We start from the raw sequence: 72089 nt of genomic DNA, 5'->3' as shown, positions 1-72089 counted from the left end.
CAGAACTAATACATCTGTAATTAATGAGTATTATAATTCAAATATGTAAATATTTAGTTTTAAACATGACATTTGTCCACTGGCGTGACTGTCCGGGGTAGCGTTGCTTATCTTAAAACTACTGTAATTAAATGAAAAATAAGTCTAAATACATTAAAATACTTGAATAGATGTTATAGCAGTGTTAACTTAATGACACTAAAGGTTATAAGTCATAAGGTCCCCATTTAGAATAATTGTGACACGTTACATTTTGTCCGCAAAACTGGTGTCCACCTGGTGTGACGCCATTCTGTAGATATAAAACGGGCATTAATTTGGGCACCCTATTACTGAGAGGGGCCCTTCTTCATCCAGGAAGTACAGTAGACCTCACTGGAGTACATGAACTGCCCACAAGGTGAGTTCTGTTTCAAATATTTACATAATTTTGCTATTTCCGTGCACTGTTGGAAATGGGATCCATTATGCAGTCCTTTGGTGTGACATAATCTAAGTATTGATCTGAAAATTTTCATCAATTTATATTGATTGACTATTGAAAATAATGTAAACCTTAACATTGTTAGTCAGGATTGAAGACTGTCTCTCATATAGCTAGGCCGCAAACTGGCCTTGATCTTGAAAATGTCCACTGGTGTGACAGCACTGTCCTATAGTGTGACATGAAATCAGCGTCACACTGGTGGAAATGGCTGTCACACCAGTGGACGTAAACATTCTTTGTTCCTATAAAATAACCAAAATCGGACAGAAATCACACACACAAACCAGATATATTTGAATCCTGCATTATTAGCTTCTTGAATCAGATGAAGAGATGTGTTTAGTAGTGTTTGTAGCTCAGAATGAGGAACTATACACAGACAGCATCATTGCATTAGAACAGCCTTATGGTCTGGTTGGTTCACGTGAGATGATTGACAGCTTTAGGAAGGTTAGGAAAAAGGCAAAACTTGAAAAAAAGAAAATGCAAACATCACTACTACAATTAGCTACTAAAGGTTGGGAGGGAAGTTATGAAGGGGATAGGAAGCAGGGAGGTTGGGAGGCGGGAGGAAGTTAGGAGTAAGGGAGGTAAGAAAGGAGGGAAGTTTGAAGGGGGAGATTGATAGGGAGGGAGGTGTGGGGGTGAGATGGAGGGAGGTTGGGGGAGGTTAGGAGGGAGAGAGTGATGATTTTGTACCCCTTGATAGAGGTGTGACGGTTAGTATATAACCGTGAGACTGACGGTTATAGTTGAACACCGTCATTAGAACTCTATAACCGCCAAAACAGTGTTATTAAAATATTTTTTACAAACATTTTTTATCATAGAGAATGTTTAAATAGCCTACTAATTAAAAACAATTGTTAACAGTCTGCACACAGCTAGGCGAGACTGCATTATGTACAGCAAGGACCAACTTGTCCATTACCCTTCAAATTGCGCAAATTGAAATTGCGAATTGGAAATACGCTCAATGGAAACACGTCAATTTCGCAAAAACTCCCATTTATCGAAAAAAAGTTTTTACGCTCGCATGAGGAGGTTTTTCAGGCAATTTTAAAAAGGAATATTTCGCAAAACTGCAATGGAAACAGTTTTTGCGCATTTACAGTCACCTGACTTAGAAGTCGCGGTGTGTTTGGACAGAATACGAGACAAAGTTCTTTATTAAATTCATAAAAGACAAAATAATTACAGGAATACTGGATTCTAAACCTCAAATAAATGCCACAATCAAGACCTCGAAGCAGATATGAGGGAGAAACACCCAGAAACTCCTCATATGTGCTGTAAGTAGCCTAAGGGTTTTTCCTTGCCATTAATGCTTGGATAACAAGCCTAATGTGATATACACTCACCTAAAGGATTATTAGGAACACCATACTAATACTGTGTTTGACCCCCTTTCGCCTTCAGAACTGCCTTAATTCTACGTGGCATTGATTCAACAAGGTGCTGAAAGCATTCTTTAGAAATGTTGGCCCATATTGATAGAAGAGCATCTTGCAGTTGATGGAGATTTGTGGGATGCACATCCAGGGCATGAAGCTCCCGATCCACCACATCCCAAAGATGCTCTATTGGGTTGAGATCTGGTGACTGTGGGGGTCATTTTAGTACAGTGAACTCACTGTCATGTTCAAGAAGCCAATTTGAAATGATTCGAGCTTTGTGACATGGTGCATTATCCTGCTGGAAGTAGCCATCAGAGGATGGGTACATGGTGGTCATAAAGGGATGGACATGGTCAGAAACAATGCTCAGGTAGGCTGTGGCATTTAAACGATGCCCAATTGGCACTAAGGGGCCTAAAGTATGCCAAGAAAACATCCCCCACACCATTACACCACCACCAGCCTGCACAGTGGTAACAAGGCATGATGGATCCATGTTCTCATTCTGTTTAAGCCAAATTCTGACTCTACCATCTGAATGTCTCAACAGAAATCGAGACTCATCAGACCAGGCAACATTTTTCCAGTCTTCAACTGTCCCATTTTGGTGAGCTCGTGCAAATTGTAGCCTCTTTTTCCTATTTGTAGTGGAGATGAGTGGTACCCGGTGGGGTCTTCTGCTGTTGTAGCCCATCCGCCTCAAGGTTGTGCGTGTTGTGGCTTCACAAATACTTTGCTGCATACCTCGGTTGTAACGAGTGGTTATTTCAGTCAAAGTTGCTCTTCTATCAGCTTGAATCAGTCGGCCCATTCTCCTCTGACCTCTAGCATCAACAAGGCATTTTCGCCCACAGGACTGCCGCATACTGGATGTTTTTCCCTTTTCACACCATTCTTTGTAAACCCTAGAAATGGTTGTGCGTGAAAATCCCAGTAACTGAGCAGATTGTGAAATACTCAGACCGGCCCGTCTGGCACCAACAACCATGCCACGCTCAAAATTGCTTAAATCACCTTTCTTTCCCATTCTGACATTCAGTTTGGAGTTCAGGAGATTGCCTTGACCAGGACCACACCCCTAAATGCATTGAAGCAACTGCCATGTGATTGGTTGATTAGATAATTGCATTAATGAGAAATTGAACAGGTGTTCCTACTAATCCTTTAGGTGAGTGTATGTAAACCTACCAACGTCCGTTGCCATGATTTTTGGAATGACTTATCGTGAGAGGAAAAAATGACGCTGTAGTCGCATAAAATCGGTTAATGGAAACGCCGTCATTTCGCAATAGTTTTTTATAGATATTTAAAAAAAAAAAAAAACGCAAAAGTTTTGCGCAAATCTGTAATGGAAATGCACCTATTGTCATCTCTGAGCCAGAGCCCCACCAGTGTGCAGCCCAGCTCACCAAATATGACTGGCTGCTGTTCAATGAGGTGTGAAAGGCGGATGAGTCCTTAAACTCAAACACTACTGTTTTTCTTATTTTTTTTTTATTTCATGGTGTACTCTGTTGTACAGCACAGTTCCTAAAGAAAATAATCAATTTACTATGAATTATTTTTAAGAACCACAGGATGTTTTGCTGTTTTATTTAGGTCAATTCCATTTATGGTTATGAAATATGACAAGGTGGCCCTATGGCTGTTCAAAAAATGATTTTACTTGAGTTGTACTAAAAATATGACTGAATTAAATACAGAGAACAGTAGTTTTAACTTTTTATCCCGTATAACTTTTAACTTAAAACTTACCTTTTTATTTTAGTGAATTTTCAAATAAATTTGAGCAAGAAAAGTAATAAGCCAGGTCAATTTTGTTTACATGTTCATGTTATGTTGCTAAATGTTACGATGGCTCCCAGGTCTTTTTTATGGGAATGTTGGTTTCTTCTTCTTTCTTCTGACTTTATTGTACAAAACACATTTGAACTTGAAGTTGAAACTTTATTTTAATGAATTTTTAAAATTATTTGAACAAGAAATAATAAATGTGACTTTGTACAAACAGGGGCATACAGGTACTTTTTGTAGTCCAATGGTGTGACGAAATGTCCTGTGGTGTGACAAACTGAATTATAAGTGGAAAAGGCATTTAAATGCACAAATTTATGTAAAAGGTGTTGAATAGTATAATAATGATATCATCACTATGCACATATAAGGATGGAATGAAGCTTCATTAGGTTTTATACTAATTATAATGAAAATAATCCAGACGTTTGGGTAAAGTCCCTATGTGTACATCTTATAGTGGGATAATAACATGATTGTGAATTTTTATTGGTTACTTTTGATGTGGGAATGTAATTAGGACAAATTGATAAGGATTGTGCATATTTGTCTTATCTGTCACACAATCTCTGAATTAAATATTAACATAAAAAATGTTGTCACACCGGTGGACAATATCTGAGACTACCACACAAAAAAGTTAATAAAATGCAAAATAAATAAGGAATTAGAAAGGGACACTTTCAGTTTTGAGTTATTCACATATTAAGCAATATAATTATAAGACATTTGACATACATTTTAGAAATATTTTTTTTTCCACTTTGGATTTGAGTTCACGTCAACCACCCTACTGCTTGAACTCTCCACCTGTTATGGTTCGGAGTATGGAGTACTGGGGAAAACCATCCACAGCCGGGACTTTCTGATCTCCCTACGAACAGCGTCTGCTGGTATTATACCAGATATTCCGGTGGAGTTGTGTAGATTGCCTGCACGGAGCAAACATCGGAAAAGAGGGAGAAGAGGAGGCCTATATCGGAGACTTAAACACCTCAGGCTCGACAACGGCCGTAGGCTAGCCCCACTCCCCACAATCCTGTTGTCAAACGTGCAGTCATTAAGACACAAGACAGACGAGCTGGAAGCTTGGATCAAGTGCAAACGCGGTATAAGAGACACTTGTCTTCTCGCCTTCTCGGAAACATGGCTAAGGGAGTCAGACCGGGACGAGGACCTGATTATGAGTGGGTTTGGTAGCCCAATTCGCTTGGACCGAGACCCGATGACACCTGGGAAAAGTCGGGGAGGAGGATTGTGCCTCTACGTAAATAAAAGGTACTGTAACACTGTGGTAGTGAGAGAAAGAATATGCACTTCGGATATTGAATTGTTGGCTGTGTCTCTCCGGCCGTTCTATTAACCTCGAGAGTTCCAACAGCTGTTCTATACGCTTGTGTATATTCATCCGCGAGCCAATGCTTCAATTGCAGCGCAAGTGATCGCTGATGTCACTCACAGACTGGACTCTATTTGTTTCTTATAGGAGATTTTAACCACTTTACTTTAGACAAGACCTTAAGATCATATGAACAGTATATAACTTGTTCTACAACGCAGAGGAACACCACTTCAGATCTATGTTATGGCTCAGTAAATGGAGCCTATAGATCCATGGCTATGCCGCCACTTGGTGCCTCCTACCACAACCGTATTTATTTGATGCCTGTGTATAAGCCCGCGTTCAGACGCCTTGAGCGTGAGGAAAAAAACATAAAACTTTGGACAGAAGACAGCATTTCCTCTCTACAGGGGTGTCTGGAATGCACTGATTGGACTTGTTTTTATGACACTTGTAATGATATTAATGAACTCACGGAAACAGTGTCTGCCTATGTCAAATATTGTGTTGATATGATTGTTCCATCTAAAAAAGTGGTCATTTATCCTAATAACAAGCCTTGGGTAACGAAGGAATTGAAAAGGGTTATCAACAGGAAAAATAAAGACATTCTACTTAGGGGACCTGGTAGAGAAAAAAGCTGTCTCAAGAGAAGTAAAAAATGAAATAAGGAAAGCAAAAAGCCAATACAAGAATAAAATTGAAAATCAATATAATAATGGGGATCTAAAGGCAGCCTGGCAAGGCATTAAAACCATGGCAGCCATTAATCAGCCTGTGTGTAGAACAGGGCAACCAATAAAATTGAATGGTATAGATGACGGCGATTTGCCAGATATTTTTAGTACATTTTTCTGCAGGTTCGAAAGGTCCTTCTCAGATAGTCTAGTCACATTGAGAGAGACGTGGAAGCCTCAGAGAGGGATAAAAATACAACAGGGAAAATTCACAACACTACTTATAAGTACAAAAATAGGTAAGGCTGCCGGTCCTGACGCCATCTGTGGGCGTACACTCCATTATTGTGCCGAGCAGCTCAGTGAGGCTTTTACAGTTATCTTTCAGAAATGTGCTGATAGTGGGGATATACCTGATCTATGGAAAACATCAACAGTAATACCCATCCCAAAAACTAAATTTCCTAAAGACCTCAATGAATTTAGACCAATTGCATTAACTTCCCTGGTCATGAAATGTTTTGAAAAGATCTTGAAGGACACAATCATCCCCCTAACTGTAGACAAATTAGATCCACTACAGTTCGCATAACAAGCGGGCAAGGGTGTAGAGGATGCAAAGCTTTTTATTCTTATAAAACACGTGTACAAACATCTTGAGAAACCTGCATCACATGTAAGAATTTTATTTGCTGACTTTAGTTCAGCTTTTAATAAAATGCAGCCTCACATTCTGATTGAACGATTAGCCTCATATTTTAAGTTACCTGAGCAGATCCTATTACTCATCTTAAACTTTTTAACAAACAGAAGGCAGCAGGTCTATGCAAATGGAAATATGCCATCTGTTATCGTATCAAACACAGGCTCTCCTCAGGGCTGTGTGCTCTCCCCCCTGCTTTTCATATTATACACTGACAACTGCAGGTCATCTTGGGAGAACAGCCACTTAGTGAAGTTTTCAGATGACACAGCCCTGTTGTCCCTTCTACAGGGCAACCAACCTGATCATAGCAGTGCCCTTGAGGAGTTTGCTCGATGGTGCGACGACAGTCTCCTTGACTTAATGTGACAAAGACTAAAGAACTGATTAGAGATTTTAGGAAGGTTAGTGACGAACCAAAACCGAGTGTAATACACAGTGAAGGTGTTCAGGTGGTACAAACATACAAGTATTTGGGCACAGTATTTGACTCACAATTGAAATTCAGAGAGAATTAAATGATCTCTGTTCTCTCTGGGAAAAAAGAGTGGTCCAAAAAGCAGACAGAATACTGTGCCAACCAGATCATGTGCTCAGGGATGGATTTGATCTCATGCAGTCAGGTCGGCGGTATTATGTGCCAATGCGGAAAACGAATCGCTATGCAAACTCATTCATTCCCTCTGCTATAAGATTTTTATATGATAACTCATAACTACACAAAATGGCTCTTGTATTCCACTGCTTTGTTCTGTCACTGGCAGGTGAATGTGTGTGTTGTGCTGTATGTGTGTGTCAGGTGTGATCGTTTTGTATACATTTTTAACTTCTAATATTTATTGTGTGCTAATAATTTTAACTTAACCCTTATTGGATGGGTTGGCTGTAGAACTGAATTGCCCCTTGGGGACTAATAAAGATATCTGAATCTGAATCAAAGGAATCATCAAGTCACAGCTCCTCAGATTCAAAAGAATCTGCTCGCAGCCATCGTCCTTCGAGGAAGCCACGAACATCCTTTTCCGGGCCCTCCGCGGACGTGGTTACGGCAGATCATTCCTGAGAAAGATTTTGAAAACATTTGACAAACCAAAAAATCCACCCAGAGCAGAAACGCAAATTAGGGATAAAATTATTCCACTCACCGCCCTCTACTCTAGACAATGCGTCACTCTTAATTTGGCCATTAAAGAAAACTTCTCGAAGTTCCTTGAACAAACTAACTTCCTAAAGCATCACAGGCCCATTGCGGCACACAAGCGTAATAAGAACTTACACGACACGCTTGTATACAGCAAGCTACGCACACCGGCCCCTATTGGCCTCGTCGGTCGCTGTAAGTACTTTGTCCAAAAAAAGTGGGTAATGAGCAGATTTAACAGAAAGATCTTTAAAATCCCCCGACCTCTGACCCACGAGGCCATTAATTGCATTTATCTGGCCTTTTGCACAAGATGCCGCAGACGGTACGTGGGTCAGACGAAAAACGAGCTGAGGGTCCGAGCCTATCAACATGCACACACAACATTGTGCACAAAACTGATAGGCGACGACACCTAGTTCAGCACTTCCTGACCCACGGTCTGTCTGCATTCAAGGTCACCGGTCTCCAGTCAAACCCGGCGTGGTCTCTAAAGGAGAGACTCAGGGCCGAGAGCGTTTGGATCAAACGATTGGACACGACCTATCCGAGAGGCCTCAATGAGGCTTGAATTTTTCTCCCCACCGCTCGTCCCTTATTTTCGGGATGGTGGTTTGGTCCAAAAACTCCTCTTTGAACGGCCACCCACACCTCATCCCTAACACCTACCGTCAATAACCCCTCATAGTCTACACCGGTCACATAAAGCCCTATTTTTCATAACCCCAATATCACCTACTACACTAAAACCTACCCCACTCACCTGTTAAAGAGCATCTTGCAGGTAAAAAAAAAATCTAAATGAATATATAACCGTGTATGAAAATACCATATGAAAAGATAATGCAGGATTTAAAATGTTTTAAAACGACATAAGGACACCAATTTAGTAGATAAAGTGAGCGTTTCTTTGACTGCTCGTACAAACCGCTTTTTTTCAACATCGCCTCATGTTACGTCACACGAGGGAGATGTGTGTGTGCTCTGCCCAGCTCAGTGCAGAGTAGGCTGGTATTCAGTAAGAGCGGTCGTGAGTCAGTGTGTTTTCACTAGTTTTTGTATTTCAGTTTATCATCATCATGGTAAATTTATGTGTTTGTGGAGCTTGCAATAACTCCAGCCTGTCAGGACATCGAGTCCACCAGTTTCCTAACAAGAAAAAGGACGGTGCTATCTTTCGTGCCTGGGTGCGGTTTGTGCAGGTGAAGAGACGGGATTTCTCTTCCGCGTCGGCTTCGGAAAACGCGGTCGTGTGTAGCGTTCACTTCAGATCGGAGGATTATCGTCCCGGCGATATGATGGAGCTCAACATGGGATACCGAAGTAAGAACCGGGTGAGACTCAGAGCTGGTGCGGTTCCTTCAGTGCACGCATCTTCGGGTTCTCCCGCCGGATGAAGGCGCGAGCACAACATCAACTGGCAAACGCAATGTAAGCGGAACGAAACTGAGCTACTCGTTATTGTGTTTGTGTGGACCGTTTACCAGTTTGGACCAGTGCAGCGCGAGCCTGATCAAGCAACACTGTAACTGCGAGATCCAGTAAATAAAGCATTTGAATTCGCCACTGAAGTAATAACATCGCTGCGAGATCTAGTGAGAAATATCCACATTTCTCCGTTATTAACGGATCAAACAGCGCTGACGTGGAAACCAGGAATAAACATTGTGCAATGAATGAACAAACTATCCAGTGTCCACAGATCAGCAACATTCACCATGGCTTTACTGTAGTAACACTAACTGCAACCATGGAAGTTTGGCATTTTCCACTAAGGCCCAGTATGCATCCACCTCCCTGCAACACTGACTTTCCTCAGCTGTAAACATTGCCTCGCATTTCCCACACAAGCACCTATGGAACAAAACATGTATCAGGAATAAATCTCTCTCTGTCTCTCGATGAGAAACCGCTAAGTTATATCACGTAACGTTAGTCTGGGCGGATATTAATGAGCATGACAAACGCCTGATCAAAGCTTAGTTTCTGTTATTGTAAGTTCCAATATGTTCTGTCTAACATTAATCCTGGCCTGTCCCTGCTCTCTTGGCAGCCTAGCAGGCTCATAATTGTATGGCTGTGGTCCATCAACAATTTCCTCAGTGTCCGAAACGTCATTGCGATCCATATTTCCCTGTTGTTTGAATCGACCGCTCTCCCTCGTGCTATGTCACGACTCTCGCCCGTCACGCCCATTTTCAGATGCGGAAGTAAAATTTTCTCACAAAAACGACTCCAGAAGCCACCGTAGCGTATTTATATTTTTTTTAAAGAAAATCTAGTTCCTACATTATTTTTCTATACATTGACTTGTTGGGTTTTCTAACCTGCAAGATGCTCTTTAATCCGGTCTGGACAGCCCTCCTTGGTGCACCCCGGCCGTGGACAGCCCTCTCTGGTCGACCCCTGGAAGAAAATTGTAATAAAAAACAAACAATAGCAGTCATTCAATTCACTACATATAAAACAGATGTTATGAGACGGATTATTGGTGTCAACATTATTTTATTATTATTATTATTATTATTATTATTATTATCACTGAGATTATTATATACATATCTACATATTCATCAAGTGGACATGGTTATGGGACGTTGGAGCATGGTATCGTTCCCCTTCTTGACCTTGGGTGACCGTTAGTGGTCAGCAGAAAGTGGGCCAGTGCATAGCCATTTCTGGGACCTTAGGGTCCTGGATCTTGGATCATTTCATTCCCCTAACCGAGCCCGAGCCACTGACTCTGAGCTTTTGGATAGCCCTGGGTTGAGATGGGGGTCGTTACGTGTGTCTTTTGTCTCTTATGTCCCTATTTGATCAACCTTATGAAATAATGCACCAAACATTATATATGGACACTTATGGATATTTTATCCTATTGGAAGAGCATTGGGATTTAAGAGACCTATATTGGATAGTGAAAAAGATAAATAATGGATATATACATAGGTATGTTTATACACCTATTTTATAATTTGCAAATGCATAGTTAATCTTTATATATTTTTCTGATACCCTTTGGGATGTAATAGGACCATATATACATATGGAAAATATTAAAATTCATTTATTTTACCTTAAAAACACAAAACGATGTCGTCCCTGACAAAACGATGTCGTCGCGGAAATAATTCCCAAACACATATCAAACGGCATTTTCTGCCTCAACTTATATTTTTCCTATACCATTTGAGATGTATTGGGATTAAATTCACATATGGGTAAAATTAAAACGCATTATTTTACCTTAAAAACGCTTTGTGGATAAAACGATGTCGTCCCGGGCGAAACGATGTCGTCGTGTAAACAAATCCCAAACACATACTTAACAGCATTTTCTGTCCCAACTCTTTTTATGAAAGTTTTCAACTTTATATTTTAGTCATAAATTTTCATTTACGGAATTTTTACTCATATCTAAGACTATATTTAACAGGTTTATAGTTTCTTACCATTCTCAGTGGGCGTGACGTCATCAGGGATCGACGCACACGCACGAACGAAACTAACTAATTTCTTACTTAAATCAGGAAATAAATATACTAACACAACTATACACTTTACTATATGAACTTCTACTTGCCTTTCGCTGTCCAGTTTTGAAGCTATTTCACTGAGAAGGACTGTAAATCCACATATTGAAAACTAGTCTTTTTTCTAGAGCTAGACTATATAAGGGGGCGCGCATTCAAGCGCGCTCTCATCTCATGCTCTCATCAGACAGCAACTGGTCGCAGCCTTTTCGCTCCTCCACGTCTTAACAAAGAGCTCATTTACCTTGTTAATCTTATTGTAGAAGATATATCTCTCTATATAGATATACATATATTGTACTCTATACATATTATAGTTTATTGATATTGTATATATATTTTTCTACTGTTCCTTAAAAAGTTTTTTCCTTAAAGTTCAAGTCAGCCTGAAGAAGGTAATATTATTTACCGAAACGTCGCGAAGGACTTGAACCATTTTTTTTTTTTTTTTACTTTTTACCATTTCTTTTGTTCTTTTGTTATTTCTTGGTCAGTTTTTGTTCATAAAAAAAATCCATAAATTAACAAAAAAAACAAATACACACAAATATACACACACACTTCTGGCATCATGGACAATTCCCGTGGTAGACCAAGACAGAGAACCACACCACGTCCAAAAATTAGACACACAAGTGTTACACCAGATTACAGATATTTTAATGTCACAGCGAGTAACACTTCAGCACGTCCCCGTGATAAGGAGCAGAGTTTCCCAGACAGGAGACAGAGGAATGCAGCTCCACACTTCCGCCCTGTTAAACAGAGGAACACAAACATGCAGAGACATCAAAACAGGGAGTTTAATAGAGCCACTTACAGGGGGGTGTCCAGGCCTGGACCCTCCCAACACTTCCCTGCTCCACAAAATGACCGTTACGATAAGGTAGTAGATCCATACAGATCTCCCTATCATAAGGATCATGTTGGATCAGTTGCAGGCCCACACAGGCCTCCTGGTCAGAACACAAAGGGAAAGAGGAAAGTTAGAGAATCACGTCCCTACCAGGGTGGTATGGTAGCACATAAACGCGCTCGGTGTGATTATTTTCAGGAAGGTCCAGAGACCCAGAACGAGGATGACTTTCCTCGCCCACAACGCCCTGAGTACCAACATACCAGATCATATTTCAGCAGTAACTACACATACACCCCCTCCAATCAGAGACCCAGAACGGTTTCTTTCAGTCTTCATGGAGGCAGACAGAAGGACGTGACTCATCCTCTAAACCAGTGGTTCTCAACCTTTTTTGGGCCAGCGCCCCCTTATCCAATATCCAGGTCCCTGAACGCCCCCCACCCCCAAACTAATGAGCGACCAGGAATGAATGAGAGTTAACAGATGAAATAAGTGCAAAATTGAATTTTATTAATACAATGGAACTACACTCCACAGTGATTAATCCAAAAAACAATCTATAAACTGCATTGGCATAGCAATACAAGTTTTTCTCACATGATTTTTGGTAAATCTGTGGTGGGTGGACCTCAGGCCTTCTAGGGGGGTTGGGGGGCATGCCCCCCCGTAAGAAAATTTTGTGCATTTTAAATGTTTAATTCATCAATCTGGTGCACTTTGACAGTTCAAAATTAAAAGCGCCAACCCATATTCACTGCAAATTAAAGAAAAATTCAAACCTCTTTTAGTTGTGTCTGTCTACATTACACTACTACATAATAATAGTTCTAATATTAATCCCATGACAGTAGCCATATATTGTAAAACAAATGCACTGAAAAATAAAGGACGGTCATTAAAGTGGTAATGTTTGCACTTAGGTTTAATTATGCATTTAGGAGAGTATTGCAAGAAGCTGCTTACATTAACCTTACTTTCGAAAAATAAATAAGTTAGAATTAGTAGGCCTAAAATACCTTGGTTGTTGTCATCAATGGTAATTACAATTAATTTGGTTTGTCGTGATTAATTTGTGTTCATAATCTGTAAAAAAAAAAATCTTCTAACAAGATTAAACACATATGAACAATTAAATTATTATTGTATTATTAATTATTTTTATATCTTGAAACTATACCCAAGCGTTTCGCGCTCAGATGTGATGGCGGAATGAATACATTACCAAAATGTGATTGCAGAATATATTTAAATTATCCATCAAATTGTCATTTTCTCCGTACTGTCTTGCGAGTTAACAATAATGCCTGACCAGTAAATTACTTGGTGAACAAAGAAAACATTTTGGCATTAGGGATTGGAATTAGTTGATGCCTAAAAATGTAAAAGTTTTACCTTATAAATAGAATTTAGTTTAATTAATTTTAAAATTCGTCGTCAGAGTGAATGGGAACATGATTTATTGAAAATATTTGAAAAAAATGTAAGTGTTTCTTAAGTCAATACTTTTTAATGGCTTGTCAACTTTCCATTCCTCCGCTGCGTGATTCTAGGCACCACTAGATTGTTGTCAGCGCGAAATGCATTTTTGAGCTCGTGAATGCTGATTCTTCTCAGCGCTGGATTGTAGTCAGTGCTTGAGCGCTGGTCTATGACTGGAAAAATAATAGAATCGTTGCAAAAGTAACGATAGGCTACATGTCGCATTAAACTGGAAGATTTTAGAATGTTAGGCATAAACCTGCCTAGTGCCTACCTACAACACTGACGGTGGACTTGTGGTCAGGAGTAGAGCGGGTGCGGAGGAAGGTTGTTTTTTTTTTGTTTTTTGTTTAGCGCTGCTGAGGTATTCTTTTACGCGCACCATAGACGCGCGTGCACACACAATATGATATCACACTCTGCGCATATGTTTTACAACATAATTTGACAAAAACATAGTCCTAACACTTTTTAAATAGCCCACTTAAAGTGTTTATTACAACTAAATTACTAAATGCTTAAAATGAACAAAAGTAAATGAACCAAAATTTGCGTTATATATTTAAACTCGTGAACGCCCCCCATTAACACCTGAATGCCCCCCTTTCAAAAATCTTGCTTCCAACGCCCCCCGTTGTTCTCTGAACGCCCCCATTGAGAACCACTACTCTAAACGATACTTCCCTGCGCCTCACGAACAGGGCTGGAAACCAACACCACCGCCCTCCTCCTAGAAACAGAACGAGGGGGACTTCCGGTTTGTGCGATGACGGAGTAGGTCGCAAACTGGGAGAGCTCTGTTGAAATCCTATCCAAATTCGATTATTACACATTAATTTACCACAGTTAACTTGAGCAAGCTGTGTGGAAGTGCACTAAATATGGGGAAACCGACCAAAAAGCTAAATCAACCTACGGAGGGCACGCCTGAGGATAGCCAAAGTTTGGGTACGCAGGCTAACCAAAATGAACAGCATGCTGCTAGCAACGCGCCGCTAACCTTGGCAGATATGGAGAAACTTCTCAACTCGATGGAGGACCGCATTATTGCCAAACTATCTGTCCAACTCTCTGCTGACCGAGCAACGACTGACAGACATGACCAGACCATCCAGCAATAGTTGCACGTTGGCTTGATGAATAGATGCTCAGCTGCGGTGACGCGCGTGTTCCAGTAGCGTCGTCATATCTGGCTATAACATATAGCCTATAACACGCTCTCACACGTTTATTTTTCAGCATTTTTGGGAGGAGTACACTTTACATATGTGGTTTCAACAACCAGATGCATTTACACTTGTCCAGTTTCGTCTGTAATGCGGCCCAGACCTCCTCCTGAAGTGGTGTGAGCGATCGGACTCAAATCCGTCTCGAATGCGTTTCGGAGGGCATTTACACCTGGTCTCTTCACGATCGGATAGCTATCCCATCACAGAACACGCATGAAGTGGACAGGTGTAAACAGCCCCTAAGCTGACAGCTCTGAGTTTTGTTAGAAATCCCTGTCCCTTTGCAGATATTTCTTTTCAATTTGCCCCCTTTTTCCCTTTTTTTCTCTCTTCCCTATCCCCGCCCATGCCGCCACTCACTATTCACATCCCCATAATCTTCTAAATTTATGACATCTAAAACCATTTGTAATCAAAGTCGGCCCATTCACTTTGTCTCTCTTAATGCCAAGGGTATGAATACCTGGGTGAAAAGACAAAAAATAACATCTTATCTACAACAAGTAAATTCGGACATAGCCTTTTTGCAGGAAACCCATCTTAAGAATGACCATGTCAACTATCTTAAAAAAGGCTGGGTTGGTCAAGTGTTCCACTCCCGGTTCAATGCTAAGGCCAGAGGGACAGCAATTCTCCTACATAAGGACATTCCCTTTCAAGCTGAGGAAGTGATTTCTGATAAAAATGGGAGATTTGTCATTGTAGCAGGCAGATTGTTCACCAGTCTTGTCATTTTGATCAATGTCTATGCTCCTAACTATGATGATTACAACTTAAACAAACTGTTCTCTGCCATTCCCGGTGATAACAATTATAAGTTGATAATAGGTGGCGACTTTAACTGTGTACTCAGCACTGTGTTAGACAGATCATCTAACAAGCCCCAACCCCTCACCAAATCTGCAAAAGTTGTCAATGAGTTCATAGCTCACAATGGTGTTTCAGACATTTGGCGATTCAAATTTAATAATAAAAAAATATTCTCCTTTTTCTCGAATGTCCATCACACTTACACTCGCATCGACTATTTTCTCCTAGACAATAGACTGCTGGGACATGTTAGCTCTTGCACGTATCATAGTATTACTATCTCAGATCACGGTGCGGTCTCATTTTACATAGCTCTACCCAACTGCTATAGACCCTCTGGCCCTACAAGCTCGCCAAGCCCAATCATCTCGCCTTATACCTAAGATTTATAATCAAACAGGGGAGATTGTGACAGACTATTTGGAAATTAATGATACCTTCAAACAATACTACAGTAAATTATACAGCTCTGAATGTGATGGTAACTTTTCACAGCTCAACCACTTCTTTGATAACCTTCAATTCCCTTCTGTTCCAGTTGAACAAAATTCATTACTGGGAGATGCGATCTGGAGGCTAGATTGGAGAGCGTTATCCCACAAATTATTGCAGCAGACCAAACAGGCTTTATCCTAAATAGGCACTCTGGTTCAAATTTTAGAAGACTTTTCAATATTGTTTATTCCCCTTCATCCTGCTCCCCGGAAATGGTTATATCTCTTGACGCTGAAAAAGCGTTCGACCGAGTTGAATGGCAATATTTGTTTGCAACCTTAAAAAAATTCGGATTTGGAGATCCCTTCATCTCCTGGATAAAACTCCTCTACTCTCATCCTACAGCCACAGTAATTACTAATGGACAGCAATCAGAGTATTTCTCTCTTGGCAGAGGCACACGTCAAGGCTGCAGTCTGTCTCCACTGCTTTTCGCTATTGCCATTGAACCGCTAGCCATTGCTCTTAGACAATCAGGGGATTTCCAGGGCATAGAGCGTTGGGGCCTCACACACAAATTATCCCTATATGCAGACGACATTCTTTTATATGTCTCAGACCCACTAAGTTCTGTTCCCTCCACTCGCAATATCCTAAAACAATTCGGAAGCCTCTCTGGTTATAAAATCAATTTTGAAAAAAGCGAGATGTTTCCTCTCAATCAAGCAGCCACTTCAATCTCTGCATCTCATTTCCCATTTAGAATTGTCAACAAGGGCTTTAAATATCTTGGGGTAGAGATTACTCCTGCTTTTTTGTCCCTCTTCACTAAGAATTTTAACATTTTGTTTGAAAAATGTAAAAAAGACATGGCTAGATGGATGAATCTTCCGCTGTCCCTAGCAGGCAGAGTTAATCTTATCAAAATGGTCGTGTTGCCAAAATTTCTTTACTTCTTCCAAAATATCCCCATCCTGATAAAAAAATAGTTTTTCAGCTCATTAGAGAGTAGTATATCTTCCTTTACCTGGAACGGTAAACCACCCAGAATCAAAAGAAGCTCCCTCCAAAGACCTAAAAAGCTAGCTGGCCTAGCTCTACCTAATTGTATTTACTATTATTGGGCATGTAATATAAAGACAATGTTACACTGGATGGGAAGAGGGGGCTCCAGTAGGAGTGAGGCCTGGATGCAAATTGAGTTTGCCTCTAGCTCATTTGATCTAGGTTCCATACTTTGTGCCCCTTCTCCTCCCCATCGAAGCCAGTTCTGCGCTAACCCAGTGGTCTATCACTCTATTAGAATTTGCTCTCAATTTAGAAGACATTTTAAGTTGCAGACAATGTCGGTGCATTCTCCCATAAAGAACAATCAAGCCCATTGGCCTGAAGCATTTGAGGTAGCGTCACACTGGGCGGACAGAAACTACAGAGGTAGAGTTAGTGCAGAGGCTATCGAACAAGCGGAGGCCTTAATTACGGCAGAGGTTTCAATTAGTGAGAGCTCGACGGCACAGAAAGCCCCCACAGAAACAATGGGGACCGTACTCCCTCGCACTTACGCTGCGGTCGCTGCCTCCACCAGCCGAGCCGCCACACAGGTCACTGCACCTCTGCCGACCGTACCTCCTGCCGACACCACTCCTGTAAAACAAACAGTCAGTCAAAAACACGTAGAAACACAAACCTCTCCAACACTCTGTTTGCCAGAGAAAGCAGTCACCAACGCTCCTCCACATAGAGGAGATTGGTCCTTTGAGGAGGAAGCACCGCCCCAGGACCTGCCAGAGACCCCCCGGCCCATACAGGCTGGAGCACCTCAACCCTGTGAACAGAGGAAGAGAGCACAGAAGAGCCGCCACCTAAAAACGGGAGTGGAACCCTCTTTAACGGTCCCTCCAATTCACACCGGTGCCGGAAATCTCTATTTTTAGTTCCTCCACCTCAGGAGGAAGAGCCACAAGTCAATGACAGGGTACCCACCCCTCAGGTTGAACTAACCCCACCAGAACCTAATGGTTCTCCACCTAGCCCTCCTGGGTTAGTGACAGATTGCAGATTGTTCCCCTTTCCCCCAATGTCTACTCCAATTGCTTTCTCAGATCACTCTCAACATAGTAAATGCAGTAAATTAGAAAATTAAAACAAACAAACAAAAAAGATCAATTACTCCATTCATCACACTAAAACCTACCCCACTCACCTGTTAATCCGGTCTGGACAGAAAATTTAATAAAAAACAAACAATAGCATTCATTTAATTCACTACATATAAAACAGATGTTATGAGATGGGTTATTGGTGTTAACATTATTTTATTATTATTATTATTATCACTGAGATTATTATATACATATCTACATATTCATCAAGTGGACATGGTTATGGGACGTTGGAGCATGGTATCGTTCCCCCTCTTGACCTTGGGTGACCGTTAGTGGTCAGCAGAAAGTGGGCCAGTGCATAGCCATTTCTGGGACCTTAGGGTCCTGGATCTTGGATCATTTCATTCCCCTAACCCTAAACACACCAGGGTAAGAACACACACACATACTGACTGGAAGATCCACTGAAGCTCAACTCACCGAAGCTCTTGGATGGAGAACCATCCTCATCCAGCTGATGGATGGCCTGTTTGTCGACTCTCCAGAAGAGATTCACCGGCTCCGAACACTCAGACTGCTCTCTGAGAACATCAGGATTATCAGCACACTGACGTCGAAACACTGAAAATCAACTTTAAGCATGGAATAAACAAGCTGTATGGAGACTGACAGACTGTCGCTCGTTGTAAAATCTTGTAACCAAACACTTGATGGACCCCATTGACTTCCATAGCAGAGAAAATAATTAAAAATACCATGGAAGTCAATGGGGTAACGTTACATCAACTATTTGGTAATATACCTTCTTCAAAATATCATATTTGTGTTCAGCAGAAGAGAGACATTCATACAGGTTTGGAACAACTTGAGGACGAGTAAATGATATATATCATGAGTAAATGGTATAATTTGAACATATGATTACCAGCTAGTTGGTCAGATTAATATTGAAGCTTTTTTCCGCTAATAAAAATAAAATAATAATAAAAAGAGTAGGCCTAACTGGGACTTTTTTTCCCCTCACAATTGCGTGATATAAACGCACAATTGTCTTTTTTAAAATATTTTAACTCAGAATTGTACTTTATAATCTTACAATTTTGAAATAGGTCAAAACTGCAAGATATAAACTCGCAATTGAAAGATAAAAAGTCGCAATTATCTTTTAAAATGTTTTATTCAGGGGCGGACACAAGCGTTCATGGGTTATTAAAGTTAGTTCCTAAGACACAGTCTGGCCTCTGGTAAACCAGCGACATTATTATGTAGATATATTATTAATGAATTGTTCATAATCAGCTTTTAGAAAAGGTTTACCTCAGAAAAATTATACAACAAAAACAGCCTTTGGTGCTGATTTGTGATTGTGTCATTAGCTAATGACTGTTCACTCATCATCCACAGTGAATCCCTCAGCAATACCTCTAGACTGATTTTGAAGTCAAATTCACCTCCATACTGTAAATATTGATATTTTCTTACCTTTTAATCAGGGCTCGGAGACGAACACACACCCTCACCGCCATTTTGCTCCATCCATCAGTGCTATTGAAGCTAGCGTTATAAACTGGACACAGCGACCCCATTGGATTAACGTTAAACGGAGACAGGTGAAGTCAATTAAGCCCAATTTATACTAATGCGTTGAACTCACGCCGTAGGCTGTGTGTAGCGCGCGTACCCTGACGCCGGTTTCACACTGCATGCATTAGCAGTATGGCACGTACTCCGTGCCAAAATCAAACATCCGAACGACCGATCGAACGTCTATCCGAACGTCTATAACTTTCAAACGGGTGACCCACGTGACGACCTGACGTGACGTCAGCGTCTTGAAATTTGCAGCTTGTTAACCATACAAGTATACAAGCTGATGTGTAAAGACTATAAATGGACATGATAGGCAATACATATAAATATTGTACCCCAAAAACAACTTTCCTGAATCCTGTGCTTGTGGGGCTATGTGTTTTACTTTCAAAGAGCAGAAATACTGCCTATATAGGCTACAGACATTCAATAGTCTTGACCAGTATAATCATTTTAACTAGTTTCTATTGTTAATTTTATTGCCCAATGTACAATGCTCCCACAGTCCATAAAAAAACACGTCTATTATTTTATTTTTTACTTTTTGATCCAGAAGGTTTTCATATTAGATGTATATATTTGGACTGAATGATCTAATGAATGCTCTGTAGTGTTTATGATATTGAGCTGTGTGTATGATCTGAAAGCATTGTTGGATTTTGAGCACAGATAAAATGGTTTTGAGTAAATTTCTTTATTTTGACAAGCGTCATGTGTTCTCTGAATGTAGTTTGAAGATTTGGTTTTGTGTTTAAGGTTTTGAGAAAGTGGGTGATGGTTCCAAGAAATGTATTTTAGCAATTCAGGAAAACTGTATAGATTAAAAACATGCATTATTTTTTTATACATAATATTAAACAAATAAAGTAATAAAAAGTAAATCTAATCAAGCATGATTTTTTGTTTCAAGAACTTAGAGATCTCAACACTGATTACTCAATCTTAATAAAATTACTAAATTATAATAATCTTTCACAAATAAACATCATAAATGTTAAAGTGGAAAGGTTTATTAAAAACATATGTATAATAGTTCTAATATTACATTTAGACAAGATCAGCTGAATATACTTTACTTTGTAATTAAGGTTCGTTGATTTTCATGTCTGCCACATATAAACAATGAGCCAAAAAAAAATGTAATGATCATTTAAATAAAATCATGTGTAACACGTTCCTACATGTGCTTACGTGTTGTTAACGCGTTCCCATGGCGACCGGTCGGAAGCGCGAGTATCGTCTTCCCAACGTGTTGTTTACGTGTGAAGACACGTTGTAACACTTTTTTTTTTTTTTTTTTTACCTTAGTTTAACTTCTTATTCTTCGGTTGTATCCTCTAACTAGTCCACATTTGATTACTGCAATGGCTGATTTAGAAAGTTATGTACGGTGTATTATTAAAGTGAAATATAGCAGAGGCTAAATATTATTGACAAACCTGACATGCTTAAACGGTTATTTTGGAAAAGCACGATATTCTACATAATTTTTCTCCATCTCCCATTAAATCGGGAATAGATCTAATTTCGGAATGTGTCTTATTGAATAGAAATATGCTGTAGCGTATTCAAATGCAGCAAAAACTGCCATCAGTATCTGCTTTACCTAAATATAAAAATAATAGGAAATGAATTATATATAGTAGGCTACATAAAATATGCTGACCATTTATATCAGACAAACTGACATTTCAAATACACAGCCGGCCTACATGTCTACTTTATGATATTGATACCCTTAAGAGTGTAATGTAACCCAGACTTAATTTCAGGAGTCTCTCGTCTCAGGGGGACATGAGGGAGGTCTACAGGTTTTCTAATAATACAAAGCTTAATGCTAAATCCTGGAGTATCCCTTTAACTATCAACAAAAAAAAGTTTTTTTCTACTTGTTACATTTGTTAGAAAAGTATTTTTATTGTTTGATTATGTTATAACATTTTCAGTCACAATAATGAATATTGTAGTAGATTTTTTCCCCCTGAAATATCCAGTAATTGGACCACTAGGAGGTGCTCTACAATTCATTCACAGGTGACCCCCAAAACAGAAACCCTTATTCTCAGCATAACATAACACTTACTAACAAATGACTGTTTTTATTCACCTCACAAAACAATACAAAAACCACACAGAGATGCATAAATAGGTCTTAAGGGCAACATTTTATACATATTTTAAACTGCATTTACAGATCACAACAGTTTCACTTTGTATGAATATATATAGAAACATTCCAGAAGGTTTTCATAATATATATTATTCCCAGAAAACACTGAAGCAAAGAAAACTCACAACGACAAAATGCCCCAAAGGTGTATATATATATATATATATATATATATATATATATATATATATATATATATATATATATATATATATATATATATATAAAAAGAGAGAAAGTGTGATTTAAGCAATGCCAAATGTCTTGGCACAAGCTATGGCTAATGCCATGCCTTCAGAAAAATCATTAAATGTTGAGCACATCGGTAGATTGAGGCTCACTGAGCAGGTGTCAAAGTCATCCTGTCATTTGGCATCAACAATCGCAAACAGAGATACAGAATGACAGCAATATCGGAAATCCAGAAGACCTACAAAACGGCGAAAAGGGTCCTACCACAGACAGAAATAATAGTCCCCTTAATTAACTTCTCGAGAGTGTTGCCACAGGCAGAGCAGGACATGATCGAGCACATGAACGGTTTCATTAAAAAGAACCTGAACTGTATCCCTCTGCTGGCATCCACACATTTTCATGTGGATAAAGACGGCCTCCATTGGAGACCTGCCACGGAAAAAGCTCTCCTTACACATTGGGCTTCGCATTTAAACTTATAGACCCTGATAACCCGAAATGGGGCTCTCACAAGCTTATTATCAACCTGTCGAAGTCTTTTGTGCTAACGGACGACCAAACCTCAGTCCTTAAAAGGGGCCTCTCCTACGTCTCCACCCCATCGAGCTGCAGAAAAAAAGAGTTGTTAGCAGACATGCAGGCATACCACCGCAGACTCAAGCTAGAAACATTTTTTGAGGGCAAGAAAAGCCAAAAAACAAAGTACCGTTCACTCACCCCTCTGACTGGGAGCCCACGTTGTCTAGCTTGCCTAAAGAAATTGAAAAAATCATCAGAGCTGACAATTTTGCCTTCAAAAAATTACACTGGGGTTTGGGTGCGACTCCCAATTTGCCCCCGGGCGAAAGAAAAGCCATTAAAGAATTATATCACAATACTGAGATGGTAATCAAGCCAGCCGATAAAGGTAATGCCACGGTTATTTTAGACAGAGCACAATACCTCAGGGAGGGACGGAGACAACTTTCTGTCGCGGAACATTATCGTCCTCTTGAGGGTCCCATTTACACCGACACGATCAAGGAAGTAGAGGAAATATTAGAGGATATGTGTTCCAAGAAAATCATCAGTGCAAAACAGAAAGAGTACCTCACGGGTGAAGGGCCACCCCGGGCCAGAAGATTTTACCTGATGCCCAAAATACATAAAGAGCCAGAAAAGTGGAGCGTACCTTTGGAGGTCCCACCGGGCAGACCCATCGTGTCCGACTGCAACAGCGAGACGTACTTCACGGCCGAGTACTTGGAGCACTTCCTCAATCCTCTCTCCACCAGACATCCAAGTTACCTGAAAGACACAAACGATTTCATCTCGAAAACCAGCAAACTCAAAATTCCAGAAAATTCATTTTTATTCACGATCGACATAGACAGTTTATACACTAATATTGATACCCCAACCGGCCTAAAAGCGGTGAGAACGTCTATGTCCAAATACCCGGATCCCCGGAGACCGGACGAGCACCTGTTGAAATTATTAGAGATCAATTTGACAAAAAACGACTTTGAGTTTGATTCAAAATTCTACTTACAGGTGAAGGGGGCAGCCATGGGGAAGAAGTTCGCCCCCTCGTATGCGAACATTTTCATGGCAGACTGGGAGCAAACGGCCCTTGCAGCTTCTGCCAGAAAACCTTTCGCATACTTCAGGTTCTTGGATGACATCTGGGGTGTCTGGACCCATTCGGAGGATGAGTTCCTCACCTAAACTCACATCAGGCATCTATAAAGGTCAAATACACTATGGACAGGTCAGAGGTCAACTTTTTGCATATGGTCTCATACAAGGGACCCAACTTTGAAAGAACAGGACAGTTAGATTTCAAGGTTTACTTCAAAGACACAGATACGCATTCACTACTTCACATAAACAGTTTTCACCCAAAACATGCCTTCAAAGGGGGCGCTCCAGTGCGTGTGCGACCCAGCAGCTTACCCATCCATTGTTTGTTTTACTCGCTTTATTGAGTTTTATTGAGTGTTTATTGTGGACGTTAATGTTTATGCGTGAGTGGAAGTGTCAGTGATCCAGAGATGCGGCTTCTAAAGACTTTCGATCAACTGTTCGCAATATCTATTGTGATAACGCTACTGGGTGGTTGACGTGACGCTACATTTTTGTGTTCATGGTGACAAATATAAATAAAAATGTATAATATTTCATTAAAATATCTGTTGTTATATACAGTATAATCTTCCAGAACTAATACATCTGTAATTAATGAGTATTATAATTCAAATATGTAAATATTTAGTTTTAAACATGACATTTGTCCACTGGCGTGACTGTCCGGGGTAGCGTTGCTTATCTTAAAACTACTGTAATTAAATGAAAAATAAGTCTAAATACATTAAAATACTTGAATAGATGTTATAGCAGTGTTAACTTAATGACACTAAAGGTTATAAGTCATAAGGTCCCCATTTAGAATAATTGTGACACGTTACATTTTGTCCGCAAAACTGGTGTCCACCTGGTGTGACGCCATTCTGTAGATATAAAACGGGCATTAATTTGGGCACCCTATTACTGAGAGGGGCCCTTCTTCATCCAGGAAGTACAGTAGACCTCACTGGAGTACATGAACTGCCCACAAGGTGAGTTCTGTTTCAAATATTTTCATAATTTTGCTATTTCCGTGCACTGTTGGAAATGGGATCCATTATGCAGTCCTTTGGTGTGACATAATCTAAGTATTGATCTGAAAATTTTCATCAATTTATATTGATTGACTATTGAAAATAATGTAAACCTTAACATTGTTAGTCAGGATTGAAGACTGTCTCTCATATAGCTAGGCCGCAAACTGGCCTTGATCTTGAAAATGTCCACTGGTGTGACAGCACTGTCCTATAGTGTGACATGAAATCAGCGTCACACTGGTGGAAATGGCTGTCACACCAGTGGACATAAACATTCTTTGTTCCTATAAAATAACCAAAATCGGACAGAAATCACACACACAAACCAGATATAATTGAATCCTGCATTATTAGCTTCTTGAATCAGATGAAGAGATGTGTTTAGTAGTGTTTGTAGCTCAGAATGAGAAACTATACACAGACAGCATCATTGCATTAGAACAGCCTTATGGTCTGGTTGGTTCACGTGAGATGATTGACAGCTTTAGGAAGGTTAGGAAAAAGGCAAAACTTGAAAAAAAGAAAATGCAAACATCACTACTACAATTAGCTACTAAAGGTTGGGAGGGAAGTTATGAAGGGGATAGGAAGCAGGGAGGTTGGGAGGCGGGAGGAAGTTAGGAGTAAGGGAGGTAAGAAAGGAGGGAAGTTTGAAGGGGGAGATTGATAGGGAGGGAGGTGGGGGGGGGGTGAGATGGAGGGAGGTTGGGGGAGGTTAGGAGGGAGAGAGTGATGATTTTGTACCCCTTGATAGAGGTGTGACGGTTAGTATATAACCGTGAGACTGACGGTTATAGTTGAACACCGTCATTAGAACTCTATAACCGCCAAAACAGTGTTATTAAAATATTTTTTACAAACATTTTTTATCATAGAGAATGTTTAAATAGCCTACTAATTAAAAACAATTGTTAACAGTCTGCACACAGCTAGGCGAGACTGCATTATGTACAGCAAGGACCAACTTGTCCATTACCCTTCAAATTGCGCAAATTGAAATTGCGAATTGGAAATACGCTCAATGGAAACACGTCAATTTCGCAAAAACTCCCATTTATCGAAAAAAAGTTTTTACGCTCGCATGAGGAGGTTTTTCAGGCAATTTTAAAAAGGAATATTTCGCAAAACTGCAATGGAAACAGTTTTTGCGCATTTACAGTCACCTGACTTAGAAGTCGCGGTGTGTTTGGACAGAATACGAGACAAAGTTCTTTATTAAATTCATAAAAGACAAAATAATTACAGGAATACTGGATTCTAAACCTCAAATAAATGCCACAATCAAGACCTCGAAGCAGATATGAGGGAGAAACACCCAGAAACTCCTCATATGTGCTGTAAGTAGCCTAAGGGTTTTTCCTTGCCATTAATGCTTGGATAACAAGCCTAATGTGATATACACTCACCTAAAGGATTATTAGGAACACCATACTAATACTGTGTTTGACCCCCTTTCGCCTTCAGAACTGCCTTAATTCTACGTGGCATTGATTCAACAAGGTGCTGAAAGCATTCTTTAGAAATGTTGGCCCATATTGATAGAAGAGCATCTTGCAGTTGATGGAGATTTGTGGGATGCACATCCAGGGCACGAAGCTCCCGATCCACCACATCCCAAAGATGCTCTATTGGGTTGAGATCTGGTGACTGTGGGGGCCATTTTAGTACAGTGAACTCATTGTCATGTTCAAGAAGCCAATTTGAAATGATTCGAGCTTTGTGACATGGTGCATTATCCTGCTGGAAGTAGCCATCAGAGGATGGGTACATGGTGGTCATAAAGGGATGGACATGGTCAGAAACAATGCTCAGGTAGGCCGTGGCATTTAAACGATGCCCAATTGGCACTAAGGGGCCTAAAGTGTGCCAAGAAAACATCCCCCACACCATTACACCACCACCACCAGCCTGCACAGTGGTAACAAGGCATGATGGATCCATGTTCTCATTCTGTTTACGCCAAATTCTGACTCTACCATCTGAATATCTCAACAGAAATCGAGACTCATCAGACCAGGCAACATTTTTCCAGTCTTCAACTGTCCCATTTTGGTGAGCTCGTGCAAATTGTAGCCTCTTTTTCCTATTTGTAGTGGAGATGAGTGGTACCCGGTGGGGTCTTCTGCTGTTGTAGCCCATCCGCCTCAAGGTTGTGCGTGTTGTGGCTTCACAAATGCTTTGCTGCATACCTCGGTTGTAACGAGTGGTTATTTCAGTCAAAGTTGCTCTTCTATCAGCTTGAATCAGTCGGCCCATTCTCCTCTGACCTCTAGCATCAACAAGGCATTTTCGCCCACAGGACTGACGCATACTGGATGTTTTTCCCTTTTCACACCATTCTTTGTAAACCCTAGAAATGGTTGTGCGTGAAAATCCCAGTAACTGAGCAGATTGTGAAATACTCAGACCGGCCCGTCTGGCACCAAAAACCATGCCACGCTCAAAATTGCTTAAATCACCTTTCTTTCCCATTCTGACATTCAGTTTGGAGTTCAGGAGATTGCCTTGACCAGGACCACACCCCTAAATGCATTGAAGCAACTGCCATGTGATTGGTTGATTAGATAATTGCATTAATGAGAAATTGAACAGGTGTTCCTACTAATCCTTTAGGTGAGTGTATGTAAACCTACCAACGTCCGTTGCCATGATTTTTGGAATGACTTATCGTGAGAGGAAAAAATGACGCTGTAGTCGCATAAAATCGGTTAATGGAAACGGCGTCATTTCGCAATAGTTTTTTATAGATATTTAAAAAAAAAAAAACGCAAAAGTTTTGCGCAAATCTGTAATGGAAATGCACCTATTGTCATCTCTGAGCCAGAGCCCCACCAGTGTGCAGCCCAGCTCACCAAATATGACTGGCTGCTGTTCAATGAGGTGTGAAAGGCGGATGAGTCCTTAAACTCAAACACCACTGTTTTTCTTATTTTTTTTTATTTCATGGTGTACTCTGTTGTACAGCACAGTTCCTAAAGAAAATAATCAATTTACTATGAATTATTTTTAAGAACCACAGGATGTTTTGCTGTTTTATTTAGGTCAATTCCATTTATGGTTATGAAATATGACAAGGTGGCCCTATGGCTGTTCAAAAAATGATTTTACTTGAGTTGTACTAAAAATATGACTGAATTAAATACAGAGAACAGTAGTTTTAACTTTTTATCCCGTATAACTTTTAACTTAAAACTTACCTTTTTATTTTAGTGAATTTTCAAATAAATTTGAGCAAGAAAAGTAATAAGCCAGGTCAATTTTGTTTACATGTTCATGTTATGTTGCTAAATGTTACGATGGCTCCCAGGTCTTTTTTATGGGAATGTTGGTTTCTTCTTCTTTCTTCTGACTTTATTGTACAAAACACATTTGAACTTGAAGTTGAAACTTTATTTTAATGAATTTTTAAAATTATTTGAACAAGAAATAATAAATGTGACTTTGTACAAACAGGGGCATACAGGTACTTTTTGTAGTCCAATGGTGTGACGAAATGTCCTGTGGTGTGACAAACTGAATTATAAGTGGAAAAGGCATTTAAATGCACAAATTTATGTAAAAGGTGTTGAATAGTATAATAATGATATCATCACTATGCACATATAAGGATGGAATGAAGCTTCATTAGGTTTTATACTAATTATAATGAAAATAATCCAGACGTTTGGGTAAAGTCCCTATGTGTACATCTTATAGTGGGATAATAACATGATTGTGAATTTTTATTGGTTACTTTTGATGTGGGAATGTAATTAGGACAAATTGATAAGGATTGTGCATATTTGTCTTATCTGTCACACAATCTCTGAATTAAATATTAACATAAAAAATGTTGTCACACCGGTGGACAATATCTGGGACTACCACACAAAAAAGTTAATAAAATGCAAAATAAATAAGGAATTAGAAAGGGACACTTTCAGTTTTGAGTTATTCACATATTAAGCAATATAATTATAAGACATTTGACATACATTTTAGAAATATTTTTTTTTCCACTTTGGATTTGAGTTCACGTCAACCACCCTACTGCTTGAACTCTCCACCTGTTATGGTTCGGAGTATGGAGTACTGGGGAAAACCATCCACAGCCGGGAGTTTCTGATCTCCCTACGAACAGCGTCTGCCGGTATTATACCAGATATTCCGGTGGAGTTGTGTAGATTGCCTGCACGGAGCAAACATCGGAAAAGAGGGAGAAGAGGAGGCCTATATCGGAGACTTAAACACCTCAGGCTCGACAACGGCCGTAGGCTAGCCCCACTCCCCACAATCCTGTTGTCAAACGTGCAGTCATTAAGACACAAGACAGACGAGCTGGAAGCTTGGATCAAGTGCAAACGCGGTATAAGAGACACTTGTCTTCTCGCCTTCTCGGAAACATGGCTAAGGGAGTCAGACCGGGACGAGGACCTGATTATGAGTGGGTTTGGTAGCCCAATTCGCTTGGACCGAGACCCGATGACACCTGGGAAAAGTCGGGGAGGAGGAGTGTGCCTCTACGTAAATAAAAGGTACTGTAACACTGTGGTAGTGAGAGAAAGAATATGCACTTCGGATATTGAATTGTTGGCTGTGTCTCTCCGGCCGTTCTATTAACCTCGAGAGTTCCAACAGCTGTTCTATACGCTTGTGTATATTCATCCGCGAGCCAATGCTTCAATTGCAGCGCAAGTGATCGCTGATGTCACTCACAGACTGGACTCTATTTGTTTCTTATAGGAGATTTTAACCACTTTACTTTAGACAAGACCTTAAGATCATATGAACAGTATATGGGTAGTTGACGTGACATGGCTTTTTCACCGTCACAGAAGATAAAAAATAATTTATTTCACATTTTCATCATTTAGAATACTATAAATGGTTAAACATTTTCTTGTTTTACATGAATTTGTTGTTTGAATACCTGAGTTATTTTTTATTTTTTAACAACTTTGAGCCAAATCTCAAAATCGTCCTATGGTGTGACGGTAGACAACATTATTTCATAAATATTAACTTTTATAAATAAAGAAAATAATGTTTAAACATCTTAATGAACACTCCTGGCATAATTGTGCAAGTGTCTATTTCACTAAGTGGCCATCACTTTTCCTATACATACATTTCTAAAAATGAAGGAATTTAATAAAGTTTGTCACAGAAAAAAATGTCCTTTGGTGTTATGCAATAACCTGATATTAAGTTGGGCAATATCATGGACAACTAAATTTAGTTGAAAGACCCCATTCAAGGTCATGTGACTGAAGACCCCTATGAAGCCCATGAGCAGTGCACATGGCAAGTATTTCTCTCAGAATTGTTCAAATATTTAACTATGGTTTCAGACCACTGAAGTTGTTAAGATTTTTTGTCCTTTAGTGTGACACCCCTAAATTACATTTTTTAATATTTTTTTTTTATTTTTAACAGCAGGACTATGTAATATTATGCAAATGTATCATGCCAATTGCTAATGACAGTTCAGCTAGTATTAGCATGGTTATTAACTGCCACAAAAGCTCAAATGTCCTTTGGTGTGACAGAAAATGTCACAGGAAATGTCCTTTGGTGTGACGCTTTGGCCCGTCACACCATAGGACACATATGTCACACCATAGGACAAGACCTCCTTAAGAAGCTTTTAAAACGAATGTATAAAGTTTCAACAAAAAAACAAATGTCCTCCTTTATTATTGTTACAATAAACACTATATATTCTGACTCTTTTTATGCAATGACTATCTTTGTCCTTTAGTGTGACGTTTTGTCCTATGGTGTGACAAACATAAAACAACAGAAAAATATACTTATTTTAAAATATCTTTAAAAAAAGAGTCAGGTTTGGCATTAGGGGAGTTACAATAATATCTCCTCTTAAATAGGTACAATTTCAAACAGTTTTGTAAGGTTGGCGAAAAAGTTTTATTGACATTCGTAGGGAAAAGTTGATCAGGTTCATCTATCCATGGTGAAAATGATTCTAATTAGTACTTTCATGTAAAATAAATATCACTTTAAGAAAATAATGTTTTAATAATGTGAACAATTCTGTCTCAAGTATTTTTTAGTTTTATGTTATTTAATATAATTTCTTAGTACTTTTTAAATGTCACACCATAGGACACATTTACAGTACTGTTGAGTGAAAACGTGAAAAAAATATGTGAAGTCATTGACAAAATGAGTGACCACTACTATTTTCTGAAACTGCAGTTTTCATACTCCATAAATATATGTATTTTTTCTTAAAAAGTTATGTTTTCCAAAAAAAGTACTTTTTCTTGGCCATTTGTCAACTACCCATATGACTTGTTCTACAACGCAGAAGAACACCACTTCAGATCTATGTTATGGCTCAGTAAATGGAGCCTATAGATCCATGGCTATGCCGCCACTTGGTGCCTCCTACCACAACAGTATTTATTTGATGCCTGTGTATAAGCCCGCGTTCAGACGCCTTGAGCGTGAGGAAAAAAACATAAAACTTTGGACAGAAGACAGCATTTCCTCTCTACAGGGGTGTCTGGAATGCACTGATTGGACTTGTTTTTATGACACTTGTAATGATATTAATGAACTCACGGAAACAGTGTCTGCCTATGTCAAATATTGTGTTGATATGATTATTCCATCTAAAAAAGTGGTCATTTATCCTAATAATAAGCCTTGGGTAACGAAGGAACTGAAAAGTGTTATCAACAGGAAAAAAAAAGACATTCTACTTAGGGGACCTGGTAGACAAAAAAGCTGTCTCAAGAGAAGTAAAAAATGAAATAAGGAAAGCAAAAAGCCAATACAAGAATAAAATTGAAAATCAATATAATAGTGGGGATCTAAAGGCAGCCTGGCAAGGCATTAAAACCATGGCAGCCATTAATCAGCCAGTGTGTAGAACAGGGCAACCAATAAAATTGAATGGTATAGATGACGGCGATTTGCCAGATATTTTTAGTACATTTTTCTGCAGGTTCGAAAGGTCCTTCTCAGATAGTCTAGTCACATTGAGAGAGACGTGGAAGCCTCAGAGAGGGATAAAAATACAACAGGGAAAAGTCACAACACTACTTAAAAGTACAAAAATAGGTAAGGCTGCCGGTCCTGACGCCATCTGTGGGCGTACACTCCATTATTGTGCCGAGCAGCTCAGTGAGGCTTTTACAGTTATCTTTCAGAAATGTGCTGATAGTGGGGATATACCTGATCTATGGAAAACATCAACAGTAATACCCATCCCAAAAACTAAATTTCCAGAAGACCTCAATTAATTTAGACCAATTGCATTAACTTCCCTGGTCATGAAATGTTTTGAAAAGATCTTGAAGGACACAATCATCCCCCTAACTGTAGACAAATTAGATCCACTACAGTTCGCATAACAAGCGGGCAAGGGTGTAGAGCAGGTGTCACCAACCCTGCTCCTGGAGGGCTACTGTCCTGCAGACTTTAGGTCCAACCCTGTTCCAACACACCTGCCTGTAATTATCAAGCAACCCTGAACAGCTTGATTAGCTGGTCCAGGTGTGTTTGATTGTGGTTGGAGCTGAAATCTGCAGGACTGTAGCCCTCCAGGAGCAGGGTTGGTGACACCTGGTGTAGAGGATGCAAAGCTTTTTATTCTTATAAAACACGTGTACAAACATCTTGAGAAACCTGCATCACATGTAAGAATTTTATTTGCTGACTTTAGTTCAGCTTTTAATAAAATGCAGCCTCACATTCTGATTGAACGATTAGCCTCATATTTTAAGTTACCTGAGCAGATCCTATTACTCATCTTAAACTTTTTAACAAACAGAAGGCAGCAGGTCTATGCAAATGGAAATATGCCATCTGTTATCGTATCAAACACAGGCTCTCCTCAGGGCTGTGTGCTCTCCCCCCTGCTTTTCATATTATACACTGACAACTGCAGGTCATCTTGGGAGAACAGCCACTTAGTGAAGTTTTCAGATGACACAGCCCTGTTGTCCCTTCTACAGGGCAACCAACCTGATCATAGCAGTGCCCTTGAGGAGTTTGCTCGATGGTGCGACGACAGTCTCCTTGACTTAATGTGACAAAGACTAAAGAACTGATTAGAGATTTTAGGAAGGTTAGTGACGAACCAAAACCGAGTGTAATACACAGTGAAGGTGTTCAGGTGGTACAAACATACAAGTATTTGGGCACAGTATTTGACTCACAATTGAAATTCAGAGAGAATTAAATGATCTCTGTTCTCTCTGGAAAAAAAAGTGGTCCAAAAAGCAGACAGAATACTGTGCCAACCAGATCATGTGCTCAGGGATGGATTTGATCTCATGCAGTCAGGTCGGCGGTATTATGTGCCAATGCGGAAAACGAATCGCTAAGCAAACTCATTCATTCCCTCTGCTATAAGATTTTTATATGATAACTCATAACTACACAAAATGGCTCTTGTATTCCACTGCTTTGTTCTGTCACTGGCAGGTGAATGTGTGTGTTGTGCTGTATGTGTGTGTCAGGTGTGATCGTTTTGTATACATTTTTAACTTCTAATATTTATTGTGTGCTAATAATTTTAACTTAACCCTTATTGGATGGGTTGGCTGTAGAACTGAACTGCCCCTTGGGGACTAATAAAGATATCTGAATCTGAATCAAAGGAATCATCAAGTCACAGCTCCTCAGATTCAAAAGAATCTGCTCGCAGCCATCGTCCTTCGAGGAAGCCACGAACATCCTTTTCCGGGCCCTCCGCGGACGTGGTTACGGCAGATCATTCCTGAGAAAGATTTTGAAAACATTTGACAAACCAAAAAATCCACCCAGAGCAGAAACGCAAATTAGGGATAAAATTATTCCACTCACCGCCCTCTACTCTAGACAATGCGTCACTCTTAATTTGGCCATTAAAGAAAACTTCTCGAAGTTCCTTGAACAAACTAACTTCCTAAAGCATCACAGGCCCATTGCGGCACACAAGCGTAATAAGAACTTACACGACACGCTTGTATACAGCAAGCTACGCACACCGGCCCCTATTGGCCTCGTCGGTCGCTGTAAGTACTTTGTCCAAAAAAAGTGGGTAATGAGCAGATTTAACAGAAAGATCTTTAAAATCCCCCGACCTCTGACCCACGAGGCCATTAATTGCATTTATCTGGCCTTTTGCACAAGATGCCGCAGACGGTACGTGGGTCAGACGAAAAACGAGCTGAGGGTCCGAGCCTATCAACATGCACACACAACATTGTGCACAAAACTGATAGGCGACGACACCTAGTTCAGCACTTCCTGACCCACGGTCTGTCTGCATTCAAGGTCACCGGTCTCCAGTCAAACCCGGCGTGGTCTCTAAAGGAGAGACTCAGGGCCGAGAGCGTTTGGATCAAACGATTGGACACGACCTATCCGAGAGGCCTCAATGAGGCTTGAATTTTTCTCCCCAACGCTCGTCCCTTATTTTCGGGATGGTGGTTTGGTCCAAAAACTCCTCTTTGAACGGCCACCCACACCTCATCCCTAACACCTACCGTCAATAACCCCTCATAGTCTACACCGGTCACATAAAGCCCTATTTTTCATAACCCCAATATCACCTACTACACTAAAACCTACCCCACTCACCTGTTAAAGAGCATCTTGCAGGTAAAAAAAAAATCTAAATGAATATATAACCGTGTATGAAAATACCATATGAAAAGATAATGCAGGATTTAAAAAGTTTTAAAATGACATAAGGACACCAATTTAGTAGATAAAGTGAGCGTTTCTTTGACTGCTCGTACAAACCGCTTTTTTTCAACATCGCCTCATGTTACGTCACACGAGGGAGATGTGTGTGTGCTCTGCCCAGCTCAGTGCAGAGTAGGCTGGTATTCAGTAAGAGCGGTCGTGAGTCAGTGTGTTTTCACTAGTTTTTGTATTTCAATTTATCATCGTCATGGTAAATTTATGTGTTTGTGGAGCTTGCAAAAACTCCAGCCTGTCAGGACATCGAGTCCACCAGTTTCCTAACAAGAAAAAGGCCGGTGCTATCTTTCGTGCCTGGGTGCGGTTTGTGCAGGTGAAGAGACGGGATTTCTCTTCCGCGTCGGCTTCGGAAAACGCGGTCGTGTGTAGCGTTCACTTCAGATCGGAGGATTATCGTCCCGGCGATATGATGGAGTTCAACATGGGATACCGAAGTAAGAACCGGGTGAGACTCAGAGCTGGTGCGGTTCCTTCAGTGCACGCATCTTCGGGTTCTCCCGCCGGATGTAGGCGCGAGCACAACATCAACTGGCAAACGCAATGTAAGCGGAACAAAACTGAGCTACTCGTTATTGTGTTTGTGTGGACTGTTTATCAGTTTGGACCAGTGCAGCGCGAGCCTGATCAAGCAACACTGTAACTGCGAGATCCAGTAAATAAAGCATTTGTATTCGCCACTGAAGTAATAACATCGCTGCGAGATCTAGTGAGAAATATCCACATTTCTCCGTTATTAACGGATCAAACAGCGCTGACGTGGAAACCAGGAATAAACATTGTGCAATGAATGAACGAACTATCCAGTGTCCACAGATCAGCAACATTCACCATGGCTTTACTGTAGTAACACTAACTGCAACCATGGAAGTTTGGCATTTTCCACTAAGGCCCAGTATGCATCCACCTCCCTGCAACACTGACTTTCCTCAGCTGTAAACATTGCCTCGCATTTCCCACACAAGCACCTATGGAACAAAACATGTATCAGGAATAAATCTCTCTCTGTCTCTCGATGAGAAACCGCTAAGTTATATCACGTAACGTTAGTCTGGGCGGATATTAATGAGCATGACAAACGCCTGATCAAAGCTTAGTTTCTGTTATTGTAAGTTCCAATATGTTCTGTCTAACATTGATCCTGGCCTGTCCCTGCTCTCTGGGCAGCCTAGCAGGCTCATAATTGTATGGCTGTGGTCCATCAACAATTTCCTCAGTGTCCGAAACGTCATTGCGATCCATTTTTCCCTGTTGTTTGGATCGACCGCTCTCCCTCGTGCTACGTCACGCCCGTCACGCCCATTTTCAGATGCGGAAGTAAAATTTTCTCACAAAAACGACTCCAGAAGCCACCGTAGCGTATTTATATTTTTTTTTTAAAGAAAATCTAGTTCCTACATTATTTTTCTATACATTGACTTGTTGGGTCTTCTAACCTGCAAGATGCTCTTTAATCCGGTCTGGACAGCCCTCCTTGGTGCACCCCGGCCGTGGACAGCCCTCTCTGGTCGACCCCTGGAAGAAAATTGTAATAAAAAACAAACAATAGCAGTCATTCAATTCACTACATATAAAACAGATGTTATGAGACGGATTATTGGTGTCAACATTATTATTATTATTATCACTGAGATTATTATATACATATCTACGTATTCATCAAGTGGACATGGTTATGGGACGTTGGAGCATGGTATCGTTCCCCTCTTGACCTTGGGTGACCGTTAGTGGTCAGCAGAAAGTGGGCCAGTGCATAGCCATTTCTGGGACCTTAGGGTCCTGGATCTTGGATCATTTCATTCCCCTAACCGAGCCCGAGCCACTGACTCTGAGCTTTTGGATAGCCCTGGGTTGAGATGGGGGTCGTTCAGTGTGTCTTTTGTCTCTTATGTCCCTATTTGATCAACCTTATGAAATAATGCACCAAACATTATATGGACACTTATGGATATTTTATCCTATTGGAAGAGCATTGGGATTTAAGAGACCTATATTGGATAGTGAAAAAGATAAATAATGGATATATACATAGGTATGTTTATACACCTATTTTATAATTTGCAAATGCATAGTTAATCTTTATATATTTTTCTGATACCCTTTGGGATGTAATAGGACCATATATACATATGGAAAATATTAAAATTAATTTATTTTACCTTAAAAACACAAAACGATGTCGTCCCTGACAAAACGATGTCGTCGCGGAAATAATTCCCAAACACATATCAAACGGCATTTTCTGCCTCAACTTATATTTTTCCTATACCATTTGGGATGTATTGAGATTAAATTCACATATGGGTAAAATTAAAACGCATTATTTTACCTTAAAAACGCTTTGTGGATAAAACGATGTCGTCCCGGGCGAAACGATGTCGTCGTGTAAACAAATCCCAAACACATACTTAACAGCATTTTCTGTCCCAACTCTTTTTATGAAAGTTTTCAACTTTATATTTTAGTCATAAATTTTCATTTACGGAATTTTTACTCATATCTAAGACTATATTTAACAGGTTTATAGTTTCTTACCATTCTCAGCGGGTATGACGTCATCAGGGATCGACGCACACGCACGAACGAAACTAACTAATTTCTTACTTAAATCAGGAAATAAATATACTAACACAACTATACACTTTACTATATGAACTTCTGCTTACCTTTCGCTGTCCAGTTTTGAAGCTATTTCACTGAGAAGGACTGTAAATCCACATATTGAAAACTAGTCTTTTTTCTAGAGCTAGACTATAGCCGTTTCTCAATATGCGTACTTGTCTGTACTTGTGTTCTTGTGGACTTGTGAAACGTCATCAGTCGCTGCCCTAGTACTGTTCCAATTCAAAGTTCACATCTAGCCAAGTCCAGTTCAAATCCCCGGATGTGTTCTTGATCCGCCCCTTTTACCGAGGATGCATCGAGAGGTGACTTGTGCGGACTTGATACGGGCCCATAACCCAGAATTCAGTTCGAACCAAGTTCGCATCAATGGCGGAGGAGAAAACTCACAACTGTAAGTAATACATTTCAAAATACTATTGTTGTTGTATCACGAAATGTAGTTCTAAGAGTTTTGATGCCTGAATGTTGTTTAAACTTAAAAGCTACCGTCGAATTTTAAGGTTAGCAACTATTTGAAAATTTGCTCAGACGATTTCATTAACTGTTACGAGTTGAAAAATCCAGGCAATCCAGCGCTGGTGTAACTAAGTAACCCTCGGCAAGTCCTCCTAAAAAGTATAACGTTATGTAAAATATGGTGCTGCCTGTGTTGTTTCTGTTGTGGATAAACATTTTTTGATCTATTGTGCTTTGGGTATATCTAACGTTAATGGGCAATTGTTTTGCCTGAGGGAAAAGTTTCCTAACTAGCCTTATCAAACGCAAACCTTATTCTACAGTGCTCTTGTCGTTTTAACCAAATAGTTTGCTTGTCTTTATTTCAATTTTCTAACAAATTATTTTAGAATTGTATTATTTTTCATTAACTTAAATTAAGCATTATTTTTTTATCAAGGGACTGCTGAGGAAACTCGGGCTTTGATAGAGTGGCGGGCGGCGAACGAAAGCCTTTTCACCGGGAGGCGCAATTCCTCCAAAAGTGGATGGGAGTGAGTATTGATTTTGAGTGCTTGTATAATTCCCTGTATGTCTGAAGGTTTGGAGCTAGATTTGCACAGTCTTCATCCTTAAAAATGAATACGTTATTGAAATGGAATCATGTCAATCTTTATGGTTTTGTTTTGCCTATAGTCATTTTGTTTCCACGTCTGGTTTGGCCATAACTGCCAAACAGGCCAAAAAAAAATGGAGCAACCTAAAAGACAAATACAAGGTAATCTGCCTGTTTCTCTACTTTCTGTTACTGAAAGAGACTGAAAGAGAAAGATGTGTGTTAAGACTTTCCGGTTATATATGAAACCTAACATAGATGCATTGGCCCTTACATTTTATCTTGTAAAATGTAGTTTACTCAGGTTTAGCTGCTACATTGTTTACTCTGAGACTGTAAAAAGAATAGTTCACCCCAAAATGAACATTCTGTCATTCACCCACAAATTTAAGTTGTTTTAAGTTGTTTCACACCTGTATACACTATTTATTTATTTATTTATTTATTTATTCATTTATTGCTTTACACAAACGAAGAATATTTGTAACCTAACAGTTCTGGGGCACCACTGACTTGTGTAATTTTTTGGTGCCTCAAACTGTTAGGTTACAAAAATTCTTTAAGAATATCTTCCTTTGTGTAGAGCAAAAAAAAAAAAATGTCTAAAAGTGTGGAACAACGTGAGGTGAGAACATGACAGCATTTTGCTTTATTTCAGGAGCTTAGGGACCCACCCACAGGAAAAGGGGTAGAGGCCGGTAGTGTGACTGCTGCCACCTGGCAGTGGTACACTGCAATGGATGCTGCACTCCAGGGGCAGCACTCAATCACTCTGCCCTTAGTTGTTGCATCAAACCTGACTGCCACTACAGGTGGCTCAGTCAGCACACCAGCTTCTACCCCTTCTGTGGAAGCCAGGAGCAGCCAGCAGTCAAGAAAGAGGCGTCGGGACAGCCAGACTCTTCTTGAGTTTCTAAAAGAACAGGCAGAGAGGGAAGAGGAGAGGGAGAGAGAAGCAGTGGCGAGAGAAGAGGAGAGAGAGAGGGCAGCAACAGCCAGAGCAGAGACATACCTGTCTCTGTTTGAAAAACTTGTTAATAAATTCTAATTTAACGTTTTATTTAATGCTAAATGATTACATATAAATGATTTGAATAAAAAAAAATAAAAAATGAATGTTTCAATTTCAACCCTGGCAAATCATTGTTGTAGCAACAGTGTATTCTTTATATTTACAACAAAAACACAATAATATAAAATAATATCAAATCCAATGTCTATAGTTGTAAACAATTATTTACAATCATGCAGTTAAATCTCATGGAGAACATACCAACATTAAGAAAACGTATAAATTTATCTATCTTTATATCCATCTACTTGCACATTTATTCATATCTATCTTTCTAATTAATGTCATAGTTAATGTTTTAACTGTTTATGTTCCTCTTTTAATGAACATGACAACATCTGGAAAGGTTTACTGTCTAGATGTAGTCATGTTCAGTTAGACATGCAGGCAGTTCCTCGGGAGAAGAAAGCTGAGCAGCCAGACGTCCTCGGAGATGGTTCCCTGATAGGTCCCTCTCACCCACTGCTGCATTCTCACCATCCTCGCTGTCTTCTTGTCCTTGGCTCTCCTCCTCCTCCGCTTCCTCCTCCTCCAAGAGATCACCTCCCATCACACAGATGTTGTGGAGGATACAACAGGCACCAATCACCTTTGGGGCGAACAGTGGCCTGATCTCCAGGGCCCGCAAGAAAATTGCACGCCAGCGAGTTTTTAACATCCCAAAGGTGCGCTCGATGATGTTCCGTGCTTGTGCATGATGCCTGTTGTATCTGGCTTCAACTTGGCCTATTAATCAAAAATCATGTAGAAAATGTGTGGTGTATTGCAAATTCATGACAGTAACAATTTGGTTTATCGTGTGTGTGTGTGTGTGTGTGTGTGAGATAAAGTGTTCTTACTTGCGACAGGCTGGCGGTATGGGGTCATGATTGCAATAGGATGCTGCAGGCAAGGGTATCCACCATCTCCCAAAAGACAGTATCCAGCTGGTGGATACAGAGCCTGCTGGTACATTGGTGATCTGCGCAGCACAAGGGCATCGTGTACAGAGCCTGGATTGCCAATATACACATCTATAAATGTGCCTTTGGCATCACAGGTGCCCTGTAGAATGATGGAAGGAAAGATCTTTCTATTTATGTAGCATCTTTTTTGTGGCATTGCAGGAGGAACAATCCTGACGTGGCACCCGTCGATGGCACCAGCAGCACAGCCGAATGCCTCATGGCCAGCAAGGCGAGCAAAGCCACTCCCCACCTCATCCATTTCCTCTGCTTTTGGAAAATGAATAATTTTGTGGAGGATGGTCATCATCTCCTCCACAACATTGTGAACAGTCCTACAAACTGTTGAAAGTGGCATGCTGAAGTTATCAGAAGTGACCCTGTAGGACGCTCCACAGGCGAGCCAATAAACCGTAACAAGTACTTCAATTTCATGGCTCCATCCATGGGCTTTCTGACGGGGCAGCATCTGTACCAGCATGCTTATGCTGTTCCTGGAGAGCCTGAAAGCTGGCTTTAAATCCTCTCCAGAAAAAAACTTGACCAGGATAGGTACCTGGTCATTGATCTGTGAATACCTGCGAGTGGGACTTTGTTCCTGTTAAAATAGATAATATATAAATTAAGAATGTTTTTACTTGTTGCATTATGTATTTATTATATTTTTAAAATGTTTTTACTATATTTAATGTATTTATTACTATAGGCTATTTATTCAGTTGTTTTAAGGATATTGTCTAAAATTAATAAAAATCTGCCAGAATTAAATTTCCCTCTAACATTTGCTCTTTTCTTCAAGTATTTGTTTATACTCAATTTCGGTTGTAGCCTATATGATTATTATAGACATTAAATGTCCTGTTTGTGTTAATGCAGTGATATGATGTGCACATAACTATATAAATATGGTAAATAAACTTATCAACTTATTTGAGCACCACAAAGACAAAAGGTGTGTGAAGTGCAAGCTAGTTAATTTAAATGTTACTAACTGTCAGACCTCTATTGTACTTGTCAGTTTATTTGGTACACTGAAAAATCTAATGTAGTCTCATGACATTCCTTCAATACTTCATATAACTTTTTGTGAGTTAGTACTTTATGTAGTCTGTTGATATAAGGTGCCCATATGATACATTATAATACATTTTTATTATTACTTTTCATTTGGATATACCTAACTAAGACCACATAATTATATGGGCAGTTTATGAAGAAAGAAACGTACAAAGCTGGAGAGACATGCTAATATGGCACGTCTCTTCGCCATCCTCCGCTGCATCCCGGCTTTTCTTTGACGGATTTGTCTTCTCAGTTCGGCAGCCTCCTCTTCAGCATCTTGATAAAGAATAGCAATTGCAACGGCAATCCTAAGCTGTTCCATTTTTGATTTACATCGATTTACAATTGATTTACAGTTTACACCTTTCAACCGTTTTTCCCGCTTTTTTTAATTTAAATTGTAGCTGAGTGGGTTTATTGCTAGATTGTTCTTAATGAAAAGAGGCAGTTGTTTCCACATATTTTATTTTATTTTAAACGACGTAAATATAATCACAGTAGGTAATGTTACCTGAACCACATATTAATGTTTAATAGTTTTTCAAATAAAAAAAGAGGCAGTTGTTTAATATTATATTCAATTTAATTATAAATATAAAGTGAAAATAGTCAGAGTAGGTACATATTAGTTTAATACTAATATATTGAAAAAAAAAAAAAGTTAATTCAAGTAAAGCATGCAGGCCTATTGCATGCTGAGTGACGCTGTCAAGTACGCTGCCGTTCCATTTGTAGAATGACTGGACTCGCGTCCTCCCGTCCTCGAGAGTTCGTTCTTCTGAGTCGAACTTGGCAAGTCCAAACTCGCAAGGACGGAAGTCCAGACTCTGCGAACTTGGTATTGAGAAACGGCTTATATAAGGGGGCGCGCATTCAAGCGCGCTCTCATCTCATGCTCTCATCAGACAGCAACTGGTCGCAGCCTTTTCGCTCCTCCACGTCTTAACAAAGACCTCATTTACCTTGTTAATCTTATTGTAGAAGATATATCTCTCTATATAGATATACATATATTGTACTCTATACATATTATAGTTTATTGATATTGTGTATATATTTTTCTACTGTTCCTTAAAAAGTTTTTTCCTTAAAGTTCAAGTCAGCCTGAAGAAGGTAATATTATTTACCGAAACGTCGCGAAGGACTTGAACCATTTTTTGAACTTTTTACCATTTCTTTTGTTATTTCTTGGTCAGTTTTTGTTCATTAAAAAAATCCATAAGTTAACAAAAAAAAAAATCATAAAAAAAAAAAAAGTTTCAAACAAATATACACACACACTTCTGGCATCATGGACAATTCCCATGGTAGACCAAGACAGAGAACCACACCACGTCCAAAAATTAGACACACAAGTGTTACACCAGATTACAGATATTTTAATGTCACAGCGAGTAACACTTAAGCACGTCCCCGTGATAAGGAGCAGAGTTTCCCAGACAGGAGACAGAGGAATGCAGCTCCACACTTCCGCCCTGTTAAACAGAGAAACACAAACATTCAGAGACATCAAAACAGGGAGTTTAATAGAGCCACTTACAGGGGGGTGTCCAGGCCTGGACCCTCCCAACACTTCCCTGCTCCACAAAATGACCGTTACGATAAGGTAGTAGATCCATACAGATCTCCCTATCATAAGGATCATGTTGGATCAGTTGCAGGCCCACACAGGCCTCCTGGTCAGAACACAAAGGGAAAGAGGAAAGTTAGAGAATCACGTCCCTACCAGGGTGGTATGGTAGCACATAAACGCGCTCGGTGTGATTATTTTCAGGAAGGTCCAGAGACCCAGAACGAGGATGACTTTCCTCGCCCACAACGCCCTGAGTACCAACATACCAGATCATATTTCAGCAGTAACTACACATACACCCCCTCCAATCAGAGACCCAGAACGAGGATGACTTTCCTCGCCCACAACGCCCTGAGTACCAACATACCAGATCATATTTCAGCAGTAACTACACATACACCCCCTCCAATCAGAGACCCAGAACGGTTTCTTTCAGTCTTCATGGAGGCAGACAGAAGGACGTGACTCATCCTCTAAACCAGTGGTTCTCAACCTTTTTTGGGCCAGCGCCCCCTTATCCAATATCCAGGTCCCTGAACGCCCCCCACCCCCAAACTAATGAGCGACCAGGAATGAATGAGAGTTAACAGATGAAATAAGTGCAAAATTGAATTTTATTAATACAATGGAACTACACTCCACAGTGATTAATCCAAAAAACAATCTATAAACTGCATTGGCATAGCAATACAAGTTTTTCTCACATGATTTTTGGTAAATCTGTGGTGGGTGGACCTCAGGCCTTCTAGGGGGGTTGGGGGGCATGCCCCCCCGTAAGAAAATTTTGTGCATTTTAAATGTTTAATTCATCAATCTGGTGCACTTTGACAGTTCAAAATTAAAAGCGCCAACCCATATTCACTGCAAATTAAAGAAAAATTCAAACCTCTTTTAGTTGTGTCTGTCTACATTACACTACTACATAATAATAGTTATAATATTAATCCCATGACAGTAGCCATATATTGTAAAACAAATGCACTGAAAAATAAAGGACGGTCATTAAAGTGGTAATGTTTGCACTTAGGTTTAATTATGCATTTAGGAGAGTATTGCAAGAAGCTGCTTACATTAACCTTACTTTCGAAAAATAAATAAATACAATCATGATTTTTCATGAAAAATTATGTTAGAATTAGTAGGCCTAAAATACCTTGGTTGTTGTCATCAATGGTAATTACAATTAATTTGGTTTGTCGTGATTAATTTGTGTTCATAATCTGTAAAAAAAAAAATCTTCTAACAAGATTAAACACATATGAACAATTAAATTATTATTGTATTATTAATTATTTTTATATCTTGAAACTATACCCAAGCAGCGTTTCGCGCTCAGATGTGATGGCGGAATGAATACATTACCAAAATGTGATTGCAGAATATATTTAAATTATCCATCAAATTGTCATTTTCTCCGTACTGTCTTGCGAGTTAACAATAATGCCTGACCAGTAAATTACTTGGTGAACAAAGAAAACATTTTGGCATTAGGGATTGGAATGCCTAAAAATGTAAAAGTTTTACCTTATAAATAGAATTTAGTTTAATTAATTTTAAAATTCGTCGTCAGAGTGAATGGGAACATGATTTATTGAAAATATTTGAAAAAAATGTAAGTGTTTCTTAAGTCAATACTTTTTAATGGCTTGTCAACTTTCCATTCCTCCGCTGCGTGATTCTAGGCACCACTAGATTGTTGTCAGCGCGAAATGCATTTTTGAGCTTGTGAATGCTGATTCTTCTCAGCGCTGGATTGTAGTCAGTGCTTGAGCGCTGGTCTATGACTGGAAAAATAATAGAGTCGTTGCAAAAGTAACGATAGGCTACATGTTGCATTAAACTGGAAGATTTTAGAATGTTAGGCATAAACCTGCCTAGTGCCTACCTACAACACTGACGGTGGACTTGTGGTCAGGAGTAGAGCGGGTGCGGAGGAAGGTTGTTTTTTTAAGCGCTGCTGAGGTATTCTTTTACGCGCACCATAGACGCACGTGCACACACAATATGATATCACACTCTGCGCATATGTTTTACAACATAATTTAACAAAAACATAGTCCTAACACTTTTTAAATAGCCCACTTAAAGTGTTTATTACAACTAAATTACTAAATGCTTAAAATGAACAAAAGTAAATGAACCAAAATTTGCGTTATATATTTAAACTCGTGAACGCCCCCCATTAACACCTGAATGCCCCCCTTTCAAAAATCTTGCTTCCAACGCCCCCCGTTGTTCTCTGAACGCCCCCTGGGGGGCGGTACCGCCCCCATTGAGAACCACTACTCTAAACGATACTTCCCTGCGCCTCACGAACAGGGCTGGAAACCAACACCACCGCCCTCCTCCTAGAAACAGAACGAGGGGGACTTCCGGTTTGTGCGATGACGGAGTAGGTCGCAAACTGGGAGAGCTCTGTTGAAATCCTATCCAAATTCGATTATTACACATTAATTTACCACAGTTAACTTGAGCAAGCTGTGTGGAAGTGCACTAAATATGGGGAAACCGACCAAAAAGCTAAATCAACCTACGGAGGGCACGCCTGAGGATAGCCAAAGTTTGGGTACGCAGGCTAACCAAAATGAACAGCATGCTGCTAGCAGCGCGCCGCTAACCTTGGCAGATATGGAGAAACTTCTCAACTCGATGGAGGACCGCATTATTGCCAAACTATCTGTCCAACTCTCTGCTGACCGAGCAACGACTGACAGACATGACCGGACCATCCAGCAATAGTTGCACGTTGGCTTGATGAATAGATGCTCAGCTGCGGTGACGCGCGTGTTCCAGTAGCGTCGTCATATCTGGCTATAACATATAGCCTATAACACGCTCTCACATGTTTATTTTTTAGCATTTTTGGGAGGAGTACACTTTACATATGTGGTTTCAACAACCAGATGCATTTACACTTGTCCAGTTTCGTCTGTAATGCGGCCCAGACCTCCTCCTGAAGTGGTGTGAGCGATCGGACTCAAATCCGTCTCGAATGTGTTTCGGAGGGCATTTACACCTGGTCTCTTCACGATCGGATAGCTATCCCATCACAGAACACGCATGATACCTTCAAACAATACTACAGTAAATTATACAGCTCTGAATGTGATGGTAACTTTTCACAGCTCAACCACTTCTTTGATAACCTTCAATTCCCTTCTGTTCCAGTTGAACAAAATTCATTACTGGGAGATGCGATCTGGCGGCTAGATTGGAGAGCGTTATCCCACAAATTATTGCAGCAGACCAAACAGGCTTTATCCTAAATAGGCACTCTGGTTCAAATTTTAGAAGACTTTTCAATATTGTTTATTCCCCGGAAATGGTTATATCTCTTGACGCTGAAAAAGCGTTCGACCGAGTTGAATGGCAATATTTGTTTGCAACCTTAAAAAAATACGGATTTGGAGATGCCTTCATCTCCTGGATAAAACTCCTCTACTCTCATCCTACAGCCACAGTAATTACTAATGGACAGCAATCAGAGTATTTCTCTCTTGGCAGAGGCACACGTCAAGGCTGCAGTCTGTCTCCACTGCTTTTCGCTATTGCCATTGAACCGCTAGCCATTGCTAATTAATTAAAATTAATTAATTAAAATTAATATTAAAGAGGTGTGTGAACTTGCAAGTACGATGTCAAGGACTGTAATTTGCTCTGGCCCCCTTCCTGTTCGCAGGAGTGATGAGATAGTTAGTAGATTGTGTTCGCTTAACGGTTGGCTGTCTAGGTGGTGTCCGCTTAATAATATAGAATTCATAGACAATTGGAAAAGTTTTTGGGGCAAACCTGACCTGTTGAAAAGAGATGGTATTCATCCCTCCTGGGATGGTGCTGCTCTTCTCTCTAGTAATATGGCTCATAGTCTTAGAGCTCAAACATGACAATCCGGGGCTCAGGTCAGGAAGCAGACAGACTGGCTAAACCGACCGTCTGCTAGCGGCCTCGCGTCACCAAGGTCAGATAAATCCTATCACATAGAGCCTCTTTCACCTAGCTATCATCATATAGAGACTGTGTCTGTTCCCCGAATTTGGAAATCCAAAAAACGTTTAAACCCATCTAAGGTTAAAAATTTAATTGATGTTCAACAAATAAAAAACAGCTATAATACAGATGAGCAAATGCTAAAGCTTGGGTTGCTGAATATTCGATCGCTTACTTCAAAAGCACTCGTTGTTAACGATATGATTTCAGATAATAACCTAGATGTGCTGTGTTTGACAGAAACCTGGCTAAAACCAAACGATTACATTACTTTAAATGAATCAACCCCGCAAGATTACTGTTATAAACATGAGCCTCGTCCGAAACGCAAAGGGGGTGGTGTTGCTGTAATTTATAGTAATAGTTTCAAAACCACTAAGAAATCAAGTTTTAAATATAATTCTTTTGAAGCATTGGTGCTTAATGTAAAAATATATAGTGTAAACGATAAATCACGTTTGAGATTTGTGCTGGCTACTGTATACAGACCACCAGGGCACCATACAGACTTTATCAAAGAATTTGCGGACTTTCTATCAGAATTAATATTGACTGCAGATAAAGTACTAATTGTTGGTGATTTTAATATACACATCGATAATGAAAAAGATGCATTGGGATTGGCATTTAAAGACATTGTAAATTCAATTGGAGTTAGACAACACGTGTCAGGACCTACTCATCATCGTAATCATACTCTAGATCTAATATTATCACACGGAATAGATGTTGATGCCGTTGAAATTCTGCAGCAGAGCGATGACATCTCAGATCATTACCTAGTCTCGTGTAATTTGCATTTAGCCAAGGCTGCAAAGCCGACTCCGTGTTTCAAATATGTGAGACCTATCACTTCTGCTACTAAAGATTGCTTTATTAATAATCTTCCTAATCAGTTTCATCATCTCAGCATCTCAGATAGCTTAGAAGAACTAGATATTACAACAGAAACGTTTAACTCTCTCTTTTCCAGCACTTTAGACACAGTTGCTCCGTTGCGCTTAAAGAAGATTAAAGAAAATAGTCCAACGCCGTGGTACAATGAGCACACTCGGGCCCTTAAGAGAGCAGCTAGAAAAATGGAGCGCAACTGGAAGAAAACAAAACTAGCGGTATTTCGCATTTCATGGAAGGAGAGCTCTATTGCTTACAGAGAGGCTTTAAAAGCTGCTAGATCTGCTTATTTTTCAACCCTATTAGAAGAAAATAAACATAATCCTAGGTATTTATTTGAAACGGTGGCTAAACTAACGAAAAATAAAGCTTCAAACCCGACGTTTCCAAGCAACACAGCAGTAATGACTTTATGAACTTCTTCAATTATAAGATTGATAATATCAGGGACAAAATTATAACTATGCAACCGTCTACTACAGTATCGCATCAGGCAGTGCATTGTAGTTTCCCTGAGGAAAAATTTGTTTCATTCGTTGCTATAGGAGAGGAAGAATTTACTAAACTCATTAAATCATCTAAATCTACAACATGTATGTTAGACCCTATACCGACTAAGCTACTGAAAGAAATACTTCCAGAGGTCATAGATCCTCTTCTTAATATCATTAATTCGTCTTTGTCTCTAGGATACGTACCAAAAAACTTTAAGCTGGCTATGATTAAACCGCTTGTTAAAAAAAACGCAACTTGATCCTACAGAATTAGTCAATTACAGGCCGATCTCGAATCTACCTTTTCTGTCAAAGATACTAGAAAAGGCGGTATCCTCACAACTGTGTTCCTTTCTTGAAAGAAATGATATCTGCGAGGATTTCCAGTCAGGATTTAGACCGTACCATAGTACCGAGACAGCTCTCGTTAGAGTCACAAATGATTTGCTCTTATCATCCGATCGTGGTTGTATCTCTCTATTAGTGTTACTCGATCTTAGTGCTGCATTTGACACCATTGACCACAACATTCTTTTAAATAGATTAGAACATTATGTTGGCATTACGGGAATTGCACTAGCATGGTTTAAATCATACTTATCTGACCGTTATCAGTTTGTAGCAGTAAATGATGAGATGTCTCATCGATCACAAGTTCAGTATGGCGTACCACAAGGCTCAGTCCTAGGACCGTTGCTGTTCACTCTGTACATGCTACCCTTAGGAGATATCATTAGGAAACATGGCATTAGCTTTCACTGTTATGCCGATGATACTCAGCTCTATATTTCTTCAAAACCTAACGAAACTTATCAATTCACAAAATTAACGGAATGCATAGCGGATATAAAAAATTGGATGACTTGTAATTTCCTACTTCTAAATTCTGAAAAAACAGAGTTTCTAATTATTGGACAAAAAACTTCCTCACGTAATAATCTAGAATACTGTCTAACACTTGATGGCTGCTCTGTTAAGTCTTCGTCGTCGGTTAGGAACCTGGGTGTGCTCTTTGATACCAATCTTTCATTTGAAAGTCACGTGTCTAGTATCTGTAAAACTGCATTTTTCCATCTTAAAAATATATCTAAATTACGCCATATGCTCTCATTGACAAATGCGGAACAATTAGTTCATGCATTCATGACCTCAAGGCTAGATTATTGTAATGCTCTACTGGGTGGTTGTCCTGCACGCTTAATAAACAAATTACAGCTGGTTCAAAACGCAGCAGCTCGAGTTCTTACCAGAACCAGGAAGTATGACCATATTAGCCCGGTTCTGTCAAAACTGCATTGGCTCCCTATTAAACATCGCATCAATTTTAAAATATTGCTGATCACTTACAAAGCACTAAATGGTTTAGCTCCGCAGTACTTGAGCGAGCTCTTAACGCATTATAGTCCTTCACGTCTATTGCGATCTCAAAATTCCGGCCAGTTGATAATACCTAGAATATCAAAATCGACTGCTGGCGGTAGATCCTTTTCCTATTTAGCACCAAAACTCTGGAACAGTCTTCCTACCATTGTCCGGGAAGCAGACACACTCTGTCAGTTCAAAGCCAGATTAAAGACACATCTCTTTGACCTAGCTTTCACATAATACATTATAGACTTCTATAATTTAATGTTAGGCTGCATAGATTAGGTCAGCCGGAACCGGGAACACTTCCCAAAAATCCTGATGTACTCGTTACATCATGAGAAGAATGGCATCTACGCTAATTTTAGTGTCTGTGTTTATCCCGAGGTTTTCCTGCAGCCTGCCGGATCCAGGCCGTATCCAGATCTGACGAAGGACCTTCGCCTGGACCGATGACAACGCAGTGCTGAAGTGCCAACTAGTCTCTCCCTATGGAGGATCCCACTACCACTCTACAGATAAGGCGTTGTCGGGAAAATCCGTTTCGCGTTCCTACCCCAAAGCAACAAAATAAAATAAAATTCTTTATCAAAATTTATAAGGAAAGACAAGTATTCTGTTTAGGCTTGGCTTGTAGGGAATTCCAAACCTGCATATATTCAAACGCACATAACTATAGAACCCATTCTAAATGCTCATGTGAACGCCATCAGTGTTTCTCACAGGTTCGCGTTTAAAGTCTGTGTAGAGGGAATGGTGTCGTCTTAGCGGCCCCTAATTTAATAACAAATGATCATTGCGACGGAAGCAAATCAATCAAAACTAACTTTAGATGGAAATAACTTAACTCTGCTGTAAAGCCGAAACAATCTCTGTTACCTTAAATTATACGCTTATCTCTGTAAAGCTGCTTTGAAACAATCTACATTGTTAAAAGCGCTATATAAATGAAGATGACTTGACTTGACTTGCTCTTAGACAATCAGGGGATTTCCAGGGCATAGAGCGTTGGGGCCTCACACACAAATTATCCCTATATGCAGACGACATTCTTTTATATGTCTCAGACCCACTAAGTTCTGTTCCCTCCACTCGCAATATCCTAAAACAATTCGGAAGCTTCTCTGGTTATAAAATCAATTTTGAAAAAAGCGAGATGTTTCCTCTCAATCAAGCAGCCACTTCAATCTCTGCATCTCATTTCCCATTTAGAATTGTCAACAAGGGCTTTAAATATCTTGGGGTAGAGATTACTCCTGCTTTTTTGTCCCTCTTCACTAAGAATTTTAACATTTTGTTTGAAAAATTTATAAAAAGACATGGCTAGATGGATGAATCTTCCGCTGTCCCTAGCAGGCCGAGTTAATCTTATCAAAATGGTCGTGTTGCCAAAATTTCTTTACTTCTTCCAAAATATCCCCATCCTGATTAAAAAATCGTTTTTCAGCTCATTAGAGAGTAGTATCCTTTATCTGGAACGGTAAACCACCCAGAATCAAAAGAAGCTCCCTCCAAAGACCTAAAAAGCTAGCTGGCCTAGCTCTACCTAATTGTATTTACTATTATTGGGCATGTAATATAAAGACAATGTTACACTGGATGGGAAGAGGGGGCTCCAGTAGGAGTGAGGCCTGGATGCAAATGGAGTTTGCCTCTAGCTCATTTGATCTAGGTTCCATACTTTGTGCCCCTTCTCCTCCCCATCGAAGCCAGTTCTGCGCTAACCCAGTGGTCTATCACTCTATTAGAATTTGCTCTCAATTTAGAAGACATTTTAAGTTGCAGACAATGTCGGTGCATTCTCCCATAAAGAATAATTATAATTTCCCACCTTCTCTCACAGACTCTACCTTTGGAACTTGGTCCTCGAAGGGTATTAAGTCTATTTCCAATCTTTATGTAGATGGCAAGTTCGGATCATTTGCCCAACTCTCTCAATTATTCGATTTACCCATGTCTCACTTCTTTAGATTTCTCCAAATTAAACACTTTGTCCAGAAAAGTATAACCTTCTTTCCAGATTTTCCAGCAAGCAATATAGTTGACTATATCCTTTCACTATCCCCATCACACAAAGGTTTAATCTCAAATCTCTATAATAGTATAGGCAATGTCTCCCCGCATTCTTTGCAGGAGGTCAGGAGACTTTGGGAGGATGATCTTGGGGAGGAATTTACAGATGATCATTGGAAGGCTGTACTTGATTCAGTTTATAAATCTTCTCCGTGCGCCAGACATAATGTGATACAACTTAAAATAGTTCTAAGAGCACACTTGACCAAGACAAGGCTGGTGAAAATCTTCCCTGATATAGACCCTACGTGCCCTCGCTGTAAAGGCCAACCAGCGGATTATATACACATGTTCTGGTCCTGCCCTAAACTTTATACATTCTGGGCCAACATCTTTAGCGCTTACTCTAGGATACTTCAAAAAAACATTACCCCCAACCCAGTATGTGCCCTATTTGGATTTACCTCTGAAAATCGCCCCCAAACATGCCCCATTACAGCATTCACTTCTCTGATTGCCAGACGTCTCATTCTGCTCTCCTGGAAGGAGCAAACACCCCCCAGCTTCACTAGATGGGTTAAGGATGTAATGCATTTCCTGAAGCTGGAGAAGATCAGGTATACCCTTAAAGGCTCCGTGCAAACATTCAGGAAGGTTTGGAGCCCCTTCTTAGAATACTATGAGAGCTTACAAACGCCCTTAAATACGGATGAATAAGAAGTTATCTTCAGAGTGAAGCGGCAACATCCATTTCACACCGGCACCACCTCAACTCAAAATAACAATTCAATTGTTTTATGAACTTATTCGTCAGGTACACCATCTCGAGAAAGTGACCACGAAGGTTCAGAATAACCAGCCGATCATGTTCCAAAGGCTCACGGACCTCCTGATAGAAACGGTGAGACCAGCCTTTGCAAATGAGCGAGTCACACAATTGCTGCAGGGGAACGCAAAAAACTGGTCCGCTAAAACACAATTGCTTCTCGAACAACATTACGAATCAATGATTGATGCAACTGTACTGAACATATGTACCCAGACCAATCAAGCCCATTGGCCTGAAGCATTTGAGGTAGCGTCACACTGGGCGGACAGAAACTACAGAGGTAGAGTTAGTGCAGAGGCTATCGAACAAGCGGAGGCCTTAATTACGGCAGAGGTTTCAATTTGTGAGAGCTCGACGGCACAGAAAGCCCCCACAGAAACAATGGGGACCGGACTCCCTCGCACTTACGCTGCGGTCGCTGCCTCCACCAGCCGAGCCGCCACACAGGTCACTGCACCTCTGCCGACCGTACCTCCTACCAACACCACTCCTGAAAAACACACAATCAGTCAAAAACACGTAGAAACACAAACCTCTCCAACACTCTGTTTGCCAGAGAAAGCAGTCACCAACGCTCCTCCACATAGAGGAGATTGGTCCTTTGAGGAGGAAGCACCTCCCCAGGACCTGCCAGAGACCCCCCGGCCCATACAGGCTGGAGCACCTCAACCCTGTGAACAGAGGAAGAGAGCACAGAAGAGCCGCCACCTAAAAGCGGGAGTGGAACCCTCTTTAACGGTCCCTCCAATTCAGAGCCGCCCTGAGACACCGGTGCCGGAAATCTCTATTTTAGTTCCTCCACCTAAGGAGGAAGAGCCACAATTCAATGACAGGGTACCCACCCCTCAGGTTGAACTAACCCCACCAGAACCTAATGGTTCTCCACCTAGCCCTCCTGGGTTAGTGACAGATTGCAGATTGTTCCCCTTTCCCCCAATGTCTACTCCAATTGCTTTCTCAGATCACTCTCAACATAGTAAATGCAGTAAATTAGAAAATTAAAACAAACAAACAAAAAAGATCAATTACTCCATTCATCACACTAAAACCTACCCCACTCACCTGTTAATCCGGTCTGGACAGCCCGCTTTGGTGCAACCTGGCCGTGGACAACCCTCTCTGGTCGACCCATGGAAGAAAATTTAAAACAAACAAACAAAATGATCAATTACTCATTCATTACACCAAAACCTACCCCACTCACCTGTTAATCCGGTCTGGACAGCCCTCTGTAGTGCACCCCGAATGTTGGCAGCCCTCTTGGGTCGACCCCTGGAAGAATATTTAATAAAAAACAAACAATAGCAGTCATTTAATTCACTACATATAAAAAAAGATGTTATGTATGCAACTATGTATTGTGGATAGTGACTATATGTATTGTGTATAGTTTACAGAGTTTTAGTGTCAATACTACATTAAACTACTATATATAATGTATAATAATGCAATGGGGGAATATCTGTGGTCCTGATAATGCCAAATGTCTGATGTTACCAGTAAAAAGTAGCCTACGTTATTTTAAATATCTAGTCAGTGACAGTGCAAGTAGATTAGTCTAAAATAATTCTGTATTTTCATTTTTTTTTTTTTTATAAAATTTTCTGTAGACAAATAAAGGGTGTTTCAACAGATGTAAAATGAAACAAGGTGTCTGAAAGAAAAAGAAAATCAACAGAACAGTTCCACACAGCAATATAGACCCCCACCCATTAACCCCCCCATCCCGCCCCTAAGGCCACCCGTAGCACTCACAAGTAGATAAAAAAAACACAACAATAATAATAATAATAATAATAATAAAATAAACTAGTAAATACATAGACGAGAAAGTACGTAAACGGAAAAATAAAATTAAAATAAATCAATAAAAATAAATCAATAATAATAAGACAGTAAACAAAAGAAGAAAAGTCTCCCTCCTCCCCCCAGAAGTCTAATCAGGCGGTCTTGACATCTCGGTAAGACCTTCAATAGTAGTCAGTACAGGGTTCCAGGGCTCCAAGTTTTATGAAATGATCTCAGCGAACCTTTAAGAGAATGTCTAAATTTTTCAAGGTGGATGCATTGCAATACTTCTCTTATCCAATCGTCATGTGATGGAGAAGTATGCTTCCATTTAAGGAGGATGGCACGCCTGGCCAGCAAAGTAGTAAAGGCAATGATGCAGTGCGCAGTAGCTGGTATACATGTGGTTGGGGAAAGGCCGAACAGGACAGTCAAGGAATTGGGGACAATAGTGTAATTGAGGGCCTGTGAGAGGGTTCTGAAAATGTCGGACCAATAATCTGATAGCGCCGGGCATGACCAGAACATGTGAAGATGATATATTTCTGTATTTTCAGCTTCAGAATCATGAATTATTGTATTCATATGTCTTGGGAGTATGGCAATAATACCGAATCGTGACGTGAGGGTGTCGTTACACCCCTACTGAAGTGTTAACGGAAGCGAAACACGATGTTGCAGGAGGCGTACAGGAGACTAGCGCAGCGCTGCAAGACTCACTTTGAGACGGAGGTCCAGCGTGACGTGACCTCGTTCGAGGAGTCTCGACTGCAGGACCTGCTCGTCCTCACGGCTCGCGCTCCGGCTCTGGCTTCACTGTCACTTCAGGACGACTTACAACAGGTCTGGGATCAGACACTCTCAGATCTGGTGGAAAGACGACAACAGTACCTGCAGGTGTGATCATGTTCATTGTTTGGCAACAGGCCACCAGCAAACACCCTTCATGTTTACTCAATTCACAAATTGATCTACATTCTACGTCTAATTGTGTGTTCATCAGAAACTGGAGTGTGTTCTAAGGGTTCTGGAGGACGGCTCGGTGCTCGTGTCAGAGGAGCGTCAGCACAGGACTTGTGCGCTCATGGATCTCACGGCTCTGCTACCGTGTCCTCCGTCCGCCGCTATTGTACAGCTCCACGAGCAACAGATCACGCGTCGCACTAAAACCCTCGAGCATCTGAAAGCACATGCGTTCTACGTCTAATTGTGTGTTCATCAGAAACTGGAGTGTGTTCTAAGGGTTCTGGAGGACGGTGTAGCCAAACACTCGGTGCTCGTGTCAGAGGAGCGTCAGCACAGGACTTGTGCGCTCATGGATCTCACGGCTCTGCTACCGTGTCCTCCGTCCGCCGCTATTGTACAGCTCCACGAGCAACAGATCACGCGTCGCACTAAAACCCTCGAGCATCTGAAAGCACATACGTTCTACGTCTAATTGTGTGTTCATCAGAAACTGGAGTGTGTTCTAAGGGTTCTGGAGGACGGCTCGGTGCTCGTGTCAGAGGAGCGTCAGCACAGGACTTGTGCGCTCATGGATCTCACGGCTCTGCTACCGTGTCCTCCGTCCGCCGCTATTGTACAGCTACACGAGCAACAGATCACGCGTCGCACTAAAACCCTCGAGCATCTGAAAGCACACACGTTCTACGTCTAATTGTGTGTTCATCAGAAACTGGAGTGTGTTCTAAGGGTTCTGGAGGACGGTGTAGCCAAACACTCGGTGCTCGAGTCAGAGGAGCGTCAGCACAGGACTTGTGCGCTCATGGATCTCACGGCTCTGCTACCGTGTCCTCCGTCCGCCGCTATTGTACAGCTCCACGAGCAACAGATCACGCGTCGCACTAAAACCCTCGAGCATCTGAAAGCACATACGTTCTACGTCTAATTGTGTGTTCATCAGAAACTGGAGTGTGTTCTAAGGGTTCTGGAGGACGGTGTAGCCAAACACTCGGTGCTCGTGTCAGAGGAGCGTCAGCACAGGACTTGTGCGCTCATGGATCTCACGGCTCTGCTACCGTGTCCTCCGTCCGCCGCTATTGTACAGCTCCACGAGCAACAGATCACGCGTCGCACTAAAACCCTCGAGCATCTGAAAGCACATACGTTCTACGTCTAATTGTGTGTTCATCAGAAACTGGAGTGTGTTCTAAGGGTTCTGGAGGACGGTGTAGCCAAACACTCGGTGCTCGTGTCAGAGGAGCGTCAGCACAGGACTTGTGCGCTCATGGATCTCACGGCTCTGCTACCGTGTCCTCCGTCCGCCGCTATTGTACAGCTCCACGAGCAACAGATCACGCGTCGCACTAAAACCCTCGAGCATCTGAAAGCACATACGTTCTACGTCTAATTGTGTGTTCATCAGAAACTGGAGTGTGTTCTAAGGGTTCTGGAGGACGGTGTAGCCAAACACTCGGTGCTCGTGTCAGAGGAGCGTCAGCACAGGACTTGTGTGCTCATGGATCTCACGGCTCTGCTACCGTGTCCTCCGTCCGCCGCTATTGTACAGCTCCACGAGCAACAGATCACGCGTCGCACTAAAACCCTCGAGCATCTGAAAGCACATACGTTCTACGTCTAATTGTGTGTTCATCAGAAACTGGAGTGTGTTCTAAGGGTTCTGGAGGACGGCTCGGTGCTCGTGTCAGAGGAGCGTCAGCACAGGACTTGTGCGCTCATGGATCTCACGGCTCTGCTACCGTGTCCTCCGTCCGCCGCTATTGTACAGCTACACGAGCAACAGATCACGCGTCGCACTAAAACCCTCGAGCATCTGAAAGCACACACGTTCTACGTCTAATTGTGTGTTCATCAGAAACTGGAGTGTGTTCTAAGGGTTCTGGAGGACGGTGTAGCCAAACACTCGGTGCTCGTGTCAGAGGAGCGTCAGCACAGGACTTGTGCGCTCATGGATCTCACGGCTCTGCTACCGTGTCCTCCGTCCGCCGCTATTGTACAGCTCCACGAGCAACAGATCACGCGTCGCACTAAAACCCTCGAGCATCTGAAAGCACATACGTTCTACGTCTAATTGTGTGTTCATCAGAAACTGGAGTGTGTTCTAAGGGTTCTGGAGGACGGCTCGGTGCTCGTGTCAGAGGAGCGTCAGCATAGGACTTGTGCGCTCATGGATCTCACGGCTCTGCTACCGTGTCCTCCGTCTGCCGCTATTGTACAGCTCCACGAGCAACAGATCACGCGTCGCACTAAAACCCTCGAGCATCTGAAAGCACATACGTTCTACGTCTAATTGTGTGTTCATCAGAAACTGGAGTGTGTTCTAAGGGTTCTGGAGGACGGTGTAGCCAAACACTCGGTGCTCGTGTCAGAGGAGCGTCAGCACAGGACTTGTGCGCTCATGGATCTCACGGCTCTGCTACCGTGTCCTCCGTCCGCCGCTATTGTACAGCTACACGAGCAACAGATCACGCGTCGCACTAAAACCCTCGAGCATCTGAAAGCACACACGTTCTACGTCTAATTGTGTGTTCATCAGAAACTGGAGTGTGTTCTAAGGGTTCTGGAGGACGGTGTAGCCAAACACTCGGTGCTCGAGTCAGAGGAGCGTCAGCACAGGACTTGTGCGCTCATGGATCTCACGGCTCTGCTACCGTGTCCTCCGTCCGCCGCTATTGTACAGCTCCACGAGCAACAGATCACGCGTCGCACTAAAACCCTCGAGCATCTGAAAGCACATACGTTCTACGTCTAATTGTGTGTTCATCAGAAACTGGAGTGTGTTCTAAGGGTTCTGGAGGACGGTGTAGCCAAACACTCGGTGCTCGTGTCAGAGGAGCGTCAGCACAGGACTTGTGCGCTCATGGATCTCACGGCTCTGCTACAGTGTCCTCCGTCCGCCGCTATTGTGCAGCTCCACGAGCAACAGATCACGCGTCGCACTAAAACCCTCGAGCATCTGAAAGCACACACGTTCTACGTCTAATTGTGTGTTCATCAGAAACTGGAGTGTGTTCTAAGGGTTCTGGAGGACGGCTCGGTGCTCGTGTCAGAGGAGCGTCAGCACAGGACTTGTGCGCTCATGGATCTCACGGCTCTGCTACCGTGTCCTCCGTCCGCCGCTATTGTACAGCTCCACGAGCAACAGATCACGCGTCGCACTAAAACCCTCGAGCATCTGAAAGCACATACGTTCTACGTCTAATTGTGTGTTCATCAGAAACTGGAGTGTGTTCTAAGGGTTCTGGAGGACGGTGTAGCCAAACACTCGGTGCTCGTGTCAGAGGAGCGTCAGCACAGGACTTGTGCGCTCATGGATCTCACGGCTCTGCTACCGTGTCCTCCGTCCGCCGCTATTGTGCAGCTCCACGAGCAACAGATCACGCGTCGCACTAAAACCCTCGAGCATCTGAAAGCACACACGTTCTACGTCTAATTGTGTGTTCATCAGAAACTGGAGTGTGTTCTAAGGGTTCTGGAGGACGGCTCGGTGCTCGTGTCAGAGGAGCGTCAGCACAGGACTTGTGCGCTCATGGATCTCACGGCTCTGCTACCGTGTCCTCCGTCCGCCGCTATTGTACAGCTCCACGAGCAACAGATCACGCGTCGCACTAAAACCCTCGAGCATCTGAAAGCACATACGTTCTACGTCTAATTGTGTGTTCATCAGAAACTGGAGTGTGTTCTAAGGGTTCTGGAGGACGGTGTAGCCAAACACTCGGTGCTCGTGTCAGAGGAGCGTCAGCACAGGACTTGTGCGCTCATGGATCTCACGGCTCTGCTACCGTGTCCTCCGTCCGCCGCTATTGTACAGCTACACGAGCACGTAACTTTATATGTTACGATCCCATCAAATTAATTATGGATCGGCATAACATATAAAAGACCACAGAGATTCGATGACAGTGTAAATAAATAATTTTAATTAAGTGATTCGCCTTAGCGTACGCAGAGCATGGTGGCAAAAATAAACATAACAAAAACAAAAGAAAACCCTGACCCACACTGTTCTTCAAAGCGGATGAAACTTGCCTGCCTCCCGTTCAAAACAAAAGACAGAGTTTGTGTGAGTCTTCCGGGTCCTCTTTCTCCTGCTCTCCACTAATCTGTACTAAATAATATGCAAAAACCCATCACCAGTTACCACCAGCTGTAAATAAATACAATAAACTAAAAATAACAAACAATCCCATATCGGGATCGTGCTTGTGAAACCAACATTGAACAAGCTCTAAACAAGTTCAAAGGAAGCAGCAGGCCGAGCACGCGTCGGAGCTTGTGCTCCGTCTGCTACCAGGAGCGGATGGGAAGTGAGAGAGAGCCCACGGTCTCCAGACTAGGCGTCTTTAAAACAGTTGCCCCGCCCACAATCACAGCCGGCGGGACCTCACGTGATCTGTATAGGAAATTAAAAACAGATAGAAATAACCGCACTCAGCAGCAAGTAACCGTGGCCATTTAGCAACGTAACACCTCCACCCTTAAAGAAAATAAATTGTTGTTTAAATGACAATATAAAATATACAAACCATTAATGTTCAGCAGAAAAAAAAAAAAACTACTAAACTAAACAGAAAAAAAAATTAAGGTGCAATCAATACACATTTTTTTTTTTTTAAACACAATTTATTTACAATATTTTCCTTCAAGCACGGGACAATGCATCTGCAACTACATTGTCGCGTCCTCGGATGTGCCTAATCTGCAAGTTGTACCCTTGCAAAATCAAACTCCACCGCATTAAGCGCTGGTTAGAATTGCGCATGCGATCGAGAAAAACCAATGGGTTGTGGTCGGTGTATACCACAACCGGACATGCGGCACCTCCGACATAGACCTCAAAGTGCTGAAAGGCAAGCACAAGAGCAAGGGCTTCCTTTTCTATGGTCGAATAAGCACGCTGATGTCGGTTAAACTTGCGCGAGAAGAAACAGACAGGATGTTCAAAACCCTCCTCGTCATGCTGCAAAAGAACAGCCCCCGCTCCAAGGTCGCTCGCATCAACAGCGAGGGAAAAAGGCCGGGAAAAGTCAGGAGCAGCCAACACAGGCGCAGTAGTCAGCAATGCTTTAACGGACTCGAAAGCCAGTTGGCTCCGTGAAGTCCAGTCGAAGGTCACTTTTGAACTGAGCAAATCAGTGAGGGGTGAGGCAAAAATTTCTCTGCTTTTGCAAAATGACCGGTAGTAACCTACCATGCCCAGAAAACGGCGGAGTTCGCGACGAGTGGTTGGAGGAGGATAATTCAAAATCGCCTCAACTTTTGACTGGACAGGACGCACCTGCCCACGGCCAACCACTTTACCCAAATACACCACGGTGGCCTGGCCAAACTCACATTTAGCTAGATTGATGGTTAAATTAGCTTCTGATAGCCTGTGAAACACAGTAGAAAGATGGGCCATATGCGAAGGCCAGGTGGCACTATAAATGACCAAATCGTCTAAATAGGCCTCGCAATTAGGCACACCATCAAGAACGCCGTTGATAAGCCTTTGAAAGGTGGTGGGAGCGTTCCGAAGGCCGAAGGCCATGGCGGTGTACTGTAGGAAGTGGTCGGGTGTCACAAAAGCTGAAATCTCTTTGGCACGGAGTGTCAACGGAACTTGCCAGTAACCCTTTAATAGGTCGATTTTACTGACAAATACCGCCGAGCCCAAACGATCAACACAATCGTCAATACGTGGTAATGGGTAACTATCAGGTTTTGTAACAGCATTCACCCTCCTAAAATCCGTGCAAAAACGCATGGAACCATCACTTTTTGGCACCAGCAAACAAGGCGAACTCCATGGGCTACTACTAGCTTCTGCAATGCCATTTTTCAACATGAATTTTACCTCGCTTTGAAACAACAACCTTTTATGTGGATTTGTACGATACGGATGCTGTTTAATTGGACATGTAACCCCCACATCAATGTCATGTTCAATTGCCGTTGTTCGACGAGGCACATCAGGAAACAAACTCTCATTTTTTTTGATCAAGGAGATTAAATCGTTACGTTCTAATGTTGATAAATTAGACAAAAATAAGTCTAAATCATTAAGAACTTCAGAATTCTTCATTCTTCCTTCAATAACCTCCATCGATGGAGTACGACCCTCATCTTCAAGGTAAGGACTCGCCACAGCACCGTGTTGTACTGACAGAGACGCATTTTCTCCTTGTCCCACAACCGCCAGTGAAGAAACAACTTCAGCACCACGCGCCGTAGACAGCGCCGGTTTAGTTGCGCAAGCATTTTCACGGACAGTTGAAGTGCAAGGCGGGGTGAGTTCCGAGATTGAATCTTCTCCTCGATCACAGTACAATTTTAAACGGTTAATGTGACACAGTGTGGTCTTTCTCCTTCGGTCTGGAGTAGAGATGACATAATTCAAATCATTCATTCTGCGAGCAACGCGATAAGGTCCACTATAACGAGCATGTAAAGCGGAACCCATTCCCGGAATCAGCACAAGAACTTTATCACCAGGACTGAAACTTCGGGAAACAGCCTTCTGATCAAACCTCTGTTTCATTCTCTTCTGACAAAGACCTAAATTGTCTCTGGCCAACTGACATGCACGGCTGAGCCTATTACGCATGTTGGACACATAATCAGTCAAACTGGAACACTCTTTAGGCTCGGCGAGCCACGACTCTTTCAACAGCTTTAAAGGTCCACGAACCGTGTGTCCGAAAACCAGCTCTGAGGGGCTAAAACCCAAACTCTCCTGTACCACCTCGCGTACAGCAAAGAGAGTAAGCGGTACACCTTCATCCCAATCACGCTGGAACTCGAGGCAGAAACACTTAAGCATACTTTTCAAAGTTTGATGGAACCTCTCAAGTGCACCTTGAGTCTGTGGACGGTACGGGCTGGAGGTAACATGATGGACAGCGAGCTGACGCATAGCTTGCGCAAACGCACGGGACATAAAATTAGTACCGCGGTCGGTCTGAATGGTTTTCGGAAGGCCAAAAACAGAGAAGAAACCTATCAGGGCTTTAATAATGACAGGAGCTGTGATTTTACGGAGCGGTATGGCCTCTGGAAAACGAGTCAAGCTACACATTATGGTGAGTAACCACTGATTCCCAGATTTTGTTCGAGGCAATGGGCCAACACAGTCTAGTATAACGTGTTCAAACGGCTCAGACGTAACCGGAATCGGCTGTAAAGGCGCAGGCGGAATCACCTGGTTAGGTTTACCAGTGACCTGACATAGATGACATGTTCGGCAGTATCTCACGACATCTTTTTTAATACCTGGCCAGAAAAAATGGCGTAAAATTCTGTCAGTAGTCTTATTTACGCCAAGATGACCCGCGAAGTGATGGTCATGAGCTATACTCAGAACGTTATCACGAAAAGAAATTGGGACAACAATTTGAAAGAGAACTCTCCACTCATCTTGCGCTGAGGCCATAAGAGGTCTCCACTTGCGCATTAAGACACCATCTCGTAAAAAATAGCCGTGCGGCGAATGCTCAATGTCTTCTTCAGACATAGCTTCTGAAAGAAGAGAAGACAGAGATGGGTCAATTTTCTGTTCCTTGATAAGCTGCTCTCGACTCATAGACAAATTAGGAACATCAGAGGAAAACGACAGTGAAGCAGAAGTCAAAGACAAATCACTATCGCTAGAGAGTGAAGGTCGAGCAATAAAAGTATCACTAAGATCAAGTTGATCCTCAATTTCACTTTTTTTTTCTTTCTTCGCCATCGCACGAGTTACCACGCTAGAGGTGAAAACCTCAGGGAAATTAATTGACAGGTCATCGGTACATGATTTTGAAAATGCATGAGACACTATTGGGCAAGGCAAAACTTTTCCACCACACAAATCGTTACCAAGCAGCACAGCTACATTTTCAACAGGCAGAGAAGGGCGTACGCCCACGGTAACTTTGCCAGTGACTAATTCAGACCCAAGAGAAATCTCATGCAGAGGGACATTAACATAACCCATTTCAAATCCACGCCCAAGAATACTATCCCCAGTAAAAGTCTTCTCACTAAAAGGCAACACATCTTGTACGATAAAGCTCTGTGAAGCGCCAGTGTCACGCAGAATTTTTACAGGAATTTTTAAGCGTTCACCGGGCAAAGAGACAAAGCCATCCATTATAAAAGGCGCAAAACTGTGGTTATCAGTATCGTCCCTACTCACAGGCAAGTTCGAAACACACAACCCTACCTCTGATCTACCAGAAGCTGGTTGACTCGCTACCTTATTTTTACGTTTCAGAGAATAACACTCTGCCAGAACATGACCACGTTTCTTACAGTACGCGCAGGTCGGAGCTGTAGCGTTAAACCCCGACGGACGCCAGTCTGAAGAGCGGCCAGAAACAGGCACGGTTTCTCTAGAACCCTTGGACACATTTGGATGACTAGAAACGTTTTGTGAAAATTTTGAATTAGAAGGAACACGCTTGTGTGTGAGTACATACTCATCCGCAAGTACAGCTGCACGAGCCGGAGTCAGATTCTGATGCTCACTAACATGGGTAGCGACTATTTGAGGAAGGCCATTTTTAAAATCTTCAAGAATAATCAAATCACGAAGAGATTGAAAGGTTGTCACTTCTTGCGAGCTAAGCCAGCGATCAAATAGCATTTCTTTTTCTCTAACAAACTCGACATGTGTAAGAGCTTCAGGTTTATGATAATTGCGAAATTTCTGTCGATACGCCTCAGGCACAAGAGCATAAATGCGCAAAACAGCATGTTTAACTTTCTCGTAATCTGCTGCGTCTTCCAGGATTAACGAGGAATAAGCTTCCTGCGCTTTCCCAGTAAAAACACACTGTAACGTCATGGTCCAAATTTCTTTGGGCCATTTAAATGTTGTTGCTACGCGCTCGAAATGTGCAAAAAACTTATCAACTTCGCTCTCATTAAAAGGTGGAACAAGGCGAATGTTACGAGTTATGTCAAATTGATCTTGCCTAACAGAAACACCAGCCTCACGAGCCTTCAGCTCGAGCTCTTTAATACGTAATGCCTGCGCAAACTCAAGATCTTTCAATCTAAATTCATGTTCTCTCTTCTCCCGTTCTCGTACCGTCTGTCTATCAGCCTCTAATCTAGTTTTTTCGCGTTCCCATTCAATTTCCTTCTCTCTTAACTGTAAACGTTTTAATTCTAGTGCTGCCTTACTAGGTGAAGGTGGAGGTTCAATAGGAAAACGCTTACCCTCAGACAATGTAGATGCATCCGGAGATACTTTCAAAAATACTCCAAGTTCTCGCAAACCTTCAAGAAGCCTATCCTGAAGTTCAGCCTTGGAAGGGTTACCACTCACCTCAAGTTTATAGTGGCCAGCAATTCTAACAAGGTCATCACGCGTAGCAGTTAAGAAAACCTCCTGTGAAGGAGCGAGAATAAAGGCATCTAAATTAAACATTGCGTTAAATAAGAATAAGTCCACCCTAAACGAAAAAAATTAAATACACTAAAGAAAAGTCACAGAAAATCCACGGCATAATTAACAAAAGGCGATCACAGCAAACTAATGCGCACTCACAGCGCGCAGTGCGACCACCACAGAGAAAGATTTTCACTAAGAGAAAATCGAACTTCTTCAAAAACGTCAAAAAAAAAAAAAAAAGACAAATATGGTTCAAAACCCGGCTAAACGAGCCCCCATTTATATGTTACGATCCCATCAAATTAATTATGGATCGGCATAACATATAAAAGACCACAGAGATTCGATGACAGTGTAAATAAATAATTTTAATTAAGTGATTCGCCTTAGCGTACGCAGAGCATGGTGGCAAAAATAAACATAACAAAAACAAAAGAAAACCCTGACCCACACTGTTCTTCAAAGCGGATGAAACTTGCCTGCCTCCCGTTCAAAACAAAAGACAGAGTTTGTGTGAGTCTTCCGGGTCCTCTTTCTCCTGCTCTCCACTAATCTGTACTAAATAATATGCAAAAACCCATCACCAGTTACCACCAGCTGTAAATAAATACAATAAACTAAAAATAACAAACAATCCCATATCGGGATCGTGCTTGTGAAACCAACATTGAACAAGCTCCAAACAAGTGCAAAGGAAGCAGCAGGCCGAGCACGCGTCGGAGCTTGTGCTCCGTCTGCTACCAGGAGCGGATGGGAAGTGAGAGAGAGCCCACGGTCTCCAGACTAGGCGTCTTTAAAACAGTTGCCCCGCCCACAATCACAGCCGGCGGGACCTCACGTGATCTGTATAGGAAATTAAAAACAGATAGAAATAACCGCACTCAGCAGCAAGTAACCGTGGCCATTTAGCAACGTAACAGCGTCGCACTAAAACCCTCGAGCATCTGAAAGCACATGCGTTCTACGTCTAATTGTGTGTTCATCAGAAACTGGAGTGTGTTCTAAGGGTTCTGGAGGACGGCTCGGTGCTCGTGTCAGAGGAGCGTCAGCACAGGACTTGTGCGCTCATGGATCTCACGGCTCTGCTACCGTGTCCTCCGTCCGCCGCTATTGTACAACTACACGAGCAACAGATCACGCGTCGCACTAAAACCCTCGAGCATCTGAAAGCACATACGTTCTACGTCTAATTGTGTGTTCATCAGAAACTGGAGTGTGTTCTAAGGGTTCTGGAGGACGGTGTAGCCAAACACTCGGTGCTCGTGTCAGAGGAGCGTCAGCACAGGACTTGTGCGCTCATGGATCTCACGGCTCTGCTACCGTGTCCTCTGTCCGCCGCTATTGTACAACTACACGAGCAACAGATCACGCGTCGCACTAAAACCCTCGAGCATCTGAAAGCACATACGTTCTACGTCTAATTGTGTGTTCATCAGAAACTGGAGTGTGTTCTAAGGGTTCTGGAGGACGGTGTAGCCAAACACTCGGTGCTCGTGTCAGAGGAGCGTCAGCATAGGACTTGTGCGCTCATGGATCTCACGGCTCTGCTACCGTGTCCTCCGTCCGCCGCTATTGTACAGCTCCACGAGCAACAGATCACGCGTCGCACTAAAACCCTCGAGCATCGGAAAGCACATACGTTCTACGTCTAATTGTGTGTTCATCAGAAACTGGAGTGTGTTCTAAGGGTTCTGGAGGACGGCTCGGTGCTCGTGTCAGAGGAGCGTCAGCACAGGACTTGTGCGCTCATGGATCTCACGGCTCTGCTATTGTACAACTACACGAGCAACAGATCACGCGTCGCACTAAAACCCTCGAGCATCTGAAAGCACATACGTTCTACGTCTAATTGTGTGTTCATCAGAAACTGGAGTGTGTTCTAAGGGTTCTGGAGGACGGCTCGGTGCTCGTGTCAGAGGAGCGTCAGCATAGGACTTGTGCACTCATGGATCTCACGGCTCTGCTACCGTGTCCTCCGTCTGCCGCTATTGTACAGCTACACGAGCAACAGATCACGCGTCGCACTAAAACCCTCGAGCATCTGAAAGCACATACGTTCTACGTCTAATTGTGTGTTCATCAGAAAATGGAGTGTGTTCTAAGGGTTCTGGAGGACGGCTCGGTGCTCGTGTCAGAGGAGCGTCAGCATAGGACTTGTGCGCTCATGGATCTCACGGCTCTGCTACCGTGTCCTCCGTCTGCCGCTATTGTACAGCTCCACGAGCAACAGATCACGCGTCGCACTAAAACCCTCGAGCATCTGAAAGCACATACGTTCTACGTCTAATTGTGTGTTCATCAGAAACTGGAGTGTGTTCTAAGGGTTCTGGAGGACGGTGTAGCCAAACACTCGGTGCTCGTGTCAGAGGAGCGTCAGCACAGGACTTGTGCGCTCATGGATCTCACGGCTCTGCTACCGTGTCCTCCGTCCGCCGCTATTGTACAGCTCCACGAGCAACAGATCACGCGTCGCACTAAAACCCTCGAGCATCTGAAAGCACACACGTTCTACGTCTAATTGTGTGTTCATCAGAAACTGGAGTGTGTTCTAAGGGTTCTGGAGGACGGTGTAGCCAAACACTCGGTGCTCGTGTCAGAGGAGCGTCAGCACAGGACTTGTGCGCTCATGGATCTCACGGCTCTGCTACCGTGTCCTCCGTCCGCCGCTATTGTACAGCTCCACGAGCAACAGATCACGCGTCGCACTAAAACCCTCGAGCATCTGAAAGCACATACGTTCTACGTCTAATTGTGTGTTCATCAGAAACTGGAGTGTGTTCTAAGGGTTCTGGAGGACGGCTCGGTGCTCGTGCCAGAGGAGCGTCAGCACAGGACTTGTGCGCTCATGGATCTCACGGCTCTGCTACCGTGTCCTCCGTCCGCCGCTATTGTACAGCTACACGAGCAACAGATCACGCGTCGCACTAAAACCCTCGAGCATCTGAAAGCACACACGTTCTACGTCTAATTGTGTGTTCATCAGAAACTGGAGTGTGTTCTAAGGGTTCTGGAGGACGGCTCGGTGCTCGTGTCAGAGGAGCGTCAGCACAGGACTTGTGCGCTCATGGATCTCACGGCTCTGCTACCGTGTCCTCCGTCCGCCGCTATTGTACAGCTCCACGAGCAACAGATCACGCGTCGCACTAAAACCCTTGAGCATCTGAAAGCACATACGTTCTACGTCTAATTGTGTGTTCATCAGAAACTGGAGTGTGTTCTAAGGGTTCTGGAGGACGGCTCGGTGCTCGTGTCAGAGGAGCGTCAGCACAGGACTTGTGCGCTCATGGATCTCACGGCTCTGCTACCGTGTCCTCCGTCCGCCGCTATTGTACAGCTACACGAGCAACAGATCACGCGTCGCACTAAAACCCTCGAGCATCTGAAAGCACATACGTTCTACGTCTAATTGTGTGTTCATCAGAAACTGGAGTGTGTTCTAAGGGTTCTGGAGGACGGCTCGGTGCTCGTGTCAGAGGAGCGTCAGCACAGGACTTGTGCGCTCATGGATCTCACGGCTCTGCTACCGTGTCCTCCGTCCGCCGCTATTGTACAGCTACACGAGCAACAGATCACGCGTCGCACTAAAACCCTCGAGCATCTGAAAGCACATACGTTCTACGTCTAATTGTGTGTTCATCAGAAACTGGAGTGTGTTCTAAGGGTTCTGGAGGACGGCTCGGTGCTCGTGTCAGAGGAGCGTCAGCACAGGACTTGTGCGCTCATGGATCTCACGGCTCTGCTACCGTGTCCTCCGTCCGCCGCTATTGTACAGCTCCACGAGCAACAGATCACGCGTCGCACTAAAACCCTTGAGCATCTGAAAGCACATACGTTCTACGTCTAATTGTGTGTTCATCAGAAACTGGAGTGTGTTCTAAGGGTTCTGGAGGACGGCTCGGTGCTCGTGTCAGAGGAGCGTCAGCACAGGACTTGTGCGCTCATGGATCTCACGGCTCTGCTACCGTGTCCTCCGTCCGCCGCTATTGTACAGCTCCACGAGCAACAGATCACGCGTCGCACTAAAACCCTCGAGCATCTGAAAGCACATACGTTCTACGTCTAATTGTGTGTTCATCAGAAACTGGAGTGTGTTCTAAGGGTTCTGGAGGACGGCTCGGTGCTCGTGTCAGAGGAGCGTCAGCACAGGACTTGTGCGCTCATGGATCTCACGGCTCTGCTACCGTGTCCTCCGTCCGCCGCTATTGTACAGCTACACGAGCAACAGATCACGCGTCGCACTAAAACCCTCGAGCATCTGAAAGCACACACGTTCTACGTCTAATTGTGTGTTCATCAGAAACTGGAGTGTGTTCTAAGGGTTCTGGAGGACGGTGTAGCCAAACACTCGGTGCTCGTGTCAGAGGAGCGTCAGCACAGGACTTGTGCGCTCATGGATCTCACGGCTCTGCTACCGTGTCCTCCGTCCGCCGCTATTGTACAGCTCCACGAGCAACAGATCACGCGTCGCACTAAAACCCTCGAGCATCTGAAAGCACACACGTTCTACGTCTAATTGTGTGTTCATCAGAAACTGGAGTGTGTTCTAAGGGTTCTGGAGGACGGCTCGGTGCTCGTGTCAGAGGAGCGTCAGCACAGGACTTGTGCGCTCATGGATCTCACGGCTCTGCTACCGTGTCCTCCGTCCGCCGCTATTGTACAGCTCCACGAGCAACAGATCACGCGTCGCACTAAAACCCTCGAGCATCTGAAAGCACATACGTTCTACGTCTAATTGTGTGTTCATCAGAAACTGGAGTGTGTTCTAAGGGTTCTGGAGGACGGCTCGGTGCTCGTGTCAGAGGAGCGTCAGCATAGGACTTGTGCGCTCATGGATCTCACGGCTCTGCTACCGTGTCCTCCGTCCGCCGCTATTGTACAGCTACACGAGCAACAGATCACGCGTCGCACTAAAACCCTCGAGCATCTGAAAGCACATACGTTCTACGTCTAATTGTGTGTTCATCAGAAACTGGAGTGTGTTCTAAGGGTTCTGGAGGACGGCTCGGTGCTCGTGTCAGAGGAGCGTCAGCACAGGACTTGTGCGCTCATGGATCTCACGGCTCTGCTACCGTGTCCTCCGTCCGCCGCTATTGTACAGCTCCACGAGCAACAGATCACGCGTCGCACTAAAACCCTCGAGCATCTGAAAGCACATGCGTTCTACGTCTAATTGTGTGTTCATCAGAAACTGGAGTGTGTTCTAAGGGTTCTGGAGGACGGCTCGGTGCTCGTGTCAGAGGAGCGTCAGCACAGGACTTGTGCGCTCATGGATCTCACGGCTCTGCTACCGTGTCCTCCGTCCGCCGCTATTGTACAGCTCCACGAGCAACAGATCACGCGTCGCACTAAAACCCTCGAGCATCTGAAAGCACATGCGTTCTACGTCTAATTGTGTGTTCATCAGAAACTGGAGTGTGTTCTAAGGGTTCTGGAGGACGGTGTAGCCAAACACTCGCTGCTCGTGTCAGAGGAGCGTCAGCACAGGACTTGTGCGCTCATGGATCTCACGGCTCTGCTACCGTGTCCTCCGTCCGCCGCTATTGTACAGCTCCACGAGCAACAGATCACGCGTCGCACTAAAGCCTACTACAGCCGCTGCTCAGACTCAGATGACGATGATTCGAGCGGCGAGATCTCAGACCTGCAGTGATTCCACAGAGCAAAAGACAAAAACAGATTAAAACCTGTAACAGATGGTTATATCTTAATCTCTGCGGTGAAACATCATGGCACACAAACAGCTCAGTTACTGAACATCCATTTATTCTTATCCTTCTCTATACAACCTTCTATATCCTTTACTGCACTGGAGTGTAGTAGTAGTCTCCCCCTTTTAGTCTCAACATCTCTTATTATCATTTCACATACGGTACTTATATTCCCATGGTTGCATATTTTCTTTTCTCAGGGAACAAACATATCAATAACATAACATTCAACTTTCTTTCCTAAACTGGAAGCCAGGGTAGACTGCCTGGACATTCCTGACTCTACTGAAGGGATTATTCTGCCCTTTTCTTGACAGCAGGTCTTCCTATGCTAAATCAGTTTATAAGTCCATTCTTTCTGGTGGACAGGAAATCCTACCCGACCTTGTCACTGTACCGTTGACAACTTGCTGAGCTGGTTCTGGAAGAACTGTAAGATGAGCTCTAATCCTTCTCAGTGTTCCCATCTCAGTTTCTACCTGATACGATCTGGGCGTTGATGCTTCTTCCTGGACCGTTCCAGTGGTTTTCGATGTCCTGATCCACACTTTCTGTCCAGGAATGATGACTGGTAGATTTTTCACTCTGTGTCTAGATCTGAATGTTTCTTGTTGTTTCTCTTTTAACAAGCTACAGGGTTCGTACGGGTGTTTGAAATCCTTGAAAATGCTTGAATTTTGATGTAGTATTTTCAAGGTTTGAAAAGTGCTTAAATTTGGGATAAAATGCTTGAAAATGCTTGAAATTGTAACTGTATTTCTTTCACAACAAATACCTATCTGACTGATTATTAGTTTGTTTATTAAATGGAGAAATAAAATGTAGCCCTTCAGATACAGAGCGATTAGCGTAGCTTGTCTGAGCAAAGGTAGGCAGAGTTTTCATTTTGATTTTCGCGCTTGTTTGGATGCCCCGTTTTTATTGGCCGCGCGGGTAATCGCCACTGACTGACAGTGCAGCGGCAAAAGTTGAACTATTTTTGACCGCGGCGAGCTCAGCTCGCCAATGCTTTGGTCGACGCAGCAACAAAACAAAAGGACGTAATTATCTCTATCTCTGAATATAAATACATTGTTAAATATTGTTAAATACAATAGAGTAACATAAAGCAGACATACTAGTAATAGGGCTGTGTCGGTAAACTTGACAACCGCACCACCATGGCTGAGAACTGGCGTGGTGCGCCAAAACAAATTTTTTTGTATTTGACTGCTGTTTTATGTGAATATTATGACACGAGTGAAGCACAAAGCTTTGTTTACAAAAGAAAAAATAGGTTAGCAATTAAATGTTACATCGCAGCCATGGAAACGTTTGGATTCATGACGAATGAGAGAGTTGTGTGTGAGCCCATAACTTTAAGCTTGTCGGCTTTGAATTCTGGTTTGCGATCTGGTCACCTGATTATCAGCGAATTTAACAATATTCCATTAGTTGTTATTCCATAAAGAAAGCTTGAATTGTCTACTTTTAAACTAAACAATTAAAAACGAAAAGAAACCGACTAGCCTACTCTCTGCTTATAATCCGTATGAAGTGTACATTTCTCTGTAAGTTAACGTTATATAGGCGCGTTCACTGCGAAGATGACGAGTCAGCATCATCAACTTCATCTTTGCGGCCCGACACTGACACAGAAAACGCTAGTTTATTAATAAACAATTAAAATGCCTCCTTGCTATATTTGACACATTCATAATCATTATAATATAATAATAATAATAACTTTATTCTTATATAGCGCCTTTAAAGCAGCTTCTCAAGGCGCTTTACATACTAGAACAAGCAAATTTAAAATACGACACTAAAATAAAATACAATACAACAATACAACAAGATACAAAAAATTAAATAAAAAATCAAGTAAAAGCTAACTTAAAAAAATGCTTTTTTAAAAGAGATTTGAAATTACTTAGAGACTGTGCATCTCTGATATTTGGAGGAAGAGCATTCCAAAGCCTAGGAGCATAAGATGAGAAAGCCCTGTCCCCCACAGTACGCAATCGAGTCTGTGGGACTGCCAATAGACCAGCTTGTGAAGAGCGTAAATGACGCTTGGGTGTGTATAAAGTTAAAAGC

General features: G+C 42.0%; 1 protein-coding gene and 1 long non-coding RNA gene across 10 annotated transcripts; one reads left to right on the top strand and one right to left on the bottom strand.

Moving 5' to 3' along the window:
• Positions 1–21995: 21995 nt before the first annotated feature.
• On the bottom strand, positions 21996–37080 carry LOC307157222. Of its 2 annotated transcripts, XR_013820908.1 has the most exons (7): positions 36954–37080; positions 35724–35802; positions 23478–23668; positions 23118–23410; positions 22889–22936; positions 22664–22697; positions 21996–22552 (listed from the first exon to the last, which is right to left on the bottom strand). It is a non-coding gene; the product is annotated as an uncharacterized lncRNA (long non-coding RNA). The 2 variants fall into 2 exon arrangements; XR_013820909.1 differs by having other exon boundaries at positions 23118–23668; positions 36954–37079.
• LOC307157220 (uncharacterized protein) lies at positions 37072–40747 on the top strand. 8 transcript variants are annotated; one of them, XR_013820903.1, is made up of 6 exons: positions 37107–37303; positions 37808–37901; positions 38044–38125; positions 38622–39700; positions 39884–39983; positions 40142–40747. XR_013820903.1 is itself a non-coding variant. In XM_079869064.1 (4 exons), the coding sequence occupies exons 1-4, from the start codon at positions 37279–37281 to the stop codon at positions 39009–39011; spliced, it is 591 nt and encodes a 196-aa protein (XP_079725190.1). In that variant the 5' UTR covers positions 37107–37278; the 3' UTR covers positions 39012–40747. The 8 variants fall into 8 exon arrangements, 1 of the variants encoding a protein (XP_079725190.1); XR_013820905.1 differs by having other exon boundaries at positions 39866–39983; XR_013820902.1 differs by lacking the exon at positions 39884–39983.
• The last annotated feature ends 31342 nt before the right edge of the window (positions 40748–72089 follow it).

The sequence above is a fragment of the Squalius cephalus genome (assembly GCF_949319135.1).
Source record: "Squalius cephalus genome assembly, chromosome: 4".
Lineage (NCBI taxonomy): Eukaryota > Metazoa > Chordata > Actinopteri > Cypriniformes > Leuciscidae > Squalius > Squalius cephalus.
Note: the sequence above shows the minus strand (reverse complement) of the source record. Positions and strands in the feature narration are given on the sequence as shown.

What these genes read in the sequence shown, in the direction of transcription:
- LOC307157220 (XM_079869064.1), top strand. Translation starts at nt 37,279, where the DNA reads ATGGCGGAGGAGAAAACTCACAACT. An exon ending in TCCTCCAAAAGTGGATGGGA is followed by an intron (nt 37,902 to 38,043) that starts GTGAGTATTGAT and finishes TTTTGCCTATAG; the next exon opens with TCATTTTGTTTCCACGTCTG. An exon ending in ACCTAAAAGACAAATACAAG is followed by an intron (nt 38,126 to 38,621) that starts GTAATCTGCCTG and finishes GCTTTATTTCAG; the next exon opens with GAGCTTAGGGACCCACCCAC.